Here is a 72,089-nt window from a genome sequence, read left to right as displayed (position 1 = left end):
GTCACAGTGGCGCGACGAAGGATGTCCCAATTCAAAGACTGCATTCTTCGAAGGTCACATTTAAAGGCCGATTGCGTCATCGGGGCGCGATGAAGGCTGTCCCAATTCAGTTCTGCATCCTACGAAGGCCGTATTGAAGGCCAGTTGCATTATTGCGGTGCAACGAAGGCTAACAGCGACACCAAAGCTGTGTCCCAATGTGAAGGCTGCATCCTACGAAGGCCGTTTTTGAAGGCCGATTGGCTGCATTTGAAGGCCAGTTGCGTCATCGCGGCGCGACAAAGGCTATAAACATTTGGATGCTGCATTAAACAAATTCTTAAAGGGAAAAATAAATAAATAAATAAATCAACTCCACAGCTGATTCCAAGTGATCAAGGGCTTAGGATGTTCCAGTTCAGCCCATTGCAGTTTCCACCAGTAGTGGGCACTCGTGCTACATAAGCAATGACGTACATCCGAGTGAATGAGACGGAGGGAAGTTAGCGAGTGAAGGGCATGACAATTTTGGACTGGAACGCAGCAAAAAACAGATCCTTAGTGGCCTATCCTACCCCATAAGTCATTGCGCGCCGGTGACGACAGCATTTTCATTTGAAAAAATGGCGTCCTCGAGTTCTGTGGTGGAGGGAAAATTCACTTTTAAATGTAAGTATTATGTTTTCATTTACTTAAATAGCTAGCGAAACCACAGTCAAAAGCCACTAGTTTTTCTTTCTTATAATCTTCATCTTAACCATTGTGTGGCTTCATTTGTCAGGTGGTTAGACGCAAAACTTGTGCTAATTACTTTCATAATTTTCAGGGAGCAAGGAGCAGACCGCTCTATTTATTAAATTGCGGCCTGAAAATTACCATTTATTTACCAGGGCAAAAAACTCAGCCAGCGTGGCTTGGAGGTAAGATAACACCTAGTTGTAAAATTTGCAGTAGTCTGTCTCACTTGTGTATTATAATAAATATCACTCACCCTAAAAAACCCACAACAATAAGAAAAGCAGTAGATGATGCAATGGGTTTTACTTTTATGTGTTTTTGTAGTGTTGTCATGCACGTTATGTCTACAAAGGTTTTAACTACATTTGAGTATCCAGAAATATGATTTCTAAACTATTTTGAATGCATGTCCTGATGTGTCATTTTTCAATGTTAACAATGCACTAATGTTAATATTTCACCTGCACCCCTGTGTTCTAATTTTTCATAAGTACCTTTTTCTGCTTTTTTAGAGCAATTCTGGAGAAAATGAGTCTGCAGGGGAAGGTAACCCCCATGCAGGCAAAAAATAAATAAAAAAAATGGGACAACATAAAAACAAAATATAAAGTAAGAAAGTTAATACACGCATCTGTGCTGAAATGTATTGTGCTGAAATGTATTGTGCTGTTGTTGTTAACAAGCCATTGTTAATTTGCTCTGTCTTAGGATTGCGAGTGTCCTGGGACAGGAGAGGAAGTGAGTGGGAAACCCACTGCTGAAACGTGGCCCTGGTTTGTCCTCATGGATGAGGTGTTGGGACAGAGGCATTCTACCAATCCCCCTGTCCTCATCGCCTCAATCCCTGAGGACAGACCAGGGTCAAGTTCAGCAGTGGGTGGCCACAGTGAGCAGGAGCCAGCAGCACCAGCACCCGCCGCAGCACCCCCAGCACCCGCATTACCAGCACCAGCACGGAGAAAGCGGGACTATGAGGAGGAGATGCTGAACCTCATTAGAGAGGACATGTTTATTTTTTAAATAACTTGATGTGTTGGGATATGAAATAAAAAGGAATGGTTCTTGACATTGCTTTTTTTTAATGACAGGTGCAATTTGAGAACAAACAAACAATATTTTGTAATAACAATTGGAAAAAATAATTATATAGATAACATTTTATAAATAACCATTTACAACATGACTTGTATATCATCTGACCCCATAATTTAAATTAACAGTACATAAAACAAGATTTCAGCTGAGCAGAGAGACCCTGGTGATGCTGCTGGACCCGGGTGGGCTCCACAATAGAGACCCTGGTAAGGCCTCTCTGCCGGTGGGTGGGACATCTAGGATGGTCTCCAGAATGTTTGACTGCATAATTTCCACTGTCCCATTGTCTAACAACAGGTTTGCAGGGCTGACTCAATCGACGGCTGCCATCTCACTGAGATCATTTCAAAAAGAGGGAAGAATAAAATAAATTAACTCGCATCCTCAAATTAAAGCATCAAAAATTTCAACATGTAAACCCATTCTATGGACATTAATTTTTGGTTTTGGCCATTATAGCTTTAAAGTTCTCTGACTTGCCTGTTACAAATAATCATGGTCAATGGGAACCTCCTCCAGAGCAGACACCTCTGCAGACAGCTGGTCACCCCAGGGAGCCCCACTGACTGTCTCCAAAACATGCTCCCCATCATCCTCCTCATGCTCATCCTCCGGGGCCATGATGTCACCAACCCCAAGACAGATGTTGTGGAGGATGGCACAGGCTGTGATGACCTGAAATTAAAAAACAAAACAAAAAATGATACGGTCTGGAAGAAAGAAGTTAATTATGTTTTTTGCAAATTTATTTTTCATTTAACTTACATGAGGTACAAAGGTGTGGTGCACCTCCAGCGCTTGCAGGAAGATGGATAGGAACCTGGTCTTCATCATCCCAAAAGCACGCTCTATAATGGAGTGTGCCCTGGAAGGATGAAGATTAAAGCGCTGGGCTCCCACACCTCGTACTGGCCTCTTGTAGGGAGTGATGAGGGGGAGTGGGTGTTGGAGACATGGGTATCCTCGGTCTGCGAGGATGAAGTGCCCTGGAGGAGGGTACAGTGGGCTGTACCGGAGCACTCGTGCGTCATGCACTGACATCAGGGCCGCTTGGAGGCTTGATGCGGACATGGCAGCCGTCAATTGCTCCTGCAGCTTTCAAGAAAGCTCTGTGTCTGGCCAGCCCTGCAAACCCACGGCAAACTGCCTCCAGGTCTTCTGGGGTGTTGGGGACCTGGTAGCGGATGGCCACCACCTCCTCAGCAACCCAGTGGACAATGCGGTGGACAGTGGAACGAGGCATGTCAAACACTCTGGAGACGACCCTGTAGGATGTACCACACGCCAGCCAGAAAAGAAATACCAGGGTCTCTATTGTGGAACCCCATCCGTGTTGCCGGTCAACAGGTCCAGCAGCACAGTCAAGGCCTCCCTGCTCAGCCGAAAATCAGGTCGTGTGTCCAAGTCATTAAAATACCTGTCCAGCACTGGCACGCTCAGGTTTATCCTGCAGTACAGGGGTCTGGTCTGATTTAGAGAAACCAACAAAAGAGAAATTGTTTAGAGTTGTGACAAAGTAATTGTTGGAAGATATAGTGATACTTAAACTACTTTTAGGTAGTCCAAAAAGGTGATTCCTGGACAAACGCCCATACAAATAAGCTGCCATTGGACTCATAGTGCTCCCGAGGGACCGTAGGGTGAATCTGGATGACAATTATATAGTGGGCATTTGTCACTTCGTGATAACCCCTGCTTCCACAAAGCACTATCCAAATACCCCGGAGTAGGTGGTATATGGACACCCTTAGGGGGCGATACTGAGCTAATGCCTCCAAAAAAAAAACTAACTAACAGCCTGGTTGGAGTCCAATAAAAGCGATTAAGAATTTTAAACTGGATTAATCTAATTTCAATGTCTCTTGAAACCCTCTTAATGTTTTCACAGATACGATCCCACTGTTCAAATCTGCCAACCAAGTTAACATTGTTGCATAAGATATGGTAACTGTCTGTTGGAATAACATTGCATAAAAGATAGCAGCTTCATGCCCCAAACCCATTATTTTCGTAGTCTGAGAGAGAAGGTTTGACTGCTGAGGTTCTATTCCTTTCCCTATGACAGTAACTAACAGGTGTAGCAACATTGGCTATGAATCATGGCTCATTGAATCAGAACACAAACGCACATTCCTTCTTGCTGTCCCACTCTGAACCCCCGAAGGTAAATCAGTTGTGTTGGCTCCAGCTAGTCGGCAACAAATGGTCTTTCGCGACACTTTATTGCACCTTGGAGGATAAAGTCAACACATTCCCTTAACTTTGCAAAGTTCTGCATTCCAAACCCCCTTCCCCTCTCTGGACCACAGAGAGATAACAAAACTTTCTATGTGACACACACACACACACACACACACACACACACACACACACACACACACACAAACATCCGCTGTGTGTTATTCAGGATAGAAATATAGTTTAATGTATGTAACTCAGATTTGGGTTTGACCTTCCTGTATGCATGTTTTATTAATTTGTTTGATCATATAATTATGATTTTCTAGTGTTGAGCTCTGAAATGTATTTGTGAAGAATGTTTCTGCAGGGGAATTGCCTTCCCCCCACCCACTTTGTTTTATTGCCTAACGGAATGTCAAGCAACGGAGCTTTTAGGAGTGAAGCAGAATTAAAGTGTTTATCTTTCCTCCTACTTAAATCCTACATTTTCTATATGTATAACCACTAAAGAAATGTAAACATGGATGTAATTTCCCATCTCATAATTTTTCTTTTACGTGGTGTAGTTTGTGTATCCTGGTAAACTTTGGTAATAAGGTTAGACAAATCAGGTGTGTACCATGTTTAGTTCCTTTAGTTTCATCTCCATTTGTAGCTAGTGTACAACACATTTTGGGTAAACCTTATTTCTAGCCATGGTAACTTTAAAATGTTTGTAATTACGCATATCTTATGTAACTTGGTGTTCCTAAAATCTTCCTATGACAAGTTTCATATCTCTGAAATTCTCTCAATCTAACGGAGTCGAATTCCGATAGCAGAATGAAGTAATATGCATTATTTTACACTTTTTCATATTTTGGGAGCCGAACAGCTCAAAGCCCGTCTCCTCATGACTCATTCGAGTGGGCGTTGCCCCAGAGACAAAGAATCTTCTTCCTGCTCTGCAATCTCTGAAGGTGATTGGTTGTTCGTGCGAACAGAGGCGTCAACCCATATTTTCCATAAAAGACAGACTCAGGAAATCTCCGTGAGCACTTTTACGAACCCGCTTCATCAGCGAGAAGACCCATATGGCTCCCGTTTAGGGGGCATTCATTCACCGTTTTCGTGAATGAATTTCTCTTTTATTTTCTTAAGTTTTTTCTTTATTTTCGTCTTTGTTTAGACTCTACCATTCGTTCAGTGAAGCTTCAACTTTAAAGAGACTTGAATCTTCCGCGCCGCGCGCTCCTCTTCTTTAAAGACGTGCACGAGCACTGTGTCTAAGAGAATTCCATGGCTCTACGGCTCTTTAGGGAGTCCTCATCGCCGTTTTATTTTCTTTACTAAAGTTTTATTTTCATATTCGTTTCTCCCTCCACAAAGGGAGATGAACACTGAATCATGCTTCTGGCAACTTCACGTTCGGTGAACCTTTAAACTTCGCGCGAGTCTGGCTCGCCCCAAAGACACGAGGAAACACGCCCAGCTCTTAAGGAGCTTCTTCTTCTTCAGCAAATACAAAGAGAACCATACGCAAGTATTTTGATTTGTGATTTGATGATTCTGATTTCTTGTTGTCTCTCAAGGTTACTGCCTGTGATTTTGCCTAACTGTGATCTTTCTTGGATCGCACATGTTTAGTTTAACTTTCTCTCAACTCTCTCATTGTCAGAACTCTCTTTCATCCTCTCCCTCATTATCGTTATTCGCTTAGTCTTGTATTTTGTTTACGTGTCCTGTACATACATATTTACTTGTGTAAACTGTAGTATTTTTGTATTCATTAGGTCAATGTATTAGTCCAATTATTAAAATTCTATATACTTGATTGATTCTGTCTGCCTGCTCATAACTACCTGCTCATAACTAAAGTCAATGAGATGTTTTCGATCTTAAGCTACAAAGCTGATTTGTTACTTTTAAGTAACCTAATCTTATAAGAACAGGAGAGTTGTTTTTATGGCCAGAAAATAGCTTTCTTCAAATTATAAGAAAGAGATCATTTTTGTTGAGAAATTGTTAAGTTAATCTTACGGCCGTTTTGCTGGACAAACAACCGTTTGATGATTATTAATTTCCATTAAGGGTTATCTCATAATCGATCTGAAATAGGATTATTAGTATATGAATGATGAATTATAATTAGTTGTGATTGATTATTCAGATATACAAATCGATCTATTTTCAACTTCGAATAAATTAATGTAACTGTATTATGCAAAATATTAATCATATTCATGATTAATTATTAAAATTCCCTATAAATCATTTGAGCTAATGTTAAATGTACTACTAATGCCAGTGCGGTTACACAGGTGACGCATTTGTAAATACTTCCAGAAATTATTTCTGGGCAAATTGTGTTCACCAGCCAACCTTTCAAATTACTTTATATTATCCCTCTCATATAGGTTTGCTAGTGTAATAATTCCTTTTTCTACCCAATCTTTCCATAGAAGGGAATGTTTATTAATACGTAACTTTGGGTTATTCCAAATACAAGATTCAGAATTAAGATAGACATTACGATTAAAAGCTTTAGAAAACTTCTTCCACACATTACAGAGGTTGGATATGATAGGGTGAGATTTTAATTTGGAGGGTATACTGCTAGACAGAGCATTTATAGGGGAAAGTGGGGAGAACAATCTCCGTTCAATCTCAAACCAGGGAGGGGCTCTCTCAGGTGGCAGTGTCCACTGAGCTATATGTCTCAAGCAGAAGGCATAATGATACAGGGCTAGCTTGGGGAGGCCCATGCCACCCTTATTGATTGGCACCTGAAGCCTTTCTAATTTTATCCTTGCACATTTACCATTCCATAAGAACTTTTTGCAAATTTGGTGGAACCTTTTAAAGTACTTTTAGAGTATTGCAATAGGAAGGCATTGCAGCAAATAATTCAACCTCAGGATACAGTTCATCTTCAGGACGTTGACCTTTCCCCATACTGATAAGAATAGTGGTGACCATCTATCTGTATCTAATGAAATCTTATTAAAGAGTGGGTCCAAATTCTTTTCGATTGAAAAGAAGGTTGAATCTGTTGAAGGTTGTTATATTTAAAGTAATTTACTGTTGAGTAGTTTACTATACAACAATGCATCGTATTGTAAAATACCATGGTTTTGTAGTGTTGCTGTCCTGTGAGAGAGAAAAAAAACCTCATTACTTCACATTTGTATGTGAATACTTAACGAATGTACTTGCTTACAGTCAACCACATGTTACTTTGAAAATGAAACGAGCACAATTTTAAGGAATTGTTGCTATACAGATGCGTGCCATATAAAAAGGCTGTATCTGAAGGCGAGCGGGAGTAGCCTAACTTATACAGTATATATACAGTTGGGAGAAAAAGTATTTGATACACTGGCGATTTTGCAGGTTTTCCCACTTACAAAGCATGTAGAAGTCTGTAATTTTTATCATAGGTACTCTTCAGCTGTGAGTGATGGAATCTAAAACAAAAATCCAGAAAATCACATTGTATGATTTTTAAGTAAATAATTTGCATTTTATTGCAAGACATAAGTATTTGATACATCAGAAAAGCAGAACTTAATATTTGGAACAGAAACCTTTGTTTGCAATTACAGAGATCATATGTTTCCTGTAGTTCTTGATCAGGTTTGCACACACTGCAGCAGGGATTTTGGCCCACTCCTCCATACAGACCTTCTCCAGATCCTTCAGGTTTTGGGGCTGTTGCTGGGCAATATGGACTTTCAGCTCCCTCCAAAGATTTTCTATTGGGTTCAGGTCTGTAGACTGGCTAGGCCACTCCATGACCTTGAGATGCTTCTTACGGAGCCACTCCTTAGTTGCCCTGGCTGTGTGTTTTCGGGTTGTTGTCATGCTGGAAGACTCAGCCACGACCCATCTTCAATGTTCTTACTGAGGGAAGGAGGTTGTTGGCCAAGATCTCGCGATACATGGCTCCATCCATCCTCCCCTCAATACGGTGCAGTCATCCTGTCCCCTTTGCAGAAAAGCATCCCCAAAGAATGATGTTTCCACTTCCATGCTTCACGGTTGGGATGGTGTTCTTGGGGTTGTACTCATCCTTCTTCCTCCAAACACGGCGAGTGGAGTTTAGACCAAAAAGCTATATTTTTGTCTCATCAGACCACATGACCTTCTCCCATTCCTCCTCTGGATCATCCAGATGGTCATTGGCAAACTTCAGACGGGCCTGGACATGCGCTGGCTTGAGCAGGGGGACTTTGTGTGCGCTGCAGGATTTTAATCCATGACGGCATAGTGTGTTACCTAATGGTTTTCTTTAAGACTGTGGTCCCAGCTCTCTTCAGGTCATTGATCCGGTCCTGCCGTGTAGTTCTGGGCTGATCCCTCACCTTCCTCATGATCATTGACGCCCCACGAGGTGAGATCTTGCATGGTGCCCCAGACCGAGGGAGATTGACCATCATCTTGAACTTCTTCCATTTTCTTTTTTTTTTTGTGATTAACTTTTTATTGAAAGTTAACATAAACATAAACATAGACAAAACAGCACTCAAACACTAACCGTCACCACAGTAAAAAACAAAACAAAAACAAAAAGCAAGTCAAAACCAAGGGAAACATATGTACACACTTAATACCAGTAACATGAAAGACAAAAGAGAAGATGGGCCCATAAAATTAAAAAGAAAACAAATAAACACTTTATAGTCCTTTAAGGAGCATATTCAGTTCAACAACCAAATATCCGACACAGTTTGGGGCTTTGCCCGGTTAAATCTGGCTGTTGAGTATTCTAAATTAGCCATTGATTGCACATTCAACAACCAGTGTTTCAGTAAATTTATCTCAGAATTAAACCAATATTCTAGAATTGTTTTTTTCGCTGCTGTAAAGCCACAAAATAGCATTCTCCTATATGTTACTTTAAAATTCAAAATGGTGTCATCATTTAACAAACATAAACAAGGATCTGGAACTATGGTAGTCCAGAGTATTTTACCCATAATGTCACACACATGAGTCCATAACGTGTTCACTTTCGCACATTCCCAAAACATATGCAAAAATGTCCCAACAGAAGAACTCGGACATAAAGTACAATTGGGAGTTGATAATAAACCCATTCTATAACGTTTGTAAGGGGTGGCATACGATCTATGAATTACTTTAAAGTTGATCAATTGATGACTTAAATTTCGAGATGTGTTGTTTATATTTGACCAACTTCTTCCATTTTCTAATAATTGCACCAACAGTTGTTGCCTTCTCACCAAGCTGCTTGCCTATTGTCCTGTAGCCCATCCCAGCCTTGTGCAGGTCTACAATTTTATCCCTGATGTCCTTAAACAGCTCTCTGGTCTTGGCATTGTGGAGAGGTTGGAGTCTGTTTATTGAGTGTGTGGAAAGGTGTCTTTTATACAGGTAACGAGTTCAAACAGGTGCAGTTAATACAGGTAATGAGTGGAGAACAGGAGGGCTTCTTAAAGAAAAACTAACAGGTCTGTGAGAGCCGGAATTCTTACTGGTTGGTAGGTGATCATATACTTATGTCATGCAATAAAATGCGAATTAATTACTTAAAAATCATAGAATGTGATTTTCTGGATTTTTGTTTTAGATTCCGTCACTCACAGTTGAAGAGTACCTATGATACAAATTACAGACTTCTACGTGCTTTGTAAGTGGGAAAACCCCTAGTAAAAAAAAAACCCTATTAAAATAGCCCCACATCATCACATAGCCTTCACCATACCTAGAGATTGGCATGGGGTACTTTCCATAAGATCATCTCTCAATGCAAATCAAACCAGCTATTAGGCTAACTGAAATAAAACCATGCCAATCTCTAGGTATGGTGAAGGCTATGTGATGATGTGGGGCTATTTTAATTCCAAAGGCCAAGGGAACTTTATCAGGATGCATAGAATCCTAAAAATAAAATTAAAAAAAATACTTAAAAATAAAAATCTGCCTGCCTCTATGAGAATTTAACATAGGGGTGTCCAAACTTATGCACCCTGTATTTTAAGGAAGAACATTTATTTATTTACGATACATTATTCATTCACAAAGAAAATTGGTGTCCTTAAAGGTTGGATTTTTCCTAATTTTTTAAATTAAGGCATTAAGTTCAGTTTCCAAAAGATGATTTTTTATTCCTCTTTTTAGTCAACTTTAGTATGGGTGTCTAAACTTATGCATAGCACTATATATTAAAGAGGTATATTTCACTGTATTTATTTAAGAGGTATATTTCACTGTGTTTATTTATTGTTTTGTGTTTTATGCTTTAACTGCGTTAAAACAAAGCACGCTGGAAACATGCCTGAATAAGATCACCATGATCAAGAGAATAAACTCCATAAAAATCGCATCTTCGTAAGGTAGCCTATAACTAAACATTTGAAAAGCTTTATATGTATTTTGTATTTTCATAAGTAGCCTATCATTACATTACTCAAGTACACCCAATACTTATGTACATTTTAAAGTGTACTCCAGCAATTAAGGACGCAACTTCTGAATTGGGATGCAGCAAACCAGTTTACCTTACCTGGCCACGGTCTTGACAAAGCCGGAGATACATCACCCGCCAGCGCCGGGGATTACAGCCGGCTCACCCGAGCTCACCCGAGCTCACGTGTCCGACCAAGATGGCCACCTCACCGTCCGAACCCTCGCCTATAATGGCCGCAGCCACGCCGCCTGAACCTTCTAAGCCTGTCCCTGAGCCAGTCCTCGAGACTAAGCCCCTTATTCCTTGGGGGGGGGGGGTCTCCGCCATGGCCGCCCGAAGGGAAGTCTCCGCCATGGCCGCCCAAAGGGCCGTCTCCACCATGGCCGCCCGAATGGTCGTCCCGGCCCTGGCCCCCTTTACTGCCTGATCCGCCCTGGCCATCTGCTCAGCCTGAACCACCCTGGTCTCTCGAACTGCCGGTACCGTCCTGGAGTCTTCTGTCCATGTTACAGGGTACCCCTAGGATCCTCCAACTTAAATTCAAGGCTTTTTAAGACTTTTTTTATACCATTTCAAATGAAATTCAATGCCAACTTCGTACCAATTACAACAGAAGTATGAGGGGAAAATGTCAAATCTATATACATTTTAAACCCTAAAAAATAATTATGTACAAGTAGACTACTTGAATTAAATAATACATTTTATGTAAATTATCAGTCATATAAAATATATACGCAGCAGCGTTGTAGCGTGCACGTGTGTAGGCCAATGTTAATTTTGGCAGCCATTTTTGATTTAGTCTTACTCTTCATCTTCAGACGAAAATGCTTATCGGTCTTAATCACATTTGAGTCATTCTGCCTTTCATAGTGTTAGTTGACGAAATGTGTTTGCATTTTTTGTCAACTTTTAGTCATTACTTTTAGTCAAACTGCAGTTACTTTAATTTTGGTAGCTATTTTATATGTAGTCTTTAGACAGAAAATGTCATAATTATTCTCTCTAGGCCAATTTGATTAAGCTTATGAGAAATTAAAATTAAGCTAACAGGCTGTATTGACATTGCACTCTTTAGCAGTAGCACTTGTGCAATTCTACATATCCCTTTTCCTTAGTTCTCCAATTTTTTTAGAGTGCCGTACCCCCTCTCTTCCACGACTGCAGTCACATCTTTCCATTAAGGGACAATATTTGCCCCATTTAATCGATTTTTCCATTTCATTTTTCACCTTTATACCTTTAAAAAATAAATAATGCTTTAAATAAAACAATGTTCAATAAATATTCAATGTTAAAAAACGTTTAATATTAATAAAAATATGATATTAAAATCGCCAGTAGGTGGCGGTAACTCATTGTCTTTGTCAAAGCCACAGATTTTTTTGCAAAATAGAGCAATAAGCCTGACAATACTGTTTAAAATGTAGTACATCACTTAATGTTACCCCTTTATTTTTTTATTTTATTTTTTTTACTGTTGTATAAAATCAATGTCACATTTGAAATCGTGTGGATAGTCGGGAAACATTGCATTCTTGCTCGCATAATGATCAACATTAAAAACACTGCTGTATATCAGCCTGCATTTTGATCGCAGATGAGAGGCCCTTTCACACTGGACGCGATTTTGACGCACGAATAATTCGCGCGATGGGTTTATTTTTTGATCAGCTGTTTGTGTAATGAGCGCTTCCACACCGAACGCGAATGTGCTGAGGCGGAAAAACGACTTTTATTTTTTTCGCTTCGATGCCGATTTTTTTTTAAAGGCCCTTTCACACCGGATGCGTAACGAAAAAGCGAAACGAAAAAGCGAATAGTTCGTGTGCGAATAGTTCGCATCAAAACCATTCACATCAGCCGCGACGCGAATTTGCGACGTCTGTGATGTTCAGAGAGCTTCAACATTCCAAAACTTTCGCGCGAATCGCGCCGACAGCTGAGAAAACATGGACACTTCATCATCATCATCATCATCATCCAGTCATAGTCATAGCATCCAGTGAAGACGAGCTTTTCATTTTATTTAAAAGACAGAAAAGAAGGTTTTGGGTGCACCCAATCTTACAGAACAGAAAGTCTGAAGGGGAGTATGCTTATGTGCAGTTTTTTTTTGCGTCTTCAACAGTGCGTTTTGTAATGTAACTACACATTACATGTAACACGAAGTAAGTTAAAAATCATTCGACTAGAAATATCACACAAAGAATGTATAGTATAGCCTACTAAAAGCAGCCCTAAATAGTCTCACTGCATTTTGTTACGTGTTCAAAGTAAACACGGTCTCTGTCTCTATCTTTGACGATAATAGTGTTAGCTTTCTATCCCAAATGTAGTTTGGCCTGCTAGCCTACACAGCACAGGACTATCACACAACACACTCACAGTCGTGATAACCGGTTGGTTGGCAATGCTACGCCACACATTGTCTTTCAAATCGTTGTCCTTGTAGTATGTGAATTGGCTGAAGCCTATTCTGTCGCCGCAAAAGTAAAAAAAAAATCGACATCGAAGCGAAAAAAATAAAAGTCGTTTTTCCGCCTCAGCACATTCGCGTTCGGTGTGGAAGCGCTCATTACACAAACAGCTGATCAAAAAATAAACCCATCGCGCGAATTATTCGTGCGTCAAAATCGCGTCCAGTGTGAAAGGGCCTTTACTTTTGCGGCGACAGAATAGGCTTCAGCCAATTCACATACTACAAGGACAACGATTTGAAAGACAATGTGTGGCGTAGCATTGCCAACCAACCGGTTATCACGACTGTGAGTGTGTTGTGTGATAGTCCTGTGCTGTGTAGGCTAGCAGGCCAAACTACATTTGGGATAGAAAGCTAACACTATTATCGTCAAAGATAGAGACAGAGACCGTGTTTACTTTGAACACGTAACAAAATGCAGTGAGACTATTTAGGGCTGCTTTTAGTAGGCTATACTATACATTCTTTGTGTGATATTTCTAGTCGAATGATTTTTAACTTACTTCGTGTTACATGTAATGTGTAGTTACATTACAAAACGCACTGTTGAAGACGCAAAAAAAAACTGCACATAAGCATACTCCCCTTCAGACTTTCTGTTCTGTAAGATTGGGTGCACCCAAAACCTTCTTTTCTGTCTTTTAAATAAAATGAAAAGCTCGTCTTCACTGGATGCTATGACTATGACTGGATGATGATGATGATGATGATGAAGTGTCCATGTTTTCTCAGCTGTCGGCGCGATTCGCGCGAAAGTTTTGGAATGTTGAAGCTCTCTGAACATCACAGACGTCGCAAATTCGCGTCGCGGCTGATGTGAATGGTTTTGATGCGAACTATTCGCACACGAACTATTCGCTTTTTCGTTTCGCTTTTTCGTTACGCATCCGGTGTGAAAGGGCCTTTAGTCGCACAAACAGCGCAAGCGGCTCATGACAGATCTTCTCAAATGAAGATCGCTGAACTCCAGCTTGTCTGTGTTTTCAGATCATCCGCGCTGCTTCAACAATGTAGAGAGAGCGCGTGTGGATGGCTGTGGCCAGATACTACTGAAAAGACGGGGTAGAAAACATGTTCTTTTAACAGAAAAGCTCTGATTAGTAACCATAGTAACGGGTGCGCACGCTTTCCCGCGTTCTTCTATGACGTGAAGCGCGAGGTGCACTCAACGTTACGCGACTAATTTTTAATTAGTCTACAACAGTTAATTTTGTTACGGTATGAATTTTATCATAGAAAAGGCAAAAAAAAAAAAAAAAAGACCTTTGTAACAAAATCCAAGACTTTGTATACCGAATTCAAGGCTTTTAAGGCCTTAATTTGAGATTATCAAATTTAAGACTTTTTCAATGCTTTTAAGACCCCGCGGGTACCCTGATGTTAATCCGGCTGACCCTCCTGAGGAAGACTCCCGCCCCCCCTCCCAGTTTTGCCATCTGCAGCGGGTGGACGCACCTGCCGGGAGGGGGGAGTACTGTCACAGTCACCAGCTAATCTCCACTGTCTGAACTTCATTTCCCATGGTCCTCCTTGGTCCTCACCTGCACCTCCTTCACTGATCACCGTCACCTCTCACCCATCATCATTGATCATCCTACAGCTCTATTTACAGTGAGGAAAATAAGTATTTGAACACCCTGCTATTTTGCAAGTTCTCCCACTTAGAAATCATGGAGGGGTCTGAAATTGTCATCTAGGTGTAGGTCCACTGTGAGAGACATAATAAAAAAAAAAAAGAAAATCCAGAAATCACAATGTATGATTTTTTAACTTTATTTGTATGATACAGCTGCAAATAAGTATTTGAACACCTGAGAAAATCAATGTTAATATTTGGTACAGTAGCTTTTGTTTGCAATTACAGAGGACAAACGTTTCCTGTAGTTTTTCACCAGGTTTGCACACACTGCAGGAGGAATTTTGGCCCACTCCTCCACACAGATCTTCTCTAGATCAGTCAGGTTTCTGGGCTGTCGCTGAGAAACACGGAGTTTGAGCTCCCTCCAAAGATTCTCTATTGGGTTTAGGTCTGGAGACTGGCTAGGCCACGCCAGAACCTTGATATGCTTCTTACAGAGCCACTCCTTGGTTATCCTGGCTGTGTGCTTCGGGTCATTGTCATGTTGGAAGAACCAGCCTCGACCCATCTTCAATGCTCTAACTGAGGGAAGGAGGTTGTTCCCCAAAATCTCGCAATACATGGCCCCGGTCATCCTCTCCTTAATACAGTGCAGTCGCCCTGTCTCATGTAAAGACAAACACCCCCAAAGCATGATGCTACCACCCCCATGCTTCACAGTAGGGATGGTGTTCTTGGGATGGTACTCATCATTCTTCTTCCTCCAAACACGTTTAGTGGAATTATGACCAAAAAGTTCTATTTTGGTCTCATCTGACCACATGACTTTCTCCCATGACTCCTATGGATCATCCAAATGGTCATTGGCAAACTTAAGACGGGCCTTGACATGTGCTGGTTTAAGCAGGGGAACCTTCCGTGCCATGCATGATTTCAAACCATGACGCCTTAGTGTATTACCAACAGTAACCTTGGAAACGGTGGTCCCAGCTCTTTTCACGTCATTGACCAGCTCCTCCCGTGTAGTTCTGGGCTGATTTCTCACCTTTCTTAGAATCATTGAGACCCCACGAGGTGAGATCTTGCATGGAGCCCCAGTCCGAGGGAGATTGACAGTCATGTTTAGCTTCTTCCATTTTCTAATGATTGCTCCAACAATGGACCTTTTTTCACCAAGCTGCTTGGCAATTTCCCCGTAGCCCTTTCCAGCCTTGTGGAGGTGTACAATTTTGTCTCTAGTGTCTTTGGACAGCTCTTTGGTCTTGGCCATGTTAGTAGTTGGATTCTTACTGATTGTATGGGGTGGACAGGTGTCTTTATGCAGCTAACAACCTCAAACAGGTGCATCTAATTTAGGATAATAAATGGAGTGGAGGTGGACATTTTAAAGGCAGACTAACAGGTATTTGAGAGTCAGAATTCTAGCTGATAGACAGGTGTTCAAATACTTATTTGCAGCTGTATCATACAAATAAATAGTTAAAAAATCGTACATTGTGATTTCTGGATTTTTTTTTTTTAGATTATGACCCCTCCATGATTTCTAAGTGGGAGAACTTGCAAAATAGCAGGGTGTTCAAATACTTATTTTCCTCATTGTAAAATGCTCTAAGCGATGTCATGCGTTATTTAAGCCAAAAGATTTATTTTGTCACATCCAGCAAACATCTCCTCACCATCCGCTAGCTGCCTGTCCCCTGAACACACTGTAAAAATACGCAATCTCTGTAGACAGCCCAGGCTCCACAAACGGTAAGAAAAACAAACTGGGCTAACCCGCACCACGAAACATAAACTGTTCCAGCCAATAACCGACAAGAAGGATTTGGGGGTGGGGTTTGGGGGGTTAGTGCGCGGATGAGGAGGAGGGAGGGTCTAGCTAGCCTCCGTTTTGTTTGACAATACTTTCAATGTCAACAAGAAGTGACATCACCCAACATCACTTAGAACACCTTTAAGGACTCTTGTCACTGAGTCTCATTGTCTGGTCTCGTCTTAGACTTGCACTATGACTTGTGCTATTGTCTACTCATCTGAGAAACCACCATTCCTGTTTATTGACCTCATTGTTGACAAATGCCACAGACTGCTCACCTGAGTGATCTTCATCCATACTACTTACCTGAAGTCCCGATCTTTCCGTCGTTGTCGTTCTTCCTCATCCAGGCTCATCTTGTCTACTTCTCTCCTGCAAAGACATTCTTCACGGTCAGCCAAGTCATCGCCATATCATATTCATCGCAACTGCATTATTCTCCCTGCACCGCTCACCCTCTGAGTCTACACATTAAATAAACTTGTTGTTTATTCACCTCAATCCTGTCTGCCTTTGTCTGAGTGTGACACTGCGAGGATTTTCAGTCAGGATTTAGACCGTATCATAGTACTGAGACAGCTCTCATTAGAGTCACAAATGATTTGCTCTTATCATCCGATGGTGGTTGTATCTCTCTATTAGTGTTACTCGATCTTAGTGCTGCATTTGATACCATTGACCACAACATAGATTTGAAAATTATGTTGGCATTAGTGGAATTGCTTTAGCATGGTTTAAATCATACTTATCTGACTATTATCAGTTTGTAGCAGTAAATGAAGAGGTGTCTTATCAATCAAAAGTTCAGTATGGCGTACCATAAGGCTCAGTACTAGGACTGTTGCTGTTCACTGTGTACATGCTACCCTTAGGAGATATCATTAGGAAGCATGGAATTTGTTTTCACTGTTATGCTGATGATACTCAGCTCTATATTTCTTCATACCCTGACGAAACTTATAAATTCACAAATTTAACGGAATGCATAGCTGATATAAAAAAAAAACTGGATGACTAGTAATTTTCTACTACTTAATTCTGAAAAAACAGATTCTAATTATTGGACAAAATACTTCCTCATGTAATAACCTAGAATACTGTCTAACTTGATGGCTGCTATGCACTATGCACTGATAAATACAATAAAGTATATTTCATATTTAATTAATTAATTATTTCATATGCATTTAAGATTAAATTAAATTTGTATTATTAATTTTATTATATAATTTTATAATAGCCTGCAATTAATGCAATATAATTATAGTTGTGTTAGAATGAAATATAACTTAACACGGTTATAAGGCCATTCAGAGTAAGTGCTTTGTGTTTGTGTGGTTTCAGTTGTTCCTATATCTTTAGGTATATTTAGAATTAATTTTATTACAAAAATTTTAGTGAATCGTGATTCGTTCTTAAAATCGCTAGTACATCGCTGAGTGATTGAGAACCAGTATTTGGTTATGGTTACACTTGAATTGGTTACAAAATATATGTATAAGATGATAAAACACAGTAAAATTTTACCCAGGATGTGTGTAGCATGTTACCTGAGACAGCCAGAGAGAGAGGGTGCCATTGGGGAATTCAGTATGGCCTACGGAAAACCCAGTTTTCCAGGAAGGCAGAGCTCAGGTAGAAAAGAAGAGCAAAGGCCCAAAAAATCAACAACAGTTACAATCTTCTTTCATCCCTTGAAATGCTCCTTTCAATACACAGAGCATCTGTGATAGATCTGGAAGATTATTAATGAAGTTATCTTTAGTAATTAAAATAGTTCTACCAGTTTGGTAATGCTGAGCAGGCTGAGTGACCTTGGCTAAGCGCATATCAGACACAAGGTGTCAGTAAACATTCTTCTAAAATGTTTAATATTTTAAATCATTTTCATTATCGATGCAAGTATTGAAATCATCTACAATCACATCTCTATCAACAGAAACTACAAGATCTGACAGAAAATCAGCTAATTCTTAAAGAAAGTCTGTATACTGTAGCAAGAACAAAGCAGGGCTCGTGTTTATAGCAATGACCTGGGGGATAGATTTATTAAATCTATAATAAAATAAAAAATTGATTAAATTTCTCATTTAAATGAATATATTTATCTGATTTGAGCCAAGTTTCTGTCAAACAGTGCATCTAATTTATGATCAGTAATCATTTATTTTACAATTAGTGATTTAGATGAAAGTGATTTAATATTCAGAAGCTCAAGCTTTAGAAAATAATTATCTTGATTTTTTTTTTTCATTAACATCTTTTCTTTTTCAGACGAGCTAACAAGCATTTTGCAGAACAGACACAGTCTCTAAATTAGATGATGCAGTCACTATGTGTTGTAATTTATTTGAGCTACTTGACAACTCAAGCCAGCTAACATAGGTTGGTTAAGCTTGTCTGTCTGCTTCCTGATCTGAGCCCCAGTTAATCAACTATGAACACTGTGAAGACTTTGAGCCAGATTTTGAGAAAAGGAGAGTGGCACCTTTTTCTGAGGGATAGAGACATCTTTCTTTAGCAGGTCAGGTCTACAGCAACTTAGACAACTAGCCATTCATTGACAATAACTTACTTTGATATGAAGAGAAGGGCCAGAGCAGTATCTGACATTGTTTTTGTGAGTTCACACACCATTTTAAAACAATCTTTAGTTGTAGTTATTGATGAGATGAAGATTTAAAGTTTATTTTTTTGGAAATTACAATTAGTTAATTAAAATGAATGAATGAATGAACGAACGAACAATGAAATGTGAATTCAACAGATTAACTTTTTTTTTTTTAATGCAATTTTTTAATTGTTAAGGGCTTGTTTTTATTAAATTGTAATAAAGGGCATTGGATCCAGATGATGTCATAACGGCCTGTATGCTTCAACTTGTCCTTCAGCTTCTTTATCTCTCGTTGCTTTCTTCTTTTTCTGCATTTTAAAAACATACCTAATGTGCCAAACCTTTATTTTTTTTATTGATTTTACGGTACATCACTGCTACCTTGAATTACTTTTTATGTATGCAAATAGAAAATAGGCTACACAGCTGTTTATAAAATAATAAAAAAAATTACATGCACCACATTATGAGATTTTTAATTCCCCACTTTAAGTTGTCGACACATTTATTTAGTTAAGTATGAGGCTATAATATTCAGCACATTACATTAATAGTTGCATACTGAGGATGATGCTATCGTAAATGATATTAGAAAAACCTAAATCTAAAAGAAAAACTAACAGTGGGCTCCAAACCTATATTTCTACAGAAAATATCCATGGCACGAAACTGTTTTACACATTAGTAATGCAAGAAAATGTTGAAGCTGTTCTTCAAATGACTTTAACAACTGCAGAGCCTCAGATTAGAAGGAAACAGAGTTGAAACATTTTAATTAAAGGGACAGTTCACCCCAACTTATTTACTCACTCTTATGTCTGCTAGTCTTCTTAAGTCTTAGTTTTGTGTGGAAAACAGACTGGAACTTTACGGGATAGTTCACCCAAAAATGAAAATTTCATCATTTACACACCCTCATGTTGTTCCAAAACTGTATGATTTTCTTTTTCTGCTGAACACAAAAGAAGATATTTTGAAGAATGTCAGTAACCAAACAGTTGATGGGCCCCAATGAAAGAAACAGGTTTGGAACAACATAAGGGTGACCTCACCTTCAGTAAGCTGTTTTCTTTTCTTTTTTTTTAAGAAAATTATTTTTGATAAACCATATGGTTTGGTTTACAAATAAGACTGATCTAGTTATCAACTCAATGACTGAACAGCTCAGAAGAAGGGGAATATTATCATTGAATAAACAACCTGAATTTCAATTTGTTACTTACAGAAAGAAATCATCTGTTTTAAGACTTGGAATATAATGCATAAACTGTATGGATTATAATTATACTCTCCAGACTTTTTGCCATTTTTAGAGCTTGAAAGATGTGGTCAATTATGATCTGTCAATTGGAAAAGAGCTGTGGAGAGATTATTTTAAAAAAAATTCTGATTCACAGAAAACAGTGTAAACAGGTTTGGACATGGACATTAGTCATGAGGGTGAGTAAATAATGACAGGATTTCAATTTTTGATTGAACCATTACTTTAAAGATCATAGTTGTTTTTTAACCCACACAAGGCACTCAGGATGACAAAGTGATTTAAGTCAAACACTGTGACTCTTCATGTGCCTGTTCAAGTGTGTACGACACGTGTAAGCCTTTGGGCACAGAGGACATGGGAACGGCCTCTTCCCAATATGAGTGTACATGTGCTTGCTCAAGTCATAGCGTCGGATGAATCGTTTCCCACACTGTAAGCAGCAGTGTGGACGCTCTCCAGTGTGAAAGCACATGTGAGCCGTCAGGTGACTCGAAACCACAAATTTCTTGCCGCAGATTTTACACTGATACGGCTTCTCTCCCGTGTGAGAACGCAGATGCACCTGCAGGCATCCGGCAGAGACAAAACCCTTTCCGCACTGATGACAAACGTATGGCTTCTCCCCAGTGTGAATTCTAATGTGGATTTTCAAATTCCCAGATAGTGAAAACTGCTTCTCGCAGTATGGACAAATGTGCGGCCGCTCGCCAGAATGACATCTCATGTGGGATTTTAATTGGATTTTGCTGTAAAACCGCTTTCCGCATTGCGAACAAAGGAGAGGTTTCTCGCCCGTGTGGTTTGAAAGGTGGGCGAGTAGGCTGCTGTTTGCTGAAAAGCACTTCCCACACTGGTCGCATATATATGGCCTGAACTCTGCATGTGTCTTCAGGTGGCTTCTTAATTCGCTGTCGACGCTAAATGTCAAATCACAAAAACGACACTTTCCTGGCTGCCGTTCCGGTTTAGATTGGTGGACGTCTTGAACTTTATGAGTCTTCTGGTGGATTAAACTGGCTCGGTACGACCCGAAAGTCTCATTGCATTGTTTACAGGTATAGTTCCTTTTAACACTGGGAGTTCGATGAGCTCGTCGGTGACTGACTAATCTTGACAGACTTGTGAACAGCCGTCCACATTCAGGGCATTTGTGTGTGGTTTTCTCTTTGTGCAGCCTGTTGTGTCTGTATAGGGTCCTGAGGGATCTAAAGTGGGCAGTGCATTTGATGCACTTAAAAACTCTGGTATTGCAGCTGGTGCTCTTATGCGCCGCCAGCTGCGTCAAATCGTCAAAAACTTGCCCACACTGAAGACACTCATGTGTCCCTGCCTGGGTGTGTATTTCCTGGTGCTTGACAAGATCAGAGCGATAGATGAAGTATTTTGTGCACTGTTGACATTTGTGTACGGTCCTGCCTGCATAGTGAAAGCCTTTAGAAGGTGTGTTTGGGAAGTTGTCGACAGCAGGCCGCTGTGGCACAGCAGTCTGAAAAATTAAATCACCTAAAGGAAAACATGGGACAAACAGAGTGGTTCAGTCTAAAGATGATGAAAAGGTATAATGAGAACCTTGACAGATATTCGGAAGGGCTGTACCTGTATGAGCATCATTGGTGGATGACGGTACACTTGGCTCTTCTGAGTTACTCCTACAAAAAGAATAAACAGGACAATGAAACATTTCATATCTTAATTCAGGAACAAATTTCATAGTAATGTGCTCAGTCCTCAAAAATAGACACTCGGAGATTTTCAATCACAAATAGACTAATAATGGGGAATATTACTCAAAGCAGACATTTTGACAAAAGTCTGACAGTAATCATCTTAATTATAGAATTTTGGGAATTTGTTGCACAAGATGCACTCAGAAATTACATATCAAATGATTACCTACACCATTAGCACCAACACTGAAAAATGACTTCATTTGAGTGTGACAAACAACTTAAATTTCACTGTGTTCATCATACAAAATGGCCTTATTGCTGATTTTGGAGCTTGAACCATTGACCTCATTGACTTTTTATTGTATGGACAAAAACAGCTGAAATATTCTTCAAATAACTTTCTTTGTGTCATACAGAAAAAAATAATTACAAATCTAAAGACATGAGGGTGATAGAAATGATTTTTGCACTATTCCTTCAAGATAAAATAAATAAATAAATAATCAATCTAGTTAACTTCAGTAGTAGCTGGTTGTTATATAACTAGCTGACCATTCTGCCCACACCTAGTAATATGGTAACATACCGTTGCAATTCATCAGCATTTGAGTTTGTTAACTTTTCTCCATCACTGTCTCTGGAGAACTCTGATGATTCACAGCTGGAGCTGGATCCCACATCCTGGACATTTGGATCACCTGTCACAGTCTCCTTTTCCACACCATGTTGTTGGTTTGGCAGGTTTTTAGAATCAAGTGGGAGTAACTTTCCATCATCATTGTGCTGGTTTATGACTGAGTCGCCAACAGGCGGCAGTGACAATGATGAAACTATTCGATCCTCAACTATTGATGGAAGAACTTTCAAAATACAAATGTGAAAACAAAATTAGCCATTGACCAATAGTGCTTAATTACTGTATTTTTCTAGTAATAGAATTGGGTCTTAATCTTTATCTGGGGCTTCCTTGGTTAGCCAGATAAGTTTTGGTATATCTCAACATAAATTTGTGATTTTCCATTTTTATCTAGAAAGCTTTATACATCTATATTAAAGAAGCAGTGAATTAGAATTCTCAAACCTGCTTGCTGGGCGAAGTAGATATCTCAGGTTTGTGTCAAACAATTCTCTAACATATCTGATTAACCAAGCAAGCCAAGTTCAACCTAAAGCATATGGAATAACTCTAATATTCAAGGACTAGATTTTACCATTTTTTTCCAAAGTCCCACAAACATCTGTTTGCAGCAAGGATAGCAAATTGTGTGATTTACAAACAGAGTCCACACATGCATCTAGCTCCCCAGGGAGACAGCTGAGCAACAGTGAAAGCTGAAATGAAAGAAAGTCAAGTTTCACACATTACAAACACAAACAAATTCCTTAGCTGGCCTTAATCATTCAGATATGATACGTGTGTATCATCAGACCTGTTTGAAGTTTGGTACAGGCAGAAGTTGCTCCAATCTGGAGAGGAAAAAGCCAACGAGAACTTGCAGTGCTTTATCAAAGTCAGGACCATATTCGACTGGAAATACTTCCTGAAATACAAAAACAATTTCACCTGAAGTTTTCATGCAAACCTATCTGAAAAACAGGCATTATTTTTTTTCCAACTTCCACTGCAGTTCATAGCACCTATGCGGCAGGCTGGACATCAATAGCATTAAATGTCTTTAGCACGTTCACAAGCCTTTGAAATTAATCATGGTTGAGAACACGTAAATTAATCCTATGGAGCTATTCATATTGGGAACGAACATTCACTCATTGACAAAGTTACACATTATACACTTGCAATGACAAGGTCATTTTTTTACTGTATGAATTAAATATACACAGATATTTAAAGCTGCAAAAGTTATTCCGTCAAGAGCAGTGAGTGATATTCTGTTTGTCTGTTGTTTGATTAACATTAAGCACACAGACAGAAGCAGGTTTATTAGGCTGCTGTCACTTTAAGAGCTGCACGGATCCAATATATTAATCACACCCACGCTTTTTTTCTCAACTGTTTACTCCACCTAAGACATAGCTGACTATGAACATGAATACATGAATACTCAACAAGACAGGCATTTTGACATAATTGTGTGCATGTATTTGGCCATTTAAGCTGTGGAACAGAACTGAAATCAGGATTACACGCTGTCCAAGAGGCAGCTTCTTGTAGGCGTGAGTAGGACCTACTTTACTTATTGCGCCTAATAACATTAATCATGTCACTCATATTATACACTTGCAATGCCAAGGTCATGGGTTTGATTCCCAATTTATGTGTGGAGACAGTGGGGTATTAGTTAAGAAGGGTAGTTACAGTACAGGGTTTCTTTTAACCCTCTGGGCTTCTTCGGGTCAAAAATGACCCAAAACTTTTACGTTTTGAATTTTTTTTTTTTTTTGCTTCATCGGAATGGGATGACACTTGGTAACTTTTGTCGTATTAGCTATGTGAACACACACAAAAATCATGGACATGATTCGGATATGTTAAAGGGTCGTAAAAAAAAAGTCACACTTAGCTTCCTCCGGGTCAAAAATGACCGACATAGGAAATGAATGGGAAATACGAAAAAACACTAAAACTCAGAGAAACTTTTGGTGGTACAAACTACAAATCAGCCACTGTGCAGAAAAAAAAGTGCACAGCAATAAAGGGGTGACACTCTAAAACATCAAGAGTGCAAATATGACCAATCAAAAGTTACAGCATTTGGAAAAGAGATAGCCTTTTTGTACAGTCTTTGACACCCCCTCATGGGCAATTTTTTCTCCATGAAGAATATCTTGTCATAAAAGCAATAGATTATGTTAATTTTGGGCTCATTTTAATTGTAATAATATGCTGTAAAAAATGAAGTGCCATTTTCAATGATCTGTGAATGTTTCATGAGCTGTATGATGTTTTTGACACATTGCAGTACATTATTTTATAGATTATGAAAAAAAGAAATTCTATTTATCAGCATATAACTCAGCAATACTTAAGAGTTTTTCAAAGTGGATACATTCACTGTAAAGTTCAGATTTTAAGCTTTCAAATGATATCAACTTTGTGTTAAGGCAAAAATTTTGAAAAATATGGTAATGAATATTTTCGCAGCTAGGTGGCGCCTGCTGGCGGTACACTCGGTTTTAGAGGGATTACTCAGCACTCGTTAGGAGTTAATAAATGTGATTAGATGCATTAAAAAGCTGAGATCCTAAGATTTAAAATGATATATAATTTGTGTTGTTCCATTCAGTGGTTGCTTAGTAATTAATTTTTTTCTTTCCGAATGGGAATCAAAATAAATAAATAAAATAAATAAATAAAAAAGCTATAGGCAGCCTATAGGCGGTTATAGGACATGACACATATTTATATATTTTTAAAGCCACTAGATGGCGCTCTTCTCTTCTTTTTTTCTTAGGCCTGCACTCTATTTTGATGTGAAATGGTGCATTTATTGAAAAAAAAAAAAAAAAAAAAAAATATATATATATATATATATATATATATATATATATATATATATATATTCTAATGGAAAAAATAGCTCATAAAAATTATATAATTAATGCAAAGTATCATAAAAATCTTTAAAAATTCTAAATAATATTAAAAAAATATTATTGAACAAAAATATATTTGATTGGTTTTCCTGGAAAAAAAAAAAAGTTACATTTTAAAGGGTTAGTTCACCCAAAAATGAAAATTATGTCATTAATGACTCACTCTCATGTCGTTCCAAGCCCGTAAGACCTCCGTTCATCTTCGGAACACAGTTTAAGATATTTTAGATTTAGTCCGAGAGCTTTCTGTTCCTCCATTGAAAGTCAATGGACAGCATACTGTTGTTCACGTCCAGAAAGGCAATACAGACATCATCAAAGTAGTCAATGTGACATCAGTGGCTCGATCTTAAGTTTATCAAGCGACGAGAATACTTTTTGTGCGCAAAAAGTAAACAAAAATAATGACTTTATTCCACTATTCATTTCCTTCTCTTTGGTCTCGAGCTATTTCACGTAGTGTAACTGCGTAGCGCGTCTGTGTTGTACGTCACACGTAGGCTCACTATTGGCCGACGCTGGTCATGTGTGATGCGTATGATGTACAACACAGACGCGCTACGCAGTTACACTACGTGAAATAGCTCGAGGCCCAGAGAGAAGGAAATGAATAGTGGAATAAAGTCGTTATTTTTGTTTACTTTTTGCGCACAAAAAGTATTCTCGTCGCTTGATAAACTTAAGATCGAGCCACTGATGTCACATGGACTACTTTGATGATGTCTGTATTGCCTTTCTGGACGTGAACAGTATGCCGTCCATTGACTTTCAATGGAGGAACAGAAAGCTCTCGGACTAAATCTAAAATATCTTAAACTGTGTTCCGAAGATGAACGGAGGTCTTACGGGCTTGGAACGACATGAGAGTGAGTCATTAATGACATAATTTTCATTTTTGGGTGAACTAACCCTTTAATATTTGATATATGATATTTGATCAGATATTTTAAGTCTGTAAAATAAATGTAAATTATATTTAAAAATTGAAAATGATATAAGCAACATACATGTTTCACATTATTTTTGTGAGAAGAAAGCAACCCTACACCTCCTGAAAATGAACACCAGTGTCTTACTGTAGCATTAGCTACATTAAAGGCACACTATGCAAGAATTGTACCTTAATAGTTCAAGTTCAAGTTCAAGTAGACTTTATTGTCATTTCAACCATATACAGTTCAGTACACAGAGAAACGAAACAACGTTCCTCCAGGACCAAGGTGCTACATACAACATAAATTAACAACACAAAAGAAACAAACAGCAAAGTGCATGTGCAAATGTGCAATCAAAAAGAGCTACAGAAAAACACGACAACGTAACACGTTACAGTACTTTTTGTGATGAGGTATGAGTTGAAGTAGTAGGAAGAGCAACAATAAACAACAGTAAAAACAACTGACATTCTTAAGATAGCAGCAGTAAGAGCAAATCAGAGCAAATCAGGTAGGTGGGTATGGACAAAAGGTGGTTGTAAATCAGAAAGATTGTGCGTGTGTGTTTATCAGTTCAGTCCTGATGTTATTCAGTTCATCTGAATGATTTGTGTGTTTATTGTGTGTGTGTGTGTATATCGGTCCAGTCCCTTTGTGTTGAGGAGACGGATGGCTTGCGGGTAAAAACTGTTACATAGTCTGGATGTGAGTGCCCGAATGCTTCGGTACCTTTTTCCAGATGGCAGTAGGGTAAAGAGTGAGTTTGAGGGGTGTGTTCGGTCAGCCACAATGCTGGTGGCTTTACGGATGCAGCGTGTGATGTATATGTCTTCGATAGAGGGGAGAGAGATCTCGATGATCTTCTCAGCTGTCCTCACTATCCGCTGTAGGGTCTTGCGGTCAGATGTGGTACAATTGCCAAACCAGACAGTGATGCAGCTGCTCAGGATACTCTCAATGGTTCCTCTATAGAAGGTGGTGAGGATTGGTGGTGGAAGCTGGGCTTTTCTCAGCCTTCTCAGGAAGAAAAGACGTTGTTGGGCTTTCTTGTGCAGAGAGCTGGTGTTGAGGGACCAGGTGAGGTTCTCTTCTAGGTGGACACCCAGGAATTTTGTGCTCTTGACGATCTCCACAGAAGAGCCGTCGATGCTGAGCGGAGAGTGATTGCTCCGTGTCCTCCTGAAGTCAACAACCACCTCTTTTGTCTTATCGACGTTCAGAGACAGGTTGTTGTATTTACACCAGTCCGTTAGCCTCTGCACTTCCTCTCTGTATGCTGACTCGTCGTTCTTGCTGATAAGACCCACCACGGTCGTATCATCAGCAAACTTGATAATATGATTGGAACTATGTGTCGCTACACAATCATGAGTCAGCAGCGTGAACAGCAGGGGACTGAGCACACACCCCTGAGGGGCCCCAGTGCTCAGTGTGGTGGTGCTGGAGATATAGTTCCCAATCCGCACTGCCTGAGGTCTTTCGGTCAGAAAGTCCAGGATCCAGTTACAGAGGGAGGTGTTCAGGCCCAACAAGCTCAGCTTCCCGATCAGGTGCTGGGGAATGATTGTATTGAATGCTGAGCTGAAATCTATGTACAACATTCTGACGTAAGTATCCTTCTTGTCAAGGTGTGTCAATGCCAAGTGGAGTGTGGTAGAAATGGCGTCATCCGTCGAACGGTTTTGACGATACGCAAACTGCAATGGGTCCATTAAGGGGGGCAGCAGGGTCTTGATGTGTCTCATGACGAGCCGCTCGAAGCATTTCATGATGATGGATGTGAGTGCGACCGGACGGTAGTCATTTAGACAGGACACAGAAGACTTCTTCGGCACGGGGACGATGGTGGTAGACTTGAAGCATGTGGGAACGATGGCGCTGCTCAGAGAAATGTTAAAGATGTCGGTGAGAACATCTGCTAGCTGTTCTGCACATTCTCTGAGCACTCTGCCTGGGATGTTGTCTGGTCCAGCAGCTTTACGTGAGTTGACTCTGCGCAGAGTTTTCCTCTCATCAGCCGTGGTGAGACACAGCACCTGGTCGTTCGGAGGAGGGGTGGTCTTCCTCGCCGTCACGTCGTTCCTCATGTTGAACCGTGCATAGAAGCTATTTAGCGTATTCGGAAGGGAGCCGAGCTTCAAAGTCATTTCGGTGGTAAACAAACTCATAGTAGGGCGAATCATCCTGGTAGTAAAGCTTGGGGGGGACGCCGCTGGAAAAACCAGCAATGCAAGTTTGAGAGGAGCACCCCCGACAAATCTCGCGAGAATCACGCATTTCAGACGTGATTCTTGGAAGACTAGACGATGGAAAAAAAGCGCGGTCAGAAGAGTGTAGGAAAAGGAAAAGAGAATTTGTCCGCGTGAGGAACCAGACAAGAGTCCCACTCGGTCAGGCTTTCACTTGTTGGCGCGAGCTAAAAAGCAGCACTGGATGCAACAGCGATGCTGACCTGGCGATCTTGTTGATGGACTAGTATGTAAATCTCTTATTTGTAAACTTGTTTGCGTTCTATGTTGTATGTTGTTGCGCTTGCTTGTAGTATGTAATTTTTTTATGATGCTGTTCATTCATCCATTGTTGATAATTAGACCAGTCCAATAATTTCCACATGTCTAGCTAGCTTTCGATTATCAGAGCTGTTAGCAGACTTGCTAACAAACACTCGTTTCTCTTACGTGTTTTTGCGTTGTTTTATTGCCTAGCTTGCCACACAAGCTAGTTTGCCAGCTGAACTCAGGTGTTGTGAGGTGTATTTAACAGGTAGTCCTTTGTCTGGTTCCGATTTCTAATAGCGTGTGTACTGTGCTTATACAAACTTTAGCTGACTAACAGTGAACTTCCCGACTGTAACTTTACTTGAAATTGTGCTTTTTTAGCTGCAATAATGTAAAAACTTTATAAGCCAGCAAACGTGGTAGGCTACTTTATTATTATAAAGTAGTCTAACACTTGACATAAACTTATTATCCTTTTACCATCATCAGTAGTTCAGTAGACTATGCAGTATGCAGTAGCCTAATATTTGTATGAAATTGTGAAACATTACCTGGTCAATATCTTCAGAGTCTATCTGTGCCTGTTCCATGCCCGACGCTTCTACCCTACCGAACAGCTACTAGTGTACAGGGTGGGGGTGGGTATTTACAACAGTGCAAGTATTCCTGTTTGACAAAAACCCAATTTCTACATAATGTGCCTTTAAAAGTAAGTGTCATTTTAACGCCAAGTTTAAACCAGGGGGTTTAGGGGTTCAGGTTGCCCTATATTAGGTTTATTTCACAACAATTATTTGACTGAAAGAATTCAGTGTTTGTCTATAGATAATTATATTTCTACTCATTTAATAGTGAAGACAGGTGTTCCTCAAGGATCAATTTTAGGACCAATTTTATTTTCTATCTATATAAATGAACTTGGCGTAGGATTACAGACAGTAAATGTACACTTATGCAGATCAGGGCTCGACATTAGAGACGTTATTAGAGTTCTTCTAGATTTAGTCGGTCTCAGTCTTTTCTGTTTCTTTGTGTGATTGAGATCAGATCATACCGGCTATTGTCAGACTACAGAGATTCTAATTATTGGACCAAAAACTTCCTCACATAATTATAAGGATAAAAGTATAAATTATAAGGGTAGCAACCTTTTTATTTGTGCATGTCATTTTTGCACTCTCCTTACAAAATGAGGTGGAGTGCTTGAGAAGGGGTTAAGAAAGTGAGAAGTATTCCTCTATTACAGCTCATCTTCATTAGTCAAGGGGACAAATGCTTTTAGGCATGATACACTTCTGTCCCATGACAAAAGTAAATGCCACCAGCATTGTAGCGCTGCACAGAGGGTAAAAGAACCTGATGCACCAAAGCTGTTATTCAAGGAGTGCAAAAAATGGAGCAGGCTTTGTTTGAAAAAAATGAGGAACATTGATGTACACAGCCTACTAAGGAGGAGCTACCTTTCAGTCAATTTCCCTCTCTTCCTGGGCTCATCCAAAGAACATGTAGAAAACGTCCAGACTGCTATGATTCTGACAAAGCGTGTGCTAGGTGTGTATGCCTTTATCACCAACAATTGTAAACTGCTATGTTTTGTTTTGTTTTTTTAATCGGAGAATAAACAGAATATGTTTGCTCTTTTTACAGCTTCATAAGCATCATATATGACATGAAGAGGGAAAAACTAATGGAGACTTTGAAGAAGACCAATTACTTCTCCATTATGATTGATGCGCCAACTGATGCAGGAAAAACTGAAAATGAGCTGATATATGTCCGCTTCCTGGGAGAAAAAGGGCCAGTAAATGCCTACCTCTCTATTCAGGATGTAAAACAGGGAACTGCTGCTGGAATTCTGAATGCCTTTTATACAGGTAATGTATGGGTGTCATTTTAACCTAATCAGAGGTGTAAAATATTCGAGTAATTTTACTTGATTACTGTACTTAAGTATTATTTTGGGGGATTTTTACTTTACTTGAGTACAATTAAAAATCGGTACTTTTACTTTTACTTAATTACATTTTTTAAGAAAAAAAAGTACTTTTTACTCCTTACAATTTTATTTACAGTCAAAAAGTACTTCTTTTTTGGAGATCACTTCATTCTATTTTTCCTTGCTATTACCAAACCAATTGAATTGCACTGATGCCTAGTTTAATTAAGTTAAGTGTCTAGTCTAATTTAATGAGATTTGTTTTCACATTTCACCAAATTGGTCAGACATGTTCATTGGTCCTTTGGAAGTGACGTCATGTCGCATCTATTACCACAATGCACAGCACCTTGACCTAGAAATTAGAGAAATTATAACAGTCATTCTCAGGGGGACAATCCAGCAGCCGAAGAGCATACCACCCCCGGGGGCCGCCATTGGCTAACAAGCCATCACCTGCTGTTAGCATTCCATTGACTTCCATTCATTTTGGTAGGAGTGTAACGGTTCACAAAATTCACGGTTCGGTTTGGTTCGGTACGGTTCGATACAGCAAAAAGAAAGAAATGCCAGAGAAATTTCCTTGATTACATTTTTTTTTTTTTATTAAAACTAACATCATAAAGTATGATTTTTTTTTTTACTTTGAGCAATTCTAGAGCTATAATTCACTCCTCTTAGGAGCATATAAAACAAAACAGCTCCTTGGAAAAAATGAAATTTAATATTGTAGTAGTTATAAACAAAGGTTTATTTTAGTTCAGATTAACATTTGAGGGCAGCAATTGTATTCATAATGTCAAAATAAAACCGACGTAATGGCATTGATTGGCATTCAATGGCATTGAAGGCATTATAGCCTACTATTCCTGTCAAACTGTTGATCTGTGGACACTGGATAGTTCATTCATGGCACAATGTTTCTTCCTGGTTTCCTGGCTTCCTGGTTTCTTCCTGGTTTTAATAACGGAGAAATGTGAATGTTTCTCACTAGATCTTGTAGCGATGTTATTACTTCTGTGGCGAATTCAAATGCTTTCTTTACTGGATATCTTATTAGCGCTGTGTAATAACAGTGTCGCTTGATCAAGATCGGCTCGCGCTGCTTTGGTTCAAACTGATAAACGGTCCTTCAACCACACAATAACGAGCAGTTTCGTTCCTCTTGCATTACGTTTGCCATTTGATGTTGGGAAATGTTGTGGTCGTGCCGGCGTCTCTTACATTATGAGTGCGCTTGCCACGTGCAACACGCCTACATTTGAAATAACAAAATTTTGGTCGGCAGGAAAAATGGTCCAACGAACCGAACCGTTCTACGAATACGTGTATCGTTACACCCCTACATTTTGGCGTCACTTTGAAAGCGAATAACTTTACATCTGAGGCGTTTGAAGACTCCATTTGTCCATTGTTTATGGTCCAAAATCAGCCACAGGATCAAGAGCACCAGTGGCTGTACCTTAGCGAATTCTTTTCTTTTAGTGGTAAAAGCATGTTTAGTTGATTGTTTAAATAATGTTGCATACTGGCATTAGATAGTAGTCTTATAGTTTGATAAATAAATACAATTAAATACAAACAGTTCTAAAGCAGGATAAAACCTTGTATGTGGTTCATTCACTTCATGATTTTAGAGATTAAAAGCTTAAACAAGAATCTCTAGTTTTCATTCTTGCTATTACTTTTACTTCTTTAATACTCAAGTACAATTTTTATGTGGTACTTTTTTACTTTTACTCGAGTACGATTCTGGCCAGATACTTTTACTTTTAATTGAGTAATATTTTCCCTCAGTACTTGTACTTTCACTTGAGTAACATTTTTTAGTACTTTTTACACCTCTGAACCTAATTGTCTCTGTCACCAGGTTGGATCCTCCTCCTGTGCTCACTTATTTACTCTTATTAACTCTTAATCTTTCTTACTGTATTAGCTCACGTCTATTTTTGTGTTTCTTAAAAAGAATTTGAAGAAGCAGATATTTCGGACTAGAAGCACAGGCTGGTGCGATTTGGCAGTGATGGAGCAGCTGTCAATGTAGGATGCAGGAATGGTGTGTCAGCCCAACTTTTAAAGGACATCCCTCACCAAGGGCTGTGAGATATATATCGATATATATCGTTTCATATTATGCTCTATCGTTTATTTCGTGGTGTCACAAAATACATTGTTTACGGCAATACTTTTTCATCATTTGGATGACTGCAATCTTACACGCCACCATGGGGATGCAGGCAGAAATGTGAATAACAGCATGGTGAGTGAAGGGGAGACAGAAGCGGGTGGCTCCGAGCAGGAGAAGGACCAGCCAGGACAAATCGAGGAGCTCGTTCCTAAATAAATGGGGCTACATCTGTAGAATGGACATGGTTTGATTATGAAAAGTCTGACACGGACCAAAAAACTGTACTTTGCAAATTATGCCAATTCTTAACCGGCTCAAACACCGACGTAAAACATCATGCTTCACATATAGTGAGGCGGTGGTCACGCTGCACGGCACAGATTGTACTACGGACTATTTAAATTGAGCAGTCTAACTTTTGTAACGAATGGACTTAATCCAAAATGCTCTAGGCCTCATAAAACCTTCCCCCTCTCCCCTGTTGTCTTCGGCCCTCAAACCAGTTCTCTTCAAAGGCCGTTATCACCTCTGCTTTCCTGAACGATCTGAGCAAGATCTGCCACCCTCAAAGACAGCTCGATCTGCCACCCTCAAAGACAGCACAAGAGTCCAGACGGCAATAGCCATTTGGTTAAAGATTATAGAGATAAACTCCAATACACAAAGGACATTTACTTCATTCTTACCCACAAACTTTCCCAAATGTTTATAGTATTTCTCCTGTTTTATGCATGTCCCTATGTTTTATAAGTTATGACTAGTTATGATTCTTTAGTTATGTTAGAGTAACTTCAAATGTTGACATCCAAAGATGATGCATCACTGCTTTAATGTCTTCAAATCCCCTTTCTTGGTATCAAAAGAATCCTCTTTTGATTTTATAATCAATGGTGTACAACATGTTTTGATAAATTGCATCATAAATATTTGTACCATACTTTTGTGTAAAGACTGCACAAATTATCCATGCCAGAGAGCTTGTCTGATAAACATACCTCTGTCAAAAAGGTGGGCAGAGACAGTACTGTCTGACCACACTGTCACCAAGTTAGTGGACACCAGAATCCTTGAGCTCAAAGATGATTACTGGCAGCTGATGGATGTGGCACCAGTGCTGGGCAGCATTAAAGTGTGCCACGACTGTAATGTCTTCAGAATCTGATGTGTCCATCTCAAATATCTATCCTATCACGAACGGCCTCTTACATTCACATCTTAAGAGAAATTAAGGAGGACAGCGCTCGGATTTTGGAGCTCAAAGCAACAGTGCATGACAAACTCACTGGCCCAACGAATGCAGGTAAGAGGTTTTTAGAAACATGGACACGACAACAACGCAGTCCTGAAGTGTCAACTAGTCTCTCCCCTGTGAAGGCCTCCTTTCCTTTACCTTAAGCTCTGTACAGATAAAACGTTGTCGTTTTTTTGTCAAATCGATTCTTAGATGCAAATTGATTTTCTAAAAATAAAGCGGACGTGCAGTGCGCGGACAGTCAGTCTGTGGCATGCACATAACAGAGACGCACGCACATAACAGAGACGCATGATGGCTGAGCGCCAAATTCGAACGGCACCCTCTTCATTAAAAGCTAACGTATGGCAAATTGACAATTTCATTGTGACCTATTTAGTATTTTTTGTATGAGAGCTGCTTTCTGTATTGTTTAGTTCTCACATAAATATGCTGTAAACCGATCTGTTATACGTACGTTATACTGCCCTCCACAGTCACAGTATGTATCAGTGCAATGCCAGATGTTCAATCATTTTTTTTGGTGTCAATCAAGCTGTTTTTGATTGGTATACAGCAAACATTCCAAGTCATAACTCTTTATTATTTAGTTGTGTATAAGAGCGGCTTTGTATGTTAGCCTACTAATTATTCAGAATATGCGTAAGTCCACAAGCATTATGTTAGTATGAGAGCTGCTGGTACATAATTCTATATTTTTTAACGAAAACTGTTGCGATTTTGCTACAGCAAAATGTTTTTTTGTTTGTTTTTTTTGTCTGAAGGATTATATTGCTCATTGGAAATAACAAGAGGATGTTGGTTAGAAGTCTATTATTAAATGCTAGAGATTCAGAATATGCTGAAGTTTGTATTCATTTACTACAAGTACGCTGCTAGCCTAGTACAGGAACACATTTATTTTCCTGTTGGTTCATTGCAATGTTGGGACATATGCTGGCAAATGTAGTCTTACAGTTGACTTGCCAAATCACTTCCATTTGTTTTATTAATAAAATTAATATAGGACGAATTGGAAGTAAATTCTTTATGGGTCATCATAAATACTTTGTAGTCAAAAATAAATAAAAAATAAAGATGCATCGATAATCATTACCCTCTGAATCGTAATCAAAGCGAATCATGAGGTGCCTAGAGATTCCCACCCCTAGTTGAGGGTTGATTTGTAAAAAGTACTACATGCCTGCACACATATATTAAAAGGCGCATACCTATGGACTAAACACGTGATGCGCATGTGCGCGACGGCGCAGAGATAACTGATAATCGTTTGCACCCTGGAACCTATTTCCAGGAGAGCGTTCTCGAGCCAGCAGGCACTGTTTTGTGTAGATGAGCGTCCAGAGCGCATTGAGGGTTTTCTGTTAGAACGGTGTCGTGTTAGTGGCCCCTACGTTAATAACTAATGATCTTTGCAACGGAAGTGAATCAATCAATCAAAACTAACTTTAGCTGGATAGTAACTTTATCCTAGAGCTGCTGTAAAGCCAAAACAATCTCTGTTACTGTAATTTCCTATTATCACTGTAAAGCTGCTTTGAAACAATCCATATTGTTAAAAGGGCTATATAAATGAAGGTGACTTGACTTGAATAACTTTTGTAACTATATTTGTAATGTATATTTTATTTATAAAGTGCAGTGTTATTTTACATTTGATTAGTTTGTGTACCTGAATGCCTGAATATCTTAAAACAGTTTATTTCAAACGTATCTTTGTTCAGTTGTAATTATTTGCTGCAATTGATAATCTTTAATTTGTTCTTTTTTAATTACGGAGTATGAACTTTTTTAGTCTTTAATAATGCTTGAAATTTATATTAGTTAGGCTAGTTGTTTTTGCTGTGGTATTTTTAAACCATATGCTTCTTCTTCTGTTCTTTAGTATTAGCATGTTGATTTTTGTTCATGGTATTCAGCTACAATGAAATGTTTAGCAATAAGACTGTGAATATCTAAGTTTGTTTTTTTTTACCTCGTTGGAATCGAAATTAGGAATCGATAAGAATCAGAATCGATAAGTAGAATCGGAATCGTTAAAATTCAAACGATACCTAGCCCTACACAAGACTAACCCCGGAACATGTTAACATGCTGATCTTTTTGAACAAAACCCAGTGATGTGCACCTCAGGTATGCTGTGTTGTATGTTGTGTGTGCTGTATCCTGAACTTTGTGTAAACACAAAGTTTTTATCATAATTGTGTTAGATGAAAGTAAACATTCAAATTAATGTTATACATGTTGTACATTTCATAAAATTGTTAAAAGAATTCAAATGCAAATATGTTCTTTTAAATTTTTAAAGCTAAAAGTGTTGCACAGTTAACATGCTAAAATTTTGAAATCAGGAAAAAAAACGCAAAGTTCATCAAGTGTTTCTTTTTTATATATATATTTTAAGCAAAAGTGTTGCAGAGTTGCACAAATGTGTAGGAATTTTAAATGTCAAAGGTCAAAATAGATGTTGCACATTGAACTTTTTATGCATCAAATGTGTTTATTTTATAATATTTAAATCAAAAAGTGTTTATTGCTTTAAATATTACGATTACACCATAAATGTGGTAAACATTAGACAAAGAAAATTTATGTTGCAAAGTTCAAGCAATAACATGTTTTTAAATAACATGATTGTTTTTTAATATTTTTTTGAAAGTGTTGAAACGTTCACATTATGAAAGTGATGGAATGGGAAAATTAAGATTATTTTAATGCATTAATGCTTTGAGTATGTCAGAAACAGAACGCGCATCAGTTTACCGTCCGGGGTTGTCGTGTTGCATTGCGCCGAGCCGCGTCCAGTGTAGACGGCATCATGTTTAGTGAGAAAGGGCATTAAGTTGGTTAACTATCAATGCATTTCCTTTCACTCTGAATATTACATCATCCTCAGCAAATTCCTATTCTGATAGCAAACATACATCATGTAGACATCTATATGCATGTTTTTTTCATCTGGAACATTTTATACTTAAGATGTTTGTTATTCTGCAGTATGTCTTTTAAAAAAATGCAGTATGATTTTTTTAATGGATCTTGAAGGCACTGACCTGAAAGAAGTATTCTCTTTTCATGGAGTCCTCTAGCAAGCTCAGTACGAGTTGAAGTACGCTGTCTTGTAAGCTCTCCATGTCTGTGTCACTTACCTGTGGACAGGTAAATATATATATGTAATTATGCTAATATATATTATAAAGTTTAATGATGGGATGATAAATGGGATGTACACCAACTTGTGTAAAACGTTTTTAAACGTTTAAACGTTTTTAATGCATATACTCAAATCAGTTAAAAAAAACATGAAAACAGAAAGTCAACTCAAACCAAATTTGTAACAACAGTACTAACTAGTAAATTATGTGTGAAAAGCTTAGGTGTGTAGTCCAGACATTAGAGTCGTACGTATACACATACTGTGCAGAGTGAACCAACCTGTGCAGCATTCACCCACAAGAGCTTTCTTTGTGAGGGTGGCATTGTTCTTAATGTTATCGAGAGCAAAGAAGGTGCTGAGCTCATCCAGAGGAGAGACAGCAGTGTTCACAGCAAAGTTCACAGTCTATGATGTTGCTGATTCCCTGCTAGAAGCTTCAAGTGTCGGTGGAGTTGACCTGCAATTTCACTTTGTCTCTGTACAAGGGCTGTCCCCTAATAGCCCTAGTATTGCCGCTAGAAGTGGCAAACTGTGTAGGTAAACATTCATCTATCATTTATCGACTCCAAAATTGGCTTTTGAAACATGTAAGTAGTAGACTAACATTAGCCTCTTTACATAGCTACTCACTTTAATATTAACCAAGGTAAATATGCGCTATCATTCGGTGCATATCCAAGTGTTCATGTGGAAGCTAAATTAGTATAGCACTTACTGCATGACATGTTCAACTTAACATGCATTTCTCTCTATAGGTGCATCCACTGTACTGCGAAGATGACTAGTAGAGAAAAATAGTAGAAAGATCTTTGGTCAGGGGCAACCCTACTCTGTACTGATGCTTGGCTGCTCTGATGAATTTACAGAGGAAGTAACTGGAACATTTTTGCTCCTCCGTGTTCCTCCCGTTACTCCTAGTTTTTCAGTTGGGGAACATCCATATTGTTTTGGCCGGCACTGTCTTCAATCCACTTCCTGATTAAACATGTCATGGTACTACTACAAAATTTCAATGTCTTCATCAGAGGTGGACCGGAACCATGACTGGATGTAGGGCTGGTGGTACTGACACAGATCAAAAATCGATTGGATTCTGATTCACAAGATCTTGATTTAATTTATCATCGATTAATTTGTATATATATATATATATATATATATATATATATATATATATATATATATATATATATATCAGATATGGATCGCAGAAGTGTGTGTGTGTGTGTGGGGGGGAGGTTGTTCTTTTGTTGATACTGATTTCATTTGTTTGGTAACTTATTCCTGATTGCGTCCTATTACTCTAACTCAATTTATAAATATAAATTTATGAATTTGACATTAAAGATGACACATTTAATAAACTTTGAAAAAATGGCCTTACAAAGGTTAAAAACATGCCCCGGTTAAGTCATTTTAAAGAGTCAAATATCGCCTCATAATGGGAAGGTTCATTTCTCTCATTGATCAGAAGGTGCTCCTAAATATTTGACTGTGCTCCTAAAATTTTTAAATTAGGAGCACAAGTGCTCTTAAAAAGAAATGTAAGCATAGAGCCCTGTTCTGGTGGTACTCCAAGACAGGTTTGAGAACCACTGATGCTTCACAAACAGTTTTTAACCACACAGTATTGCTATTTCTGTGTTGCAAACATCAAATAATAATGGAAGTATTGGGATAAAAATTGTTAAGCAATCAAAATTAATAAATGACCTTTGAAACTAATGTTACACTTCAAATAAACATTGTATCCATTACATTGTTATGCCAGTTGGTGGCATCCAGTGACAATTAAAGGTGCAATGTGTAATAATTCTGAGGATCTATTGACAGAAATGCAATATAAGTAGCCTGACTAGGTCAGACTTCGTACTTCCGCTCAATTTCAGTTCGCTTCTGTACTCAGTCTGAGACAGCGACCTATCTTTCCGTTTTCCTCCGGCCTCAAAACAGCCGGCCAATCAACGAACAGAGGGCGGGCTGAGAGCCATGACGTAGACACTGATTGTACCGTGGATGCGTATATTTACTTCACATAATCTGCAAAAGTCGTTCACAGCCATGTTCACTCCGGTATTTCGCTCGATGGTTTTGTTTTCGCATCATACGTGTTAACATGTGTTTACAGTGGAAGTTAGATGCAGCTGAGCCTGCGCATAACACGTCACAACCAAACATTGTGTGATTGGCTTACGGGTAACCAATGATTTTAAACTTTAGACAAGCGCCCCCCGTGAGAAAGAAAACGCTTTTCAATTATGCCCTTCCAGTCTCTGTCTACGAAGCAAAGCGAAGTAGCAGAGTTTGGTACTACTAGGCTACAATATAAGATCCATAACTATGTTTTCAGTAGTGTATAAAGTAGTGTTGCACGATATACCGGTACTAGAAAGGTATTGTGATACCCTGCTATTAAAAACGATACGATATTAACTTTCATTAGTACCAGTACTTTAATAGTGACAGTACTCTAAATAATAAGAGCAGTATTTCTTAATTTGTGTGACAGCAAGAGTCAGGACGTGTACATTCACTAAACAACGGAAGCAGAACGGTAAAATATATACGCGCAGCACTTGACAAAGAAACTTGCATGCATGAGAAAATAAAGCGCGGGACGTGCTTGCAGTGCCGGGCTCAGACCTGTAGCGCTTCACACAAGCCGTTCAGACAGCATACGATCGCGACTTCAGTTCTCTTTCGCGGATTATTAGGTTTGAATAGTCAAAATGATATGTAAAAATGCACGTCCTAGCGAGTATTCACGTAAACACAGTCAGTTATGTCTTTAGTGAACGTAAACCGTTTGTAAAAAGAAATCGTATATGTTCCAATGTATTGGATATGTGCAGGTCTTAAAGGGCCGGACCGGCAGCGTAATATTCTGTGTGATTAATGTTAATCCAACAACAAAAGAAAATAGATAGTCACCCAATGCTTGACTGAATAAATTTTATCTATTTACGGTATTAGGAATCTCCCTGTATAGTTAATTTATAGAGTGAAGACCTTATTTTTTCAGCTACGGAAGGTCTATTTAGCTTTCAAAAAATAAATTAAGCACTGTTTATTTTATTTGTCTCATAGTATTTGTCATATTGTTTGTAATTTACTTCTTTGCTTATTTTTAATAACAAAGATACAATTAAATTAAATATCTATATTATAATTATAAAATTATATTTAAAAAATATTTAATGACTAGTATCATGAAATAAGAGTTTGGTCGTCCCAACCTGTTCAGAGTTGTGAAAGGTTTGTAAATGTTAGCATGATTGATAATAATGTGATTGTTGCAAACATCTCGGTAAGGACGTTCACACTGACATGTAATTATTATTATTATTACTTTTAATAAAGGGGAGGGGATCATGGTCATAAAGCAGGACAGGAACATGCTGGTCATGTGAGTTTTTAGCTTTTTAAAATTAATTTATAAAACAATGATTTGTAAGTTCTGTCACATTTTTCAATTACTTTTACTGTTTTAGTTTGTTTGCCGTGGTGTCGATTCAGTATCGGTATCGAGGTATTTTGGTCTGGTATCATATCGAAGTCATAATTTTGGTATCGTGACAACACTAGTATAAAGACATTACTTAATGAACCGTTATGTTTTTATTACCTTAGAATGAGTCATTTATATCTACATAACTAACTATTAGGGCACCCCCTTCTATGAAGGTCGACATATTGTGACGTCATGTTTCTACCGTAGCCGACAGCGAACAAACAGCGCTACAGAGCGCGTTTCGTCACTAACTTGAATGAGAAGCAGAAAAAGACGCAGCAGAATTTCGGGAAAATGAATGACCACAGTTATTGTTTAGGACAAGAGCCGACGGAGGGTAAATCTGCTTCGAAGAAGAGAAAGTATGATGAAGCCAGAAAAATAAGGGAGAAACGTAGGCAAAAAAAAAAAATGACGGGTCAACATCGGTGTGGCTTTTCACCGATGGAAGGGTCTTATTATGAGGGAAAAAGGCTTTCAAAGCAACACCGAAGTTGCCTGTTTTATGCTGGACAGGTAATGTATTCCAACTTTAACAATGCAAATGAAAACTGTTGTTTCATAATGTTAGCATTACCTAGAAGCTAACCATAGACACTAGAAGTGACTTTTCCCTTGTCAGTGGTGTAAAATATGTAGTTAGATTGTTTCATGTAACTTGGTTCTTCTCCCTCGCTGTGTTATGGCTTCGCTATGTGGAGATAAATGTGCTGGTTATGTTCGTGAGACAATCAGCTGATTAGTACTATTGACCGTAAAACACTAACGTTAGCCTACAGCATAACAGCTCATTAACAGCATAACCAGCTAAACTTTTACTACCCTGTTTGAAAAAAATTGTAGTTGGATAGTTTCATGTGGTTCTTCTCCCTTGCTGTGTTGTGGGTTTGCTATGTGGGGAGAAATGTGCTGGTTACGTTCGTGAGACAATCAGCTGATTAGTATTATTATATTACATATTATGACCCTTGATCCTCACCTGACAATGGCTTTGTAAACTTTATCCATGATGTGGTTTATAATGGACCGTGGTACAGAAACAGTGACAAAGTTACACACTCTTGGCTTACGTTTTCCATGTTGTCTGTTGGTGATCATACTTGCACTAGATGTAATAGTTTATGGGATGTTCAGTTTATTAGGCCAAATGAGCAAAGATGTAACACATTGTGGATTACAGTAGAGTAATGTATTACAGTCGTATGCGACTGTGTCATGTAGCATTTCATTTATTGATGACGACATCTTTTATCCTACGTCGGCCACCGTAGCTTCTCCTTCGAGTTTGCAAAGGGAGAGAAAGGTGGTGAGTGACTACGTGTTTGCAATTCGCAAATCTCACCACTAGGTGCCGCTAAAAAGTACACACTGCACCTTTAAAATGTATTTGATGCATCACTGAAACATTAATTCAAGAGATTCGTTCAAAAAAGTATTTTTTAATAGACATAACATTTTAGACATTTATGAATGGACTCATTTATAACATCAAACAGAACCTCAAGTAAATTACATGTTATTTTGTTTAACTGTCTAATGTTTTGTCTTCAGAATCGTGGTAGAGCCATGATCTCTATTTTTATTTTATTTTTTAAATGCAGATTATCCAGAATAATAAATTATGCTTTAAAGAATATATAATATATCTGGCATCTAACTTATACTATTTGCAGTTTCTAATATTAAAATGTACAGACTAGGATGTAAAATGTACCAATTTACAAACTAGAATGAAGTCTTTATGCACATTAACATGGATCTGGGACAATTATAATGCATTATAATGCAGGATTCTAAAATATTTTCTTATTTTTAGTTTTCTTATTTGCCATCCTGGATCGCGTTTGAAACCGTTCAGAGTGACAAAGCTAACACAGTGGGTAGATAAATATTTCTGTTAATTGGCCACATGGCTGATCATCTCAAATCGAGCAAATATCATCTGATTAATCAGTAGCTATCACCAGTATAGACTACTGAAATTTAAGAAATGCAACACTTATTTGAAAATTTCATAATATGGACTCACAATTTTTTTTGTTCACAATTATCTGAATAGACAACTAAACAAAATAACATGTAAATTACTAGGGGTTCCGTCAAAATGTTAATTGCTGAAGTCTAATTTAAAAAATATTTAATTAATTAGATTTTTTTTTTTTTTATCTATTTGAAATGATTCAATGACTCCATCATTAAGACTTCACTTGTTTAATTACTACATGAATCAATGTTTTTTAATGAATCTCTTGAATGAATGATTTAAAGGTGCATTGCGCAACATTTCATGTTAAAAATACCCGTTTTTCTAACCCATGCATGGGATGGGCTGAATGAGCCCTTCTCTGATCACTGCGATTGCCTCTATAATCCTGTACAGTAAAATAAATAAGAGGGATTCGGGTCGGAATTTGAGACTGGGCGTGACGTCATGAGCGTGCACACCTCTGGTTGCAGTTTCGCTTGTCGCCAGAGGGGGCATAGTTCTGCAAAAACTCAGAGACTTGCGCATTGCACCTTTAATGACAAATACATTTTTAACAGTCACTTGTTTCCACCTACTGGTGCAATGATGTAATTGATACAATCGTTATTTGAAGCGTCAAGTTACTTTCAAAAGGTGATTTGCTCTATTTTGGTCACTATCATATACATCAGTGTTTATATCCAAACTTTAAACTTTTATCCCAGTAATTCGGTGATAAATTGAATAACTGTACCAGAAATAATGATATTGTGTGGTTGAAAAGACTATGAAGCGGTTTCATTCCTTTTTAATGGCAACTGCTCTCTCTGGCTCAGCGAATGCAGATTTGAATGTTCGCTGTATCATACTTGTCAAAGGTTTAAGACATGGCCAAAACGAATAAGATTGCGTGGTTGTTTACATCGAGATCGCTATCTTTTAACTAATAATCGTGCAGATTTAGTATGAACAACGCTGAATGATATTTGTATCTGCAGGTATCAGCACTAACATTTTAATAATGTTTTATATAATTTTCAAGACCTTTCAAAAAACAAATTAAGACCTGCACATCACTTCCACTGGCTTCAATGTGAACAGACAAAATCACCCTGCTCAGTGATTAACATTAAAAAATGAACACTGGTCTTAAAAAAGAAAAAAAAAGAAAATGTGTAATATTAATACTGGACTGAAAATATATGATAAAAACAATAATCGATTTTTATTTGGGGATACAAATAGTTAAAGCCTATATCAAAATGAAAACTGGATTAAAGAAATGTTAATGCTAAATAATTATTTTTACATTAACACTCATTTTTACATTTTAAGACTAAGGATCCAAGGAAACCTGAGGTCATTTACTGATGCTCTACAGGGAATCGGTTTTCTGCATAAAATCAAAAATTGACTATATTCAATCATAATAACAGACATCCATAATCAGAGTATTCTGATATTATTCAGAATCATCTTGTAAATGTAAATGCAGTTGCAAAGAGAAGATTTGCATTTTAAGTGCTTCAGTTGGGTTTTATTAAAATCATTAGATCAGTACTGGCCATTCTAAACATGTATAATGCATTGCCCTCAAACGTCAGCACTTGATAATTAAAATTTGGATTTACATACCTTTAATAAATCAGTAGTCTTAATTTGGTGAATGTGTGATTTGACAGTATGAAGGTCCGCGGGGAGTTCGCCTCGACACATCTCAAGAATCATCTAAAAGATTATCCACAGTGAACAAAGCATACAACAATTAGTTCACAATGGACAGTATCTAATAGGTTTTAAAGTTAACTCCATCTCAAAGAGTTCTTCAGGCCTCTTTGCCTAATCTCGAAAAAAAATTCCACATTCCACTTTTTGAAAATGAAAAACACTTTTGTAACTTGAGCAGAAAAAATGCTCAACAATTAAATAATTATTAAATATTGCTTCTGCATATTGTTCTGAAAGCAAGTAGGGTCTCATTTCAAAGGCTGTGAGGGTTGCATTGGTTGGCCGCATACGTCGAAGCTGCAACAATTATACAATTGACTATTAGCTACAGTGAGGAAAATAAGTATTTGAACACCCTGCTATTTTGCCAGTTCTCTCACTTAGAAATCATGGAGGGGTCTGAAATTGTCATCGTAGGTGCATGTCCACTGTGAGAGACATAATCAAAAAAAAAAATCCAGAAATCACAATGTATGATTTTTTAACTATTTATTTGTATGATACAGCTGCAAATAAGTATTTGAACACCTGAGAAAATCAATGTTAATATTTGGTACAGTAGCCTTTGTTTGCAATTACAGAGATCAAACGTTTCCTGTAGTTTCTAACCAGGTTTGCACACACTGCAGGAGGGATTTTGGCCCACTCCTCCACACAGATCTTCTCTAGATCAGTCAGGTTTCTGGGCTGTCGCTGAGAAACACGGAGTTTGAGCTCCATCCAAAGATTCTCTATTGGGTTTAGGTCTGGAGACTGGCTAGGCCACGCCAGAACCTTGATATGCTTCTTACAGAGCCACTCCTTGGTTATCCTGGCTGTGTGCTTCGGGTCATTGTCATGTTGGAAGACCCCGCCTCGACCCATCTTCAATGCTCTAACTGAAGGAAGGAGGTTGTTCCCCAAAATCTCGCAATACATGACCCCGGTCATCCTCTCCTTAATACAGTGCAGTCGCCCTGTCCCATGTGCAGAAAAACACCCCCAAAGCATGATGCTACAACCCCCATGCTTCACAGTAGGGATGGTGTTCTTGGGATGGTACTCATCATTCTTCTTCCTCCAAACACGTTTAGTGGAATTATGACCAAAAAGTTCTATTTTGGTCTCATCTGACCACATGACTTTCTCCCATGACTCCTCTGGATCATCCAAATGGTCATTGGCAAACTTAAGACGGGCCTTGACATGTGCTGGTTTAAGCAGGGGAACCTTCCGTGCCATGCATGATTTCAAACCATGACGTCTTATGCCGAGTTCAGACTGCACGATTTTCAAAGTAGTCGGGTCACTGTTCTTTTCACACTGTGTGACTATCTGAGGTAACATTCAGTTGCTGGTGTGTTCACACTGCACGATGCATCGGCGACAGGAGGTTTCACACTGCATGACTTTCAGGAGGAAGAATCGCCGACAGCTTCTGTCTGGTCCGCAAACTACGTTTCACAACCAAACACGCGAGAAGTGATAAGGAAATAGCGCAAAATCCCGCGTGCGTAAGACCGGAGCTCTCGCGCGAGACTGAAATTGTTATTAAAAATGATAGCCTGCAAGAAGCTTGCGATCCAAATTGTCTGTGCACTGATTTGCAGCGAAAAGGAGAAAAAGAAAAACATATTATGCATGAGGAAAGGGCTGGGAAGACAAGGGGAGCAAGGACTGTGTGTTTCTGCAAAGAGAGTTGGGGGTAAATAAATAATTTTGCAATGTGCTGCTGTTCATGTTTGAGCTTTGTTTCTGTTTGATATATTTGTCAGTATATATATCTATTAAAATACTGATATTGTGGCCTATAACTCCTCCCCGAACTCCCCGCTGCTCTGTATCTTGCGCTCTCATTGGCTGTCGGTCATCGCCGATGTAGTTTTCAGTCAGAACACTTTCACGCAGCAGGATTTTGAATCGCCGACAGGTCCAGATATTTAGCATGCCAAATATCTCACGGGCGTCGGTGACTCGTCGGCGATTCTCTCAGATCGCGTCTTTGCTCATTCACACTGCGTGATTGTCACTCGCGTGAACGAGCACCGATTTGCCTGTGATTTCAGGCATTTGTCGGCGATTTCTCAAAACCTGTCGGCGAGCCAAAATCGGGGCTAAAATCGTGCAGTCTGAACTCGGCATTAGTGTATTACCAACAGTAACCTTGGAAACGGTGGTCCCAGCTCTTTTCAGGTCATTGACCAGCTCCTCCCGTGTAGTTCTGGGCTGATTTCTCACCTTTCTTAGGATCACTGAGACCCCACGAGGTGAGATCTTGCATGGACCCCCAGTCCGAGGGAGATTGACAGTCATGTTTAGCTTCTTCCATTTTCTAATGATTGCTCCAACAGTGGACCTTTTTTCACCAAGCTGCTTGGCAATTTCCCCCTAGCCCTTTGCAGCCTTGTGGAGGTGTACAATTTTGTCTCTAGTGTCTTTGGACAGCTCTTTGGTCTTGGCCATGTTAGCAGTTGGATTCTTACTGATTGTATGGGGTGGACAGGTGTCTTTATGCAGCTAACGACCTCAAACAGGTGCATCTAATTTAGGATAATAAATGGAGTGGAGGTGGACATTTTAAAGGCAAACTAACAGGTCTTTGAGGGTCAGAATTCTAGCTGATAGACAGGTGTTCAAATACTTATTTGCAGCTGTATCATACAAATAAATAGTTAAAAAATCATATATTGAGATTTCTGGATTTTTTTTTTTTTTATTATTATGTCTCTCACAGTGGACATGCACCTATGATGACAATTTCAGACCCCTCCATGATTTCTAAGTGGGAGAACTTGCAAAATAGCAGGGTGTTCAAATACTTATTTTCCTCACCGTATGAGCCATAACTACTATCATTTCTTTCTTACTTAAGAATGTGATAGTTGCTTTTATGAAATGACACACAGGTAGTAGTCTTCTTCACGCACACTGAATAGCCTATATTATGTCTGGGTGTCAGGAAATGTGTTGCATGTGCAAGAATAGATTATGTAACATTGGACTAACACATTTTACCACTGTAACTGGAGGAGAGCAGAGCTCAATGAAAACAGTAACAAATACATAAACACATCTAACCTTGGCTCGCAGCCCTACTATCAAAGTGGCTCTCTGCCTCCTACTTAAGAGTTCTGGCACGAGGTTTGTCATCACGGAAACAAATTCTTCCAGTTTTCCAAACTGCTCCACATTCTGATTCTGGACAACTTGCCACATGAAGGCAGATGTAAGACGAAGGGGAGAAACCAGCAGACGAAGTGAGGAGAGAGGAGGGACCGACTCTACAGAGAGACAGAGATATGCAAACATTTGTGAAAATGTTTAACAATGTTCTGCATACACATGTACATTAATTTAAAAATATTGTAGCAAAAACACAACTAACAACTAATAATAACGTCAAATGCCAGAAAATAACCTATCAGTCTCATCCAACAGGATGTACTAGCTGTGTACTTCAAAGCTATGATCCTCTAACGTTACATCAACAGCCCAGCCATGAGAAATGCTGTAGCTCTGGGCATTATAGATCTAACGGCAAATAATATAAATAATTGTAATGTAAATAATTATACACACCCATTGCTTCTTTCTTTAAAAATATCTGGACTGACAAACAGTCTTGTTCCCAACTTCGTCCGTTGACTCGTTCCTTTACACACTGCGCATGCGTATGAAATACACTGCGCATTAGAACGGAAAATAGCATAAAGATGTACTTTTAAAGGGGCGGGCTCATCGGCTTTTGGCTTTGTCTCTGATTGGTCAGGTACGATGGTCGCAAGTAATAATTATCCAATTTTTACTTTTTACTTTGTATCTATTTTTAAAAAAATATATGTTTTAACGGCCATCAATGACATTACACGGGTAAAAAATATAGTCCAAACCAGAAGCAGTACATAAACGTCTGTCACGTGATCTACGTCAACTTTTCTCAGCGGAGCTCAAGATGGACCAATCACAGTCGTTTGTGATTATTGGATTCGGATGTTTTTAAAAATAATTGTATACAGATTATATGGGCTACATTACATGTGATTGTCAGGTGGCAGTCTGTGCATCAATCTGATTTAAAAGATTATTCGTTTCAGTGTATAAACATCTCTAGTGAGACGAAAAACCTCTGGAGATTTGAATGAGGTGCTATTGACTCTCCGTCTTCATGGGCCATCAGGCTCCCCCTGGAGGAAAGGACTTTACGTTCTTTGTTATAGGCTAGTGTCATTAGCCGCCCCAACAGCACCATGTGTCTTTAAGCCTCCCTCACATCTTCTTTCTTTCAGTTGTGTACTGCACTCAAGGAGAGTGTACTGCCATCTACCGTTCACTACAAGTGTATACTGTAAACATCTCATATCGTTCACCACTGTCATAAAAAGAAAAAAATAAATTAAACAAATACAGAATCAATAATACATTGTTTGACGGTGATCCTTAAAAAATGTATTACTTTAACACTATGAAGATCACTTAACCATTTGGCACATAGGCTGCATGTGAATATGCATAGTATCAGAGAATGTCTAATAGGAAGAGAATTGGCACTCTCTGCTTACTTCCGGTTTCTGGACTGGCTGCAGTAACACGTCTCTGTCCATGCGGGGGCGCTCGCAGGCGAGTGCAGAATGAAGAATATATCCACTTTTCTCAGGATATAATTTTTTGTCTAGTAATTTGAATGTTGTATTCGAAAGGAGATGCAAAGAAATTACACATTGCTGGGTGTTAGATTTTTTAGAGTCACTTATTTGGTTTAAAAAATCTTTTAAAATGTCAATGACGTCAGAATGCTGACGTCATTAGCAGAATGCTAGCGTGTTATGGGCAACAACAACTCAACCTGTAAGAAATCGAAAAGAAATAAGTACTCGTTCATTCAACTTTCGACCTATAACCCATGTTGAACTTGCAAAACTTACAATAAAATCTGAGATTTCTCAACGGGAATCGGGTGAAAGAGACACATTTAGCCGTCTAGCCCCATAGACTCCCATTCAGTCTGCACTCGCCCGCGATCACCTCCAGTGGAATTCTAATGGAACTGCAACCAAGATCGATACAATGGGGCTAATAGGAAGTACCAAGGCTCTCCGTAGATGGGCTCTGATAGTATGCAGACTAGTAAGCAAAAACAGTGTGTGAAAACAATATGCCCAAATCTTCAATAATGCAATGTAACTAACCCATGTAACATGACAATGAAAAGATTATGGTAGATGTAATTTATTCAATGAAGTACACATACATTACAATGAAATACTTAAATGTGTTAATCTCTGACATAAAGTAGACATAAGTACAGTAGACATAAGTGGCATAGATACTATAATAATACATTTTGTGTACAAGTATAGAAAATTATATTTACTCAAAATGTTTAAGTAATAATTTTAAGTTTTAAGTAAAGTAATGGACTACATAAATTGCATAGAGTTTAATGAAGTGATCTGACCTGTAGTGAGATAGAACTATTTAGATTTTACAGTATTTTGAGCTCGGTGTACTATGTTGTACTGCTTTAAATTAATTGACCTATTTGATGGCTAATTTTAACGCTGGGAATATATGTAAGGGATTTAACATCCAAAAAATTACACACTTCACCTTTAAAATCAATTACAAATCTCAATATTATAAGTAGACAGAAAGAAATTGAGAGTTCACATTGTACTTGATAAAATTCTTAAGAAGCCACTGTATAATAATGTTTTTTTGTTTGTTTGTTTTTTGCATAAACTGATGCGGCCAATAAAATCACATGATTCAGAGCCTAGGCCAGAATATCCAAGCAAACCCAGGCAGGAACAGTGCTATAAGGACGGAAGAGAACAGATTCACTCCGTTGTTATCCAGGATGGGTTTCCCACATATTCGTTTAACACTTGGTGACTCGTAACTCACAACTTTCCCGATGGATTCATCGTATCCTTGATGGAGAGGGAGAAATGGTCATCATGAATAATTTAAAAGAAATACTGAAAGAAAACTAAGCACAAAGGTCAATCATAATTAAGTTTGTCTAATATGATAAAAGAGCATGTTTTACGTGTTGGCTATGTCACACTGACCTTTTTACCCAACATTTTTTTTATTTTAAAACAAAACCAAATATTTTTTGTGTTCATTATCACAAGCAAAGTTAATTTAATGCAACAACAGATGGACAGCATTTTTTCTAGATTTGGAGTTATGAGCATATTCAAAACTGTTATCAACACCTTCATTTTTATTATTAAAGTGCCCCTATTTTGTTTTGTTTATGGGATATCATCTTTTATGTAGCGTGTAATATAGCTGTTTGTGAATGTAAAAGGTCTGCAAAGTTTCTTAGATCAAAGTGCATGATAAATGCCCTAAACTTCTTGTCTCCCAAAAAAACGTCAGTAATTCAAGTCTTACTTCCTGCATGAACTTAGGTTTGTAACAAATTTGCACAATGTGAGCCTATGGTCTTCATTGGCTGCCTGTAAACAACATCTTCTTAGACCTGCTCTCAAACACTGTAGTTGTAGGTCTGGAAGTGTTTGATTCATGTTGTCGACGAGAAGCTGTTTTCTGCGCTGTGACAGCAAATTCACTTTGCATGCACCTCAAAAAGGATGAGGATTCGGGCTCGAATTAATACAATAAAACCAACACCACAGTTACTGTTCGTATTAGATATGGGAAACAGATTCAGATATGGAAATGTTTTGTTTTCCAATGCACTGTAAGTGGTAGACCAATCAAAACAGACTGGGCCTTCTGACCAATCAAAGCAGAGCAGGATCTGGGAAAGAAGGGGTTTAGAGAGACCGGATACTTGATCAAACCGTTAAGGACACTGTGAGAAAACAGCCAGGTGATGCTGCTATGTATATAGTGAGAAAATTAAAGTATTATTTGACCTTGAATGCATGTTAACCTATTGTAAGAAACCTCCAAAACAAAATAAGTAAACTTTAAAATAGCATAATAGGGGCACTTTAAATTAACAAAGTAACATTTGTTTATCTTTTATTTTGCATTATTAACATAACATATGTCCCTTCCTCCCCTACTAAGCTTCTATGAGATGAGGAGGCTTTTTCTTATGGTAAGACGATTTGAATTGAGAGTGCATCTGTAGCGACATCTGCAGGATATTTGTTTGTTACAAATAAAGTGACAATTTTAGTCAGCCACATAGATTAAAAGATTTATCTTGGGATTTTAAAAATACATAATGGATCATAAAACTAACACGTGATGCCCATTATATGCTACATTAGATGCTCAGTAACTTGGCATGCCCAGTTAGAGTAAAAGGAGGGTAGAAGTTTCTATTGCATAAAAAGTAAATTACCACTCTTAGTATGACTGGTACAGAAAACCTGGAATAATATTATGAGTATTTGATTTTATTTACCTTAGAATATTTCTATTGATTTACCTTATTTTGATTTTATAATATTAATCAGCCAGTTTACCTGAATACTGCATGGTTGCACCGAGGAATGAGTCCAGCAAAGATCCAAACAGGCCAGCTATTGCTGCATACAAGATGATAGGCCACTGAGGAACTGTCAGATGCAAATCTTTCACCAACAGGAGCTGCATGAAGAAGTACGCTACACCCACTGTGCCTCCACCCAAAACACTGGCCACTAATCCAACAGGAGTGACTCCGCCATTGGTACCTATAAACCATTTTATTTCAGTGAGGACAAAGGCAATATATATGATATATATATATGTGTGTGTGTGTGTGTGTGTGTGTGTGTGTGTGTGTGTGTGTGTGTGTGTGTGTGTGTGTGTGTGTGTGTGTGTGTGTGTGTGTGTGTGTGTGTGTGTGTGTGTGTGTGTGTGTATGTATATAACTTCAAAGAGGCCATAATCAGGGTTTAAAATGAACACCTGCCAAATGTAGGTGAAAATCCCCCATGGCGGGTAACAGTATACTAGCCAATTTGGAAGCTATGGTTAGTTCTGTCAATTTGCATGCCATCGCTATCAGAACCTCCTCCAACATTAGCAAAACAAAGTTTAACACTACAGTATTCTAGCAAGGAGATATTTTCATGTGAACCCATTCGATAAATGCTCCAGGATCCACTTTTGCGTGTCACTATACCCAGCAAAAGTGTCCTCTGGCATCTTCATTTAAACACTGCCAGTAAACCCATGCTTTCAATGAGAAATATTTGCTGTAAATACACTGATGCAAAGGGGCAAAGGGTATGGTCATTGTATCATCGTAAAATATAATATTGTCATTGTGATATTTTGGGGCATGATTATTACTAGAATTGTTATGCACCTTGGGAGTGAGAGTAATGTTTTTTAGGGCCCAAGCCCTGAAAGGGCGAAGGCCCTATTGTTTCCGTAAGGATTTATTAGGGCCCAAGCCCTGAAAGGGCGAAGGTCCTATTGTTTTCGTTAGGATTATTAGGGCCCAAGCCCTGAAAGGGTGAAGGCCCTATTGTTTTCGTTAGGATTATTTTTATTAGGGCCCAAGCCCTGAAAGGATTATTTTTATAATCCTGTTTTCGTAAGGATTATTTTTAGGGCCCAAGCCCTGAAAGGGCGAAGGCCCTATTGTTTTCGGTAGGATTATTAGGGCCCAAGCCCTGAAAGGGCGAATGCCCTATTGTTTTCGGTAGGATTATTAGGGCCCAAGCCCTGAAAGGGCGAAGGCCCTATTGTTTTCGGTAGGATTATTTATTATTATTAGGGCCCAAGCCCTGAAAGGGCGAAAGCCCTATTGTTTTCGTTAGGATTATTTGTTATTAGGGCCCAAGCCCTGAAAGGGCGAAGGCCCTATTGTTTTCGTTAGGATTATTAGGGCCCAAGCCCTGAAGGGGCAAAGGCCCTATTGTTTTCGTTAGGATTATTATTATTAGGGCCCAAGCCCTGAAAGGGCGAAGGCCCTATTGTTTTCGTTAGGATTATTATTATTAGGGCCCAAGCCCTGAAAGGGCGAAGGCCCTATTGTTTTCGGTAGGATTATTATTATTAGGGCCCAAGCCCTGAAGGGGCAAAGGCCCTATTGTTTTCGTTAGGATTTTTAGGGCCCAAGCCCTGAAAGGGCAAAGGCCCTATTGTTTCCGGTAGGATTATTAGGGCCCAAGCCCTGAAAGGGCGAAGGCCCTATTGTTTCCGGTAGGATTATTAGGGCCCGAGCCCTGAAAGGGCGCAGAGCCCTATTGTTTTCGTTAGGATTATTAGGGCCCAAGCCCTGAAAGGGCGCAGAGCCCTATTGTTTTCGTTAGGATTATTATTAGGGCCCAAGCCCTGAAAGGGCGCAGAGCCCTATTGTTTTCGTTAGGATTATTATTATTAGGGCCCAAGCCCTGAAAGGGCGAAGGCCCTATTGTTTTCGGTAGGATTATTTTTAGGGCCCAAGCCCTGAAGGGGCGAAGGCCCTATTGTTTTCGTTAGGATTATTATTATTAGGGCCCAAGCCCTGAAAGGGCGAAGGCCCTATTGTTTTCGTTAGGATTATTATTATTAGTGCCCAAGCCCTGAAAGGGCGAAGGCCCAATTGTTTTCGGTAGGATTATTATTATTAGGGCCCAAGCCCTGAAGGGGCGAAGGCCCTATTGTTTTCGTTAGGATTATTAGGGCCCAAGCCCTGAAAGGGCGAAGGCCCTATTGTTTCCGGTAGGGTTATTAGGGCCCGAGCCCTGAAAGGGCACAGAGCCCTATTGTTTTCGTTAGGATTATTAGGGCCCAAGCCCTGAAAGGGCGCAGAGCCCTATTGTTTTCGTTAGGATTATTATTATTAGGGCCCAAGCCCTGAAAGGGCGAAGGCCCTATTGTTTTCGGTAGGATTATTATTATTATTATTATTAGGGCCCAAGCCCTGAAAGGGCGAAGGCCCTACTGTTTTCGTTAGGATTATTAGGGCCCAAGCCCTGAAAGGGCGAAGGCCCTATTGTTTTCGTTAGGATTATTAGGGCCCAAGCCCTGAAAGGGCGAAGGCCCTATTGTTTTCGGTAGGATTATTTATTAGGGCCCAAGCCCTGAAAGGGCGAAGGCCCTATTGTTTTCGTAAGGATTATTAGGGCCCAAGCCCTGAAAGGGCGAAGGCCCTATTGTTTTCGGTAGGATTATTATTATTAGGGCCCAAGCCCTGAAAGGGCGAAGGCCCTATTGTTTTCGGTAGGATTATTATTAGGGCCCAAGCCCTGAAAGGGCGCAGAGCCCTATTGTTTTCGGTAGGATTATTTGTTATTATTATTTGGAGAACGCTTGCTGTGGAATTTGAAACACTTCTCCTAGAGAATTAATTAAATCACCACCAAACTCGGTGTGCATAAAGTCAAGACATTGAGGATGCTAAATTGCAGACGGATTTTTGATATCTCAAACGGTTTGGCCGTGGCGAGGACACGAATTTATGGCGAGAAAAGAGAAACACGAAGTGTTATAACTTCTGCACACATTAACTGATCTTGATGAAACTTCAGCAGTGTGTTCGTGGTAAGAGGCCGATCAGATGGATGTGACTATTGTGAGTCAAAGTTATAGCGCCACCAACTGGCAGCAGGAAGTGTGTCACTTTCAAAATGTTTTTGACAAAATTGGGGGGGTTAGTTTTACCCACAATTACAAAAATCAGTACGTATATTGGTCTCATCGAGCCGGACAACTTTCTAATTTACAGGCATTAGCTGCAACCAACAGGAAGTCAGATATTTTGGTCTGAATATGGATTTTTTGTTAAATCAGCCTCTGAGTTTTTAGTTACTCCTAAAAGGTTTATTTTATTCCCACCAAACTTTTTCAACATGATAAAAATATATTAATGATGCTAAATTGTAAACGGATATTGAATATCTCAAACGGTTTTGCTATGGCGAGGGATTAAATTAATGTCAAAAAGGAAGCAGGAAACATCTCATAACTTCTAAAAATTTAATTATACACCATGTATTTTTATATAAAATTATACAAATATTAGAACTAAACCTATTTTATTCTGTTTTTGCAATTCAAGAAGTATGAAAAAGTTAAAAACAGGCTATTTAGTGCTATTTGGTTCAACAAAAAAGCAAACATAGGGCTATACTGCCCTCTTGTGTCCAAAAGGATATCAAACTAGTATATAAAACGTTTTACTAGGTAGGCCTATTGTATTTAAATATAAATTTATTAGGTATATGACTGTGAGGATATTTTCCCATCGGTTAATCGACGTGTGACACGAGCGGGTGCTTTTAAATCGCTAACTATAGTATACTATATACTAGTAAAATACAGACGTCCGCACAGACATTGATAATGGTGCGGAGTAGAGCGAGCATTTTCAATGTATTCCTATGGATGTAGGAATTAACTAAAACATTTTATTTATGTTTTTGTGTCCACTGTTCAACCGCAACCGCGTCACACACACACACACATTCCAGAATTGCAATCTTGACATCGCAGCCTGTTCATTATAGCCCTAATACAATATAATAATAAAAATAGTCAACCTAACATAAACGAATTACACTGCTCTGTTTAAAGAGGATGATTGAAGAGGATGATTTTTTCCATCGATATTGGAACACGAGTGAAGTACAAAGCCTATAACAAAGAATAGTTTAGCATCCAAATACATCGCAAATATTAAAACATTTTGATTCTAATGAGAGGGTTACGTGAGACCAACACTGCTTACTTTCGTTTTTATTTTTACATTAAATTTAAAGGATTTGTTGTGGAATATTTTGAGTGTATCATAAAATCAGAATAAGGTAAGACAAGTAATATTTTCTGTCTTATATATATATATATATATATATATATATATATATACGTGTATATATATATATATATATTAGAGGTGGGCATAGATTAATTTTTTTAATCTAGATTAATCTAGATTAATTTTGAAATTAATCTAGATTAATCTAGATTAAAATGGCTCATTTGAATTCTGCCGAAGGCATTCAGAATACGTGTGCTACCCAAATAATGACTATAAAAGTAGCCTAAGTCTTTGAGAACGGGTTTCTCAAGCCAGGTGGCGCATTAGACCAGGGGCTCATCTCCTGTTTCCAAAATGCATCACAAACTGCTTGAGAAAGCTGTTCTACTCATAGACTGTAAAAGGTTACTTCTGTACTGTTACCGTCCGTAGGCAACATAGGCCTATGTTATTATCAACTACTATAGGCTATCAATAAGGGATGGGCGATATGGCCTAAAATCTATATTGTGATATACATTGCAGCCTCTTGCGATAACGATATACAGTATATTATAATAAAACCATTTCAGAACAGGTTACACAGACCCTGCTAAACAACTGCTAATTTTTTTTTTTTTAAAGGGTATATGTAGTTTTGAGAACATATATTGTGCAAAACTGTAAGTATACAACATAATTTTGCAGATAAATAAAATTTAAGTACACTAGCTGCAGAGATCTTAAGTAGGTCTAATGTTTATTATAGCTTTGAGCTTATGAAACCCCAAATTTAAAGTTATAATATTGTCTAACTGATGTCTTTTCAGTTAAAAAGAAACACAACAACGATTCTTAAAATCGGGCGTAGACAGAGATTATGTGTTAACGTTACACCACTAGATATATTGGAATGAGAATAATACGCGTGCGCTGGTGATGTCATGTTTCGTTTTGAATTTGAGGTGGTAGAACGGATTAGTTGTGAACCGTACCGAACCGTTACCCCACACACTCGGATAGTTTGCTGCTGTTTGTCGGACGGCTTAAATCCGAACCAAGTCCAAATTATGGATGTTGCAGTTTTCACTTTCAGCCGTGTTTACTTAAGATGACGACGAATATGCGTTGCAGCCGGGTTTACCTCGCGGCCGCGGGTAGATTGCGTCATCATTGCTTGTGTAGTAGAGCCATCTCCCAACCCAACTTGGGGAATAGATTAACGGCGATATTTTTTTTATCGCGCGATAAGAGTCTCGCGTTAACGCCGATAACGGCCCACCACTAATATATATATATATATATATATATATATATATGTATATATGTATATGTATATGTATGAGTGTGTGTGTGTGTGTATATATATATATATATATATAGATAGATAGATAGATAGATAGATAGATAGATATTTATATACATATATATATATATATATATAAATATAGCTGCGAGCAGCGATGGAGGGCCAAAGCCGGCGGCACCGCCATCTCCGGGGTTGCGGTGCCACCGGCTTGGGCCCGTAATCGCTGCTCGCAGCTATATTTATTATTATTTTTATTATTTTGTCAACCTTTCGGGCACTTTTGGGGCCCTTAACCTGCTCGAAAACTCTTGAAATTTTGCACACAGGTCAGAACCCGCGGCCATGAAGCTGGTACCCGGGCGTGGCAGGGGGCCTCGACAGCGCCCCCTGGAACGGGATCCGAACACTTGTCCATAAATCAGACACGCTTGCATGTAATAATATGAAACTCGGTACACATATAGATCTCATCGGGCCGAACAACTTTCGTGCTCTAAGTTTTACGCCAGACCAACAGGAAGTCGGCTATTATGGGTTGTTTGGAAACGCATGCTGTGGAATTTGATGTACTCCTCCTAGGAAATTCATCCATTCGCCTCCAAACTCAGTCGGCATGAAGTCAAGATATTGAGGATGCTAAATTGTGGACGGATTGTTGATATCTCGAACGGTTTGGCCATGGCAAGGAAATGAATTTATGGCGAATAAGGGACACAGGAAGTGTATTATAACTTCAGCACACATTATCTGATCTTGATGAAACTTCAGCAGTGTATTCGTTGTAAGAGGCCGAACACAAGGATGTGACTATTGTGAGTCAAAGTTATAGCGCCACCAACTGGCAACAGGAAGTGTGTCACTTTCAAAATGCTTTGAAATCACCCTCTTATTTTTACCCGATTTGCTTAAAACTTTATGTGTATAATGTAGACACACGGCAAATGTAGACCTGTGAAAGGATTATTGATATCTTAGATACTGTTGCTGTGGCAACGCATCAAACTTTAATATTCTTTTCGGATGCTTTTGAGACTCTTCCCATGCTTGAAAATGCATGAAACTCGACAGACACATCACATTTATTTTCCAGTAGACGTGCAAAGTTTCAGAAACGGGCGTGGTGGAATGGCTCAGTAGCGCCACCTTTAGTCAAAAATGGGGGCTTAGTTTTTCCTAGAATCACAAAAGTTGGTAGGTGTATTGCTCTCATTAAGCCGGACAACTTTCTAATTTACAGTTATTAGCTCAGACCATCAGAAAGTCAGATATTTTGGTTTGAATGTGGATTTTCTGGAGAATTTTCTCTCTCTCTCTCTGTCTCTGTGTGTGTGGAGGGGGTGGGGGGGAATTGTCTATTCCATTTAATCTTTGTTTTTCAAGGTTTCAGGGGCTTTTGGGGCCCTTAACATGCTCAAAAACATTGTCGAAGTCAAGACATTGAGCATTCTAAATTGCGGATGGATTTTTGATATCTTCTCCTATTTAGCACCTAAACTTTGGAACAGTCTTCCTAACATTGTCCGGGAAGCAGACACACTGTCAGTTTAAATCTAGACTAAAACATCTCTTTGACCTAGCATACACATAACACATTATCAATTTTTATAACTCAATGTTAGACTGCATAGATTAGGTCATCCGGAACCGGAAACACTTCCCATAAATCCTGATGTACTCGTTACATCATAAGAAGAATGGTGTCTATGCTAATTTCAGTCTCTCTGTTTATCCCGAGGTTTACCGCAGTCCGCCAGATTCAAGCCGTATCCAGATCTGATGTTGCGCCTGGACACGACGACAACGCAGTCCTAAAGTGTCAACTAGTCTCTCCCCTGTGAAGGCCATTACCATGATATATTTTGGGGTAAATAAGATTTTAAGAAATGAATACTTGATTCTTGGATGGATAAAAAATTGACTATAAAGACATTTACAATGTTATAAAAAATTCAGTTCTTTTGAACTTTCTATTCATCAAAAGATCCTGAAAATATTTTTTTATCACAGCTTCCACAAAAAAATTAAGCAGCATTTTCAACATTGATAATAATAAGAAACATTTTTAATAATTGTGCATCAATTATTATTGAGAAACTGAGCACCAAATAAACTGAAGGATTATGTGACATTGAAAACTGGAGTAATAGCTGCTGAAAATTCAGCTTTGCCATCACAGGAATAAATTACATTTTAAAATATAACAATAAAACTGTATTATATTACTGTATTTTAAAATGTCTATTTTTCCTGTATTTATTACATTTACTATATTACTGTGTTTACTGTATTTTGCCTTGGTGAGCATAAGGTAAAAAAAATTCAAAAACAAAAATACTTAATTTCAAACTTTGACAGGTAGTGTACAGTAGTGGCCAAAGTAATGTCCAGAGGGAATATTTATTTGATTAAATCTGATTAATGATCGATTAAATGTTCAAAATGTAGGAAAAATAAAAAAAACAAGCTGATTTACCGAACAAAATGATTTGGCAACAAAGGTAAATCAAAAGCTACAGGCTTTATTTTACTATGAAAAAAAAAATGAAAAAAAGAAATCATAGAAAAAATTAGCTCACAGGAAAAAGCATTGAACACAAAATGTTCTTTTTTGTTATGAATTTTTCTCTTGTTTTTGCATGGGTTCTTTTTTTTTTTTCAGCCTAGCAAAAAAAAAAATGTGTCTGCACAATTTAGCAAGTTTCATTGTGTTATCACAAATAAAACAATTGACTCTAAGCACAACTAAGCAAAATACTTACAAAATAATAAATACTTAAATAATATTGAAATAAAGGGTGAAGATGTCAATTTTTCTAGGCCGGACAACACTTTTGGCGAAACATTCCGTTTATGGTACTACTATTTCATTTTTATGGTATCGACAAGGTAGTCATAAAACAAAGCAATTCAATCATTCAGAATCAGATTTATAATAAATATTTTTAAATCTAAGATGTCATTTTATTTCTGATATTTCTGTGTTGGCTAGTAGAAGTTCTGAAAGGCAGGTAACTTAATTTTGTAGCCAATTTGACTGGTGAATTAAAAAGTTAATTTTAAGCCCTGGACCATAATTATTGTCTGTGGTCATTTACAGGATCTGAGGCATCAGTTTGTGTTTTATATAAACATAAACTGATTCCACATATTCTGCTAATTTCCACAATTTCATTTTTGTGCTTTTTACCTGGTGGGACATCTCTCCATGAGGTGATGAGCCTGGGCGTGCTCTTACTAAGAACAGGACCCACCTCAGAAGCCCAGGTGTCCCCTGTGCTGCAAGCCAGGGCTCCTAATAGGGATAAGCACATCCATGAAGCAGAATATTGCTTCACAAAATCCACAGGTATTTCTCCAGGACCAGCTTCGATCATATATAGCAGGGCTAATTCTGTAGGAACTCCACCATTACAGAAAACTTGCAACCAGTTCCTCTGGCCACCTGCAGAGATTAGAGAAGTCAACATCTGTCATAATTTCAGTGGTGGTTTTAGAAAGGTTGGGTTAGACAGCACTGGAATGATGTGTCTATAAACAAGAACTAAAAAGCTTAATCATTTTAATGATGTTTTGGATTTTTGAGGTCGAAAATGAGAGCCATATGGCTCGGACCAAATTAGATTTTCGGAACACAACCTGAAATGTATCTCATGATATCACCAGAGCTGATAGAAACTAAGCCTCTGCAGAATTCAGAATCGGTGAAGAGAATTATGAGGGCCAAGCAGAGCAGAGCAGTTTAAACCTTAATCCATTCGATAGGACATACTGTATAAACACTTGACCGGATTAAAAAAGTCTGCACGTCCAATAATGTAGAAATAGCGTAATAAAGTATGACACACAGAACGAGCTGTTGATGAATATAGTGTAATAAATGACTGTTGTGACGTTCTAAAATTCTGCTTCCACTTATCGTCTGTGAAGTGGAGCAGGAAAAAATCCTAGCAGTGCTTTCTTCAGACTTTCATCCACAACCACAGATGCCTTGTTAAGGACGTGGGATGGGGCATTTGTACTGGTTGACTAATTGTATGTCATTGCAACAACATATGAAGTATGACAATGATAATCTCAGTTAATGTTAGGCTATTATCTGCCAAAATGCAGATTCGTCATGCAACAACTTCTTAGGCAAATGAGATTGGGGGAGGCATTAGGAAGTTTGATTTGATTTATTAATTTATTTAACATGTTTTAAAATAGCTACATTATATGCATACTGTATATACTGTTGAAAATATTAATTTAAAAAATATTAAGTAAAATCTTTCAGTCAATAGCTACGCCCATGAAATAAATGTATCAGATAATGTAACATTTTGGAGTTTTAGCAATTGTTTAAGGCCATTTCACAGTTTCAATCATCATACAATAACCAGCACCCCCCACTTTTCAGGACAGAAAATACGGAAATCCGTATAAATACGGAATCACATCCCTGCCTTATGTTAAAAAATAATGTGAATTGCACGCAAAGTATTTAAATACAACTAATGTCTTTGGGCTTTTTGAATGACGTTTTATGCACTCATTCAGTGAGTTAAACACAAGACAAACAACTAAATTAGAGATTTCTTTCGCTATTTAATTTCAAATTAAACCAAAAAAAGAGGATAGAAATAATGACCAAATATCTTAATTAAGTAGCAACTTACCTTCTTTGTAATCAGAGTCAATTTGTTTTTTGATGTTCCCCTTCCATTTGGTTAGTTTGGTGGATGTGACAAAAAAGGTGAACAAAGCTGCAAAAAAGCTCATGTTGGCCATAGTAAGAACAAAGCCAACCAGCATCGCTGTAAAGGAGGAAAATTTGTTTATTTGCAATTTATTAATCTAGTCACATCATCAACAGTACAGTAAAGTCCATTGGCAGCAACATTAAGATGATCCAACTTTAATATTATATAAAATTATTACACAAGTTAAATTATTGTGATGTGTCTACATGTGTATCTGAATACATACTGAAGAAAAACTGACTTTAGGACTCAGCGGAAACAGCTCATTTGCTCCATATAGAGCTTTATTATATCAATCACAATTTCATGGTTTAACCTTTTAATTCAGCTCAAAATATCTTACATTTTTTGTCTTTGCTGACCTCTTTTGGAAAAAAAATTATACAACATGATATTTCATGACTCTAGCCACTAGATGGCCTTATGCCATCTAGCATTGTGATTCAGTGATTCAGAAAATTGTGATTCAGTGATTAAATCTAGTAATTTAAAGGTAAATTAAAAAATTGCATTAAAAAAATAGAAAAATATTATCAAAATGAAATAAAATAAGCTTTCTGGACATAAAAATTGGGCATCATCTCGATTGGCAAATTATTTGCCTCAAAGTTGATGGATTAAAAATTTTTGGCCCTGAAATACTTTCTCCCTCAGTTGAGAGGCTGTCATGTCCTAGTCGGCAGTCTCTTACATAAATCACCAGGGAGGTCTGCGCTCACGCAATCTGAACAGAATAGCGAGGCAGATTTTTCACTGGGCTTAGGAGAAGTTCCTGTCACCCAGGACAGTGTTCATTCCAGGGCATCTGAATGTGGGAGCGGATTTACTGTCCAGGCAGTAATTACAGATGGGGGAATGGAAATTCCACCCAGAAGTAGTGAAACAGATCTGGACCAGATTTTATGAAGCGGAGGTAGACCTCTTCACCTCTTATCATACTGTCCCCTCTACTTCTCTCTGAGTCACCCAGCCCCACCTGGTCTGGACGCGATGGCGCACACATGGCCCAAAATGCGCCTGTATGCGTTTCCTCCAGTTTCTCTGCTCCCAGGAGTTCTAGCCAGAGTTCGCCAACAAGTGTCTTGCCTCTTACTGATAGCGCCACGTTGGCCGAACAGAGTATGGTTCTCGGAGATAATATCTCTCCTCGATGGCTCGCCATGGGCGATTCCGGAAAGGAGTGACCTTCTGTCTCAGGCAGAGGGCACAATATTCCATCCCAGGCCCGACCAATGGAACCTTCATGTTTGGCATATTATGTGCATATAGAGTAGTAATATGTTCCCTTTAAGTACTACTATGAAACTAAATAAGGTACAAAGATGTCCATACTGCCCCAGTAAAATGCTGGGCAAGGATTTACGCACTAATTTTTAGCAAAAACGTAAAGTTGCTTGTTATGACACCACCTTCTGGATGAATTTGGTACACACTCTCATTTAAACACAATGTGAGAATATTTCCACTATTGTAACAGTAGCCCATTCAGTTGATATCGGGTGAAATTTGAGGGTAGAAAAAAAAAATTTGCAAAACAGTGCAAATACACCAAGGCTCAGCACCTTTGGTGCTTGGACCCCTAATTACAATAATATTTCAGCGCTTCACGCATGAATTCCAAATAACAGGAAACCACTTTGCATTCACAATGCATGTTTAAGCCTTGTATTTTGCATTGATGCAGGCACACAGCAGGGCCTCAATTCATTTGTTATTTCACATACTGCTGACACAAAGAAATAATGATTCCATGCCATTTCTATATTTGGAATATATGTTTAGAATCTGCACAATGATTGTGGTTATCCCAAATAATCATAATTTGATCAAACAATCATGATCAGGCGATTATGTAACAATCATGACAGGCCTACAGTACTACTTTCTCAAAGCCAAAGATTAAGAACAGATGGACTCTATTATGGACATTTCCTGCTGAATGTGGATTTGACTAAAAAGAAAGGAAAGATAACATTAAAATATACTAACATAATAAACATGGGCTGACAATAATAATGCTGAGGACTAACTTCCTTTCATTAGATACATTTATTTCAGAAATCCAAGCATGAATGTAAAGTAGCTTGGAGTGGATCTTTACACAGTGTGTAACATTTTTGGAGGTGTAACATTACAACTGATTAATAGTGAAGTAGTGAAAGTAGTGGCACTGCATATATTTAAAAAATAAAATACATAAAAAAAGTATGAAATACACCTTAGCTTTCTTTGGCACATTCATGAGAGAATGAATTTGAATGAATCAATGTTTTGAGCCAGATCTTTTCATTGAATCAGCTGCCCCAATCATGTCACAGTTAAAACTGCAATCTGGAATGTTTCTAAATATTTGAAATATGACATTTTGGCCAAATAATGTGGCCTTGAGTCAGAGCCAGCCCGAGGCATAAGCGAACTAAGCTTTTTTTTTTTTTTTTTTTTTTTTTTTTTTTTTACATATTAATTAACTTAAACAAGTGACATGAATGAATTAATGACTAATTTAAGACAAGAAAATTCTGATTTCATGATCAATATACCTGCCTACAACTGCTGCTGTGTCTGCCAGTGTTTGAGTCATGCGCATAAACTCGCGTGCATAGACAATTCGTGCGCAAAGTCACGGTAATGTTAAGCCATGTCACAAAAATTTGATTTGATCAATGATTGATGATTGACATTTAAATCAATGATTTATCCTTTAAATTTAATAATATTCAGAACAGAACAAGAATTAAAAAAATAACTATAAACAAGCCAAAACAAAATAATTTAAAGCGAAAGTGAAAGTAAGCGGCGTTGGGCTCACGTATCTCTCATTAGAATCAAAATGTTTCAACATTCGCAATGTATTTGGATGGTAAACTATTCTTTATTATAGCCTTTGTACTTCACTTGTGTTCCAATATCGACGGAAAAAAATCATCCTCTTCAATTATCTTACATATTATATTATTATAAGAACAAATTCTAAAATATAAAAAAACCTAATATTCTTGACTCAAGGCAGTGCCGGCCCGAGCCTTTTGGGGGCCCTAAGCAGAATTTGATTTGGGGGCCCCCTCCCACCACGCGGTGTCACCTGTTTGACGATTATTGACACAAATGTCACGATATAATGTTACATTATAAATTAATACAATGAGGTTATGTATTAATACAAAATAAATACTTAATAAAAAATAGATAGGCCTACTTAAATAAAAAGTTTTAACTTTTTACTCTTTTACTTTTACTCTTTGAAACTTCTGAAAACAAACTGTCACAAAACACATAAAATAAATATCCTCCAACGTTTTGCAACACTTTGTAGTTTGAATGATGTCCTGTATGAACATGAGAGTATGTTTTTATGTTTCCACTGTTCGATTGCGCACAAACACACACACACACACACAACATATTCCAGCATTGTAATCTTGACATCGCAGCCTGTTCATTATAGCCGTAATAAAATAGTCAACCTAACATATAAAAATTACGCTGCTCTGTTTAAATAATCAGTAATACAATTTGTACCATTCAGCGTAAGCACCGCTCCACTGTGATGTTTCCAAGCACTTTTTTGCGTGCACTGTAAAAAAAAATCCTAATTTTACTGAAAATAACTGTGATTATTTGACAATCATTTTCTTTAATTTTAAATTGTACTCAAAACACTGTAATATCTGTAATATAAAAATTCATCTGTTATTTTAGGTATTGTGACATTAATGACAAATTACAGTAATTCACATTTTTTATACAGAAAATTGATTGTATTTTTCATACAGTATTTTTTCTGTTTTCTTAAATTACATAAAAATGTATGTAAAATTATAAATATAATCTGTAATTAAACAGTAACAAAACAGTTAAATGATAAAATGGTCAAATGACTGTCAGCCCCCCAAAAAACTGTAAAACATCCTAAATTGAATAAACTTAAAAACACTGTTATTTTACAGGTACCTGATTAATCACGATCATATATCTTCATTGTAAAAACAATCATAAGAAAAGATTTAAATGACTGGCAGCTGCGGCTGCCAAACAAAAACCATAAAATTAAAGTAAAATATTCTAATTTAAATAAACCGAAAAAACACTGTTATTTCACAGATATTTCCTGCATTATTATGATCAAATACCTTCATTGTAAAAAAATCATTAAAAAAAGGGTCAAATGACTGGCAGCTGCGGCTGCCAAACAAAAACCATAAAATTAAAGTAAAATATGCTAATTTAAATAAAGTGTGAAAAACTTTAAATTTGATGTCACCATGATTGAGATCAGTGTCTGCTTTAGTTGGACTCATAACCCTTAAATTCTTTACATTTGTTTTTCTCTAGCTGCTTTAACTGTGTATTTGATACACATTCATTATAGCAATAAATGCAGGAGAAAATATTAGATGATCTTGGTCATTCATTGATGATGATATAGTCATCATATGATGATCTAATTCACTGATATGACAAAACATTTTCTGTATAATGACTTCATAAAATCTGAGTATCACAGCACTGCAGGATCTTCTCTAGCAGTTTTGTCATGCAAAATGAACAGCTAATATTTAATGACTTAATCAGATATTACACTTCAGATGGCATCAATGAAGCAGGCAATTACTACACAATGACTATTATCACTAAAAAGAGACCAACATCATCTGATCTGAGTTTCTCTTGGATTCCTACAATAACTAATATGCATCAGAGACACACAGTTAAAGCAGCCAGAGAAAATCTCAAGTTAAAAACTAAAAGGTCAAGAGCCCAACTAAAGCATGGTGACATCAAACTTAATTATTTTCAATAAAACTTCAACTTCTAAACCACTGTTAATTCTCAATAAGAATGTTAGTATGAAAGAAATAAAGTCTGGATTGATAAGTGAAGATGCTGAGATCCTGAGAGATCTGGTAGTGTTTAATGTTCTGTTGGGTTTTAAAGTTTTTCTGTTTGGTGTGTTTTGTGTGTCACCATTGTGTTGAAGAGTAGAGCCTGAGCTTCAGTCCAGGATGAGAAAAGAAACACTGATGATCTGCTGCATGTTGCATAACAGACAGTAACTGTGTAGTTGCTGATGCAGTGACATATAGTCACAGCAAATCATGCATGTAATTAACTGCACGTTTTTCAGTAAAAAATTCAGAGAATAAATGTGAAATAACTGTGTTTCTGTTAAAAAAGATTAATTAAGATTTCTGTAAAAGTATTTTGCTCTTATTTAAATTTTATTAAAATATTTTACATTAATTTTACGGTTTTTGTATGGCAGCCATTGCTGACAGTCATTTGACTGTTTTTTAATGGGATTTTTTTACAGTGAAGGTGTTTGATCGTAATAATTCAGGAAATAGCTGTAAAATAACAGTGTTTGTCTGTAAAACATTTAAGGAAAATTTCTGTGAATGTTTTTTGTACTTGATTTAAATTAGCATATTTTACTTTATTTTTACGTTTTTTGTTTGGCAGCCGTAGCTGACAGTCATTGACCGTTTTTTTACGATTTTATTTTTTACAGTGTACTATATAGTAAGTTGTCTTTTAAAGGTTCAGTTAAAAAAGCTGCTTTGGGACTTAGTGACGCCAGGGAGGATAACAACAGAGTCAAAATCTCAAAAGACTTTTGGGAAGAGGGAGTAAAACTAGGTTACATTATTTGAAAGTTAACAACTTAACAAAACTTACTCTTCATTATACCCTTATGTGATCAATGCAGGAGCTCAGAAGGAACTCATGCTCACATATTCATGTGGTATTCACACGCTTTTGAAAAGGATATCGGTCCTGATGTTGAATTAGTTCTGTTTAGACGATCTGATCTTTTATTGGCATTGCTGCATTTTCAACAGTTGTCTTTTACGTTTCGTGTGGTGGTGGCTGAGGGTAACTCTTGATCCAGTGCTTCTAAAAATGTTTACAGGTATCATCCTCATGTTTCTTATGAAGATGGATTGTGCATTTGTCATTTTGTCTTAAATTTACCTTCAAGGATTTAAGTGGCTAAAGCATTTTTGCCTAGGACAATTCTGTTAAGGGTGTATAATTAATATCTTGGTGTGTGTTGCGATAGGATGGGTTAGTTTAGATTGTTTAGGGGTTTTGTGTGTGTGTGTTTTTTGTGTTCTTTATGTACATATGTGAAATTCCAAGCGTGTCTGTTTTATGGGTTGTATAAAAAAATTGTTAGAAATGTCGGAGAGGTTTTTTTTTAAAGAAAGAGCTGCTTTGGGACATATTCTAGTGGACTATCTCTTTACAATCTGTAACGAGTGTTGAAACATTAAAATGTGTCATTACAAGGAACCCATAAAGCCATCTGAACTTTAAAATATATTCCTCACCTCCTATGGCACCCCCATGATCAAGACTCCTACGTTTAAAGGCTCGAAATGTGATGAAAAGAGGGACCAGCACTGAGAACAGCCACCGCCATGGTGAGACTGGCTGCAGAGTACCTGCAAAACAGCATTTTATATACATTGAATTGTAAATGAAAAGTCAGAATCCTCTGACTTAAACATTACTTTTCAAAATTTAGTTAACTATCGCGACATTTCAAGGCCTGGAAATGACTTTTTATATTCCCTAATATTTCCAGGAAATTTGGACCCCTGCTGTTTACTCAGCAGACAATTTCAATTTGCTTTCAAATCCAATCATTTAATGACAAAAAGCACACTTATTTGCAAATGCTTAAAATAAATTTTGAACTTAACTTTGCACTTTGTTGAAATGCACACTGTAATCATTACGTTTTAACAACATCTTTTCATTGTCATACTGTTGTCACACTTTGTTGTCAATTGTCACAATAAATTTTACTCCAGTTTTCAAATTATTGAAAGTGTACCTGTATTTGCAAAGTAACACACATGAATTAATGATAAACAGCCAAACTGTTCTGTGATGGAAAATTTTGGCTAAGTCTCATTGCTGCAAAAGCTTCAAAAATACCAAGCATAAGGACACACTATCCTGTGTGTAGATGGTGGAAAGAATGATGTATAAATGTCGATTTTTACCAATTTAAGTCACAATTTCTAGTGAGAAATAAGAATTGTAATTTCGAAAGGTGTCCTTGACTATCCATAAAGTAAAATTATATATTAAGTTGAATTCATTTTTAGATCACTAGTTGTTAGGCTAAGGTGTCCGAAACCAGTTTCCATAGGAGGTCCTTTTATACACTAACAGACTGGGCAACGAGGCTGGTTTCACACACAGCCCTTATGGATTCAGACACGACTAAGTAACTCCAAAGCATGAGAAAGTGAACTCTCACCGTAGTAAGTGCTTGCAGTTATAGACAGGACCCAGAACGATAATGAAATTGCCAGTGTGAAACACAACACGATCATATACGTCATCATCTTGATGTAATCTTTGATGAATATACCATCCTCAAATTGAATGTTCATTGAGGAGCGCACAGCTATGGAGAAAATCAAACAGAATAGAGTGAAATGTCAACCAAATGTTGCTCATTATTTTCTTAGGATAAAAAAATTATCATGTTAAAATTGATTGGTAATTCTAATGCTACCTTCCCTTTCAAAAAAAAGTCATGCTAATTTTCTGTACAACTACAGCTCCTCTGTGACAGTATATCCTGTAGCTAGTTTCTGTCAAAATATTATGATTATTATTATTGTTATTATTAAATATCACAGTCAAAATCATCCAAAATAAGAACTGTAGAAAACTGACAGATATTTTGAGAATATCTGAGATTTTATAATATAATATGGGATCCTAATATCTTATAATTATTATGATATAATTTATTATAAGTTTATTGTTTTAAATATACCAGTAGTAACTATGAGTTAGACATTATGATTGTAACGTTAGAGAATTTTTGTAAGGTTGTAAGGTAACAACATGCTTTAGCACTAACATATTATAAACTATAACCAACAACACCTGAAATAATCCTGCCACAAATACTTGTTCCCCACTTGCTCCATGTTTCCTGAAGTACAGCCACGTTTGGAAGTTTGTAATAGTAATGAGCATAGCAGAGAGCAAAGGTCTATTCGCTGTGAAAGTGTGAACTAGTAACGTTAGACGACTTCCGGTCAACTCAAACAAACAGCGAAATCTGACCTATCAGGATAAAGTACACATATACAGAGATGACGCAAAGCGATTGGCGGAGGGCAAAGCTGGGCTTTACCTTGATTGGTGAAAATCTGTTGCTCCATGTCAGTAATTGGATAGCAAGCCGTCTATCAAGCGGGGATCTGATCTTCTTCTTCTTTTGCTTTTATAGGGCTTCGCAAACGTCACTAGAGCACCTGCTTATGTACTGTGGCGAGACCAGAGAAAGTATGACTCTGTGCCGTTTAACTCAGTGGACTTAAAAAGAATTAGACTCTCTTAAAACACACTTTTCAGTTTTCACACTACCTGTAATTTGTCCTGAAAAAGCATGCAACAGAAACATTCTGTCATTTGTCATGTTTTTAAACATTTTGACAATGTCTCAATTGATTGTGTTTAGTAACATTTTAAATATGTTTACAATAAAATAGCTGCCTTCCTTGACTTGATATGGCTAATTCCATAGGAAGGCCTAGTGTTTTAATTATCCTAAGTGCACACAATACCTTTTAAAATGTAATTTTATTTATTCATTTAAAATTTCATAAAAGTATCTTATATCCAGTGTTGGGTGTAATAATTACTCATTACTAAGTAATTAATTACTGTAAGTTTATTACTTTTCCCTTGAAAAATTAAAGTAATGGATTACTCTTATTTTTCTGTAATTTAATTACAGTTACTTATGACATATAATTGTGTTAAATACTGTATATACTATGATGCAATTATATGCAAAATACAGCCAAGCCATTTGATATTATTTATTTAAAACTCGCTTATTTTAATCCTAATTTGTAAGTCACTCTGGACAAAGGTGTCTGCTACATGACTAAATGTAAATGTAAATGTTAAAAGAGCAGTTTCATATTGTTTAACTGGTCGAGGTTGATATGGGATTAAGAAAGTACTTTTTAGAGCGAGTAAATAGTATAGTTATCTAAATACACTGAATATGTAGGCTAATTAGTAGCTAGTAATCAATTACTTTTTTTGAGTAAATTACTCAACACTGCTTAGGTATATCTTACAAAAATAACACATTTAATCTCAACGGATGTCAAAATTTTGTCTCATTGGTACACAAATACATAAACATCTGAAAAACCTTTGGTGCAGTGTTTGTTTTGGTAGAAATTACCTGTTGGACATTTTTTTAATATAAAAAAACAACATAATTTTCACACAATAATTGTATTTTTTAAAAACTACAACAACAACAAAAAAAACATAAAGATATTTTAAACATGTAATGATAATTCCATAATGGATTTTTATAATTTAAGATTGAAAGTCTGTATATACATTAAATCTACACATTCAATGTTATATATACATTTGCAATCAAAAATATTCAACCCCCCGGAGACTGTAATTATTTGCAAATGTAAGCTTTTCTAAACATACAGATTTTTTTTAATTGCATCTATAACAGTTTAGTAGCAAATTAAACGTGATAATGTCAATATATATGTAATATATCAGTGGGGAATTTCTTTAAGACTGCAAGGTCAGCTCGGCTTCCCCTATAATGTCAAAAAATTAATGGTCAAATATGTACTATTGTGTTAACATTTTATTGACTAAAAATGCGTTAGAACACGTTCATCTCAAAGACGAGTTTGTTCAGAATCAGTTGCAGGTCGGCTGACTCGATTTCCTTCTCATACATTCCCGTAGCAGGTCACAGTGCATTTTATGGAAGCCCGTTCTATTTCGTTCTTACTGACCACCGGAAGCAGTGCTTCCCACTGAATATATCTCTCTTGCTCATGCACAGGTCGAGTCTAATAACAACAAAGTCATCACATGACCAGGACTGTACGTC

The 72,089-nt window shown here is 37.8% G+C and overlaps 2 protein-coding genes across 6 annotated transcripts; both read right to left on the bottom strand.

Annotated features, from left to right (window-relative positions):
• Nucleotides 1-18,533: 18,533 nt before the first annotated feature.
• On the bottom strand, nucleotides 18,534-48,161 carry LOC308689230 (uncharacterized protein). The gene is made up of 9 exons (XM_081362864.1): nucleotides 48,055-48,161; nucleotides 47,554-47,756; nucleotides 44,404-44,496; nucleotides 37,188-37,283; nucleotides 23,261-23,371; nucleotides 23,042-23,162; nucleotides 22,417-22,690; nucleotides 21,757-21,809; nucleotides 18,534-21,663 (listed from the first exon to the last, which is right to left on the bottom strand). Exons 1-9 carry the CDS (start codon nucleotides 48,056-48,058, stop codon nucleotides 20,444-20,446), a joined length of 2,175 nt encoding a protein of 724 aa, XP_081218990.1. The 5' UTR covers nucleotides 48,059-48,161; the 3' UTR covers nucleotides 18,534-20,443.
• Nucleotides 48,162-49,686: 1,525 nt separating this feature from the next.
• Nucleotides 49,687-70,420, bottom strand: tmem19 (transmembrane protein 19). Of its 5 annotated transcripts, none has more exons than XM_081362663.1 (8): nucleotides 70,335-70,420; nucleotides 69,441-69,590; nucleotides 68,500-68,613; nucleotides 62,084-62,221; nucleotides 60,613-60,867; nucleotides 51,927-52,136; nucleotides 50,380-50,405; nucleotides 49,688-50,288 (listed from the first exon to the last, which is right to left on the bottom strand). In XM_081362663.1, the coding sequence occupies exons 1-8, from the start codon at nucleotides 70,360-70,362 to the stop codon at nucleotides 50,139-50,141; spliced, it is 1,071 nt and encodes a 356-aa protein (XP_081218789.1). In that variant the 5' UTR covers nucleotides 70,363-70,420; the 3' UTR covers nucleotides 49,688-50,138. The 5 variants fall into 5 exon arrangements, with proteins under 5 accessions (XP_081218791.1, XP_081218788.1, XP_081218789.1 ...); XM_081362664.1 differs by lacking the exon at nucleotides 70,335-70,420 and adding an exon at nucleotides 70,082-70,241; XM_081362661.1 differs by lacking the exon at nucleotides 70,335-70,420 and adding an exon at nucleotides 70,117-70,232.
• Between the last annotated feature and the right edge of the window lie 1,669 nt (nucleotides 70,421-72,089).

This window comes from Scardinius erythrophthalmus (assembly GCF_964197995.2).
Source record: "Scardinius erythrophthalmus genome assembly, chromosome: 4".
Taxonomy (NCBI): Eukaryota; Metazoa; Chordata; class Actinopteri; order Cypriniformes; family Leuciscidae; genus Scardinius; species Scardinius erythrophthalmus.
This window is presented reverse-complemented; position numbering and strand designations above follow the sequence as displayed.

Bases quoted from the DNA above. Each gene is read 5' to 3' on its own strand.
- tmem19 (XM_081362661.1), bottom strand. From the start codon at position 70,174: ATGCTCATTACTATTACAAACTTCCAAACGTGGCTGTACTTCAGGAAA. The intron at 62,222-68,499 runs GTGAGGAATATA...CCTCCTTTACAG, and splicing joins TCATGGGGGTGCCATAGGAG to CGATGCTGGTTGGCTTTGTT. The intron at 60,868-62,083 runs GTAAGTTGCTAC...TAATCTCTGCAG, and splicing joins TGACTCTGATTACAAAGAAG to GTGGCCAGAGGAACTGGTTG.
- LOC308689230 (XM_081362864.1), bottom strand. The intron at 37,284-44,403 runs GTATGTAAATCC...ACCTGTCCACAG, and splicing joins AGACTACTGATTTATTAAAG to GTAAGTGACACAGACATGGA. The intron at 22,691-23,041 runs GTAAAATCTAGT...GTATTTTGAAAG, and splicing joins TGGGACTTTGGAAAAAAATG to TTCTTCCATCAATAGTTGAG.